The sequence below is a fragment of the Helianthus annuus genome, chromosome 9 (assembly GCF_002127325.2).
Source record: "Helianthus annuus cultivar XRQ/B chromosome 9, HanXRQr2.0-SUNRISE, whole genome shotgun sequence".
Classification (NCBI taxonomy): domain Eukaryota; kingdom Viridiplantae; phylum Streptophyta; class Magnoliopsida; order Asterales; family Asteraceae; genus Helianthus; species Helianthus annuus.
This window is the reverse complement of record NC_035441.2, coordinates 122,948,346-123,000,044: the sequence shown is the minus strand read 5'-3', so window position 1 is coordinate 123,000,044 and position 51,699 is coordinate 122,948,346. Positions and strand designations below refer to the sequence as shown.

Genomic DNA, 51,699 nt, shown 5'->3' with positions numbered 1-51,699 from the left:
TATTAAAATTATTTTTATTATTTTAATTAAAACCAAACAAATTCAAAGTATTTTCATTTGTTAAACCACGTGTACACGTGGGCTCTAACCTAGTTTATTATATAAAATTACATTTATACAGCCCGTGTAATACACGGGGTTCAAACCTAGTTTATAATATACCATTTGCAATATTTTATGTTTAATATCTTTGAGTTCACAACGATTTAATGTTATTATAAATTTTTCCTTAGACTTTTGCATTTTAAACTAATTAAACAAGAATATCGTATAGGGGGTGATAAAACGATATATTTTTTGCGATGCTTCAAAAGAAATTTTATATCTCAGTTTTAATTTACAAAAATGGTACACGTTTCATTTGCATATGGAATAAAGGAATTGGCAAATATGTAATTCGCTTTCAAGGGAAAAAAACAATCAATGGGACCATGATATGGTCCTAAAATAATTGTCACGTCTTGTTACATTAAAATGGGTCCTATTGTAATCGGTAAACTTGATAACTTGCTACTGATATATTTTTATAGGTTCGTATTATTGGCACACCTGAATTCTTAAATTGACACTTTCATTATGGGTCGTATAGGTCTATACGGGTCGTATTGCTTTTTCAATTTCCAACAAAGACTGATATGTCAGATTTTGTCTATTTGACTGGACATATCCGGATCGTATTGGTTGAGTTTTTTTTTACAAATTTTTTTATACATTTGTTTATGGTTTTAACAAAGTTTTCTAAAAAAATATTTATTTTTTTAAATAAAAACTTCCTTAATTTTTTTAATAATAGCATGTACAATGTATTATAGTATATGTGAGGTATAGGTCCCGTATGAGCATATATAGGTGTAATAAAGGTCTCATATATGTATCATATATGTATCATATAGGTTAATTTGTAATTTTAAAGGTATTTTGTTTCTATAATGTATTTAAAGTGTTTTTTGTTTGTTTAATGGATACAACATGTAAAGTAACTGGCAATATATGTCAAAATACGACACCGTATAGACATAATACGCCATAATACGGAACAATACGACAAGTAGAGACATGCTACGCTATAATACACGATAACACGACATGTTAAGACAATCTACACCCTAATACGACAGTTACAGACTATAAACGTGACAAGACCAAACGTCACCGACACGACCCGTACGGACAATATATGCCATAATACACAAACATAATGACAATATACGTCATAATACGACATTTAACAACAAAATATGTCAATTAATGATATCGTACGGCGCGTATACATACAACACGACACGATAGAGTATAAGTGGATTCCAAACAAAATTACACGTAATCATGGAATAGATACCACACAGAACCGAACGTCACCGGAACGACTCGTATAGAAGGTGTTCTTCATAAAACGACACGAAGAAAGATTTTGTATATGTCAAAACTGGGTCGTATAGTCACCAGTGGTGGTGGGACCAACCAAGATGATCGAAAAGGCAAAATCTAAAATTATGAAAGTTTGATTTTACCCCTATACGCATCGTATAGGTCAAAATTGGGTCGTATAGTAGGCTAATACTGTCACACCCTGCTAGTAGCGGAAGCGTATTGTGTGTGACGTAAGAAAGGTAATCATTGCGTCCAATCGTGTATCACCGGCTCAAGACTTGTTTCCTGAAATACATGTAGTTTTAAAAAGTCAACAAAAGTTGAGTGAGTTCATGCAGTTTATGTTATCATATGAAATCGTAGTATTCATGAAAATTAAATCTTGTATTCGTAGTATTCATGAAAATGAGATCTTGTAATCGTAGTATTCATGAAAATGAACCCTTGTCATCGTAGTATTCATGAAAATGAAATCTTGTAATCGTAGTATTCATGAAAATGAGATCTTGTAATCATGGTATGTTCTGATTCATTCATGGAGTCTGTTAAGGATCTATCAGTGGGTAGCGAGCCCCCTGACATAATGCACCATAAGCAAATAACCAAACCGAGAACACTTTGTCATCATTGGGATCACAAAAGCACTCCAGGGTATACCAACCAGGAGTGGGGCGTGCCTCAAGCCCAATAGATCTACACCTTTTGCACCTTGTTCACTAAGTGATTAATGGTTACTAATGTAGTTTCCCTACTTATGCACATTGATCATGTCATCTACTCCGTAACTAACATACCAATAGTTTTAGCATGTATTTCCCCTCGATGTTTTTGAAAACAAAACATTGAAAACAGTGAAAGGAGGGACATGAACTCACAAGTTTGTGTTCCGTGTATTATGATATCGAAGTGAGCGTCCGTACGTGTCAATAACCTACATATGTACTAATCTCGTTAGACACTAGGTCTTTCGGACCTCGTACAAGTTGTTCATCTTGAATTCTTTATTATGTTCTCGTTTGTCATCTTTGGAACAACTTTGTATTTTAGAGCATTGATAGTTTATTCGCTCGATTGTTATGTGTATTCATGCATTCTATACGTATTGAATTATATGCGAACGGCTTCGAACCTATGTCATTGGGCTTAACCCACGTTTCATTGTTATTGGGCCTAGCCCTAGTTTTCTTGTTATTGGGCCTAGCCCTAGTTTTACTATCATTGGGCCTAGCCCTAGTTTTTAATGTCATTGGGCCTAGCCCTAGTTTTTAATGTCATTGGGCCTAGCCCTAGTTTTTAATGCCGTTGGGCCAAGCCCAAATCTAATCCTAGTGAGTCCATTAAATATACTCTTGCAATTTTTACCAAAAATTCACCAAGCATGTAACTTAATAAGTTCGTTTTTCACATGAAAATACTTGGTAATTTTTATAGTTTTCGACTTTCAGGATTCTTGTTTTTGACCACTTAGTTATGCGTTCGCTTTAGTGTCTAAAAATATGTTATTTTTAGACTCGACATTGTAGTAACTTGTTTACGATGTCGATACGCCCAACTTGTCGTCATCAAGTGTTATGTATTTCCAATTCGGCCATTTTATTTAATTGTCCGATTTTACTAGCATTCCTTTGGAATGTGAAGGAAACATGTATATGTATTTTTGTGCCATATTATACTTGTTTCATACAAGTATTTCTTGTAATCATGGGTGTGTTATTTTGATCACCCTAAGTGTATCTAATTACATACACATAGCACATAATACTTATACTTAATGAGTTTTCCAAAATATATATAATTTTTGCCCAAATATATATCCTCTACCTATATATATATATATATGTATATGTATGGTTATTATTTTCACCATTTATTTTTATGAAAATACATGTTTTAGTTCCTAAGACCACTTTAACATTTAAGACTTAACCATTTTCATGAAAGCTTCTATAATGACGTTTAAAACCATTAATCGCGTTTAACATTGTTAATCACCCTTTAACCCCATTTTTAATCACGATTACATTTTTAGAAAAAATCGCCATAGTTTCCCTTAAACTATGACATTTCCCACGTTTTCAAAACGCGTTTAATCCATGTTTAAACCCATAATCATAATCAATTTCTAAATCAAGTTTTATTACAACAACTTTGCATGCATGATTTATACACTTTTCCTCCTTATTTCCATGGACTTTTATAAGTATATTTTTAATAACTTGGTTAAAAATAATGAAGTCTTCACATATTTATTAGGACTTTAAAGACCCCATTTTTATTATATTTTCAAATCAAAATCTTCTCTTTAAACCACTTTGTTTACTAAACTTTTAGGATGCTCATAATAAAAATCATGGTGGTTATTCTTTATAAAAGTCATTTATGTGTAATAAATCATTTTTAAGTTGTAGTAAAGTTCATGGATCAAGAAGTTGATGATCTTGTTTAGATTTAAACATTACCATGTTTAAATCATCATTTATATTATTAATCATACAAGATCACCCACTTAAAACAACTTACTTTAACATAATCAACATAATTTATGCTAACTAGCTATCACAAATCTAATAAATCAACACATAATATAGTTATATTTAGTGTTTATTAGCTTTGAGGTTAGGGTTTTTGGTGTGATTTTTATTAATCTTTAAGATGATCAACTTGTACATTTGTAATCTACTAGTAATAAGGAACTTAAATATGATGGTTTGAGAGCTTACAAATTCGCACAAGCTAAATAAGAATATTAAGAAGAGATTTAAGCTCCAACCAAGCTCCTAATGATTCTCCACCCTTGCAACTTCTTTAAACTATCATGGAAGGGTCTTGTAGTTCATAAAATAGGTTATTTAGTGGTGAAAAATGGTGAAAAGAGGGTGTTTGGGCTGCCGTAAGTTAGGGAGAATGGAAGAAAGTGTTGGTGAATTTTTTTTGAGTGTGAAAAATGATAAGGAATGTAGTGTAGGTTCTTAATAATTATTCATGCTCATGACAAATCTTCTCAAATCTAATACACCACACCATTTTATCCATAACCATCATTATAATCCAAGTTGGTGAAATCTTGTGGGGCCCTTGGTATGACCGAATTTGGCAAGGAGGGAAATAAAATGATTTTTTTTATAAAAGGTGTTAACTATATAGATTTTTAGGTGTTTAAATTAAGTATAATAATTTGGAATTGTCTTGCATCATTTGTGACAAATGGCAAATAACCAGTGATTCCGTACAAACTAATCACTATTTCATTTACATAATCTCATGCATTTAGCGTAATTTAATTACGTAACTGTGTCGTAAAACAGATAACAGTGTTAGGACAAGAAAACAATGCTAAAACATATGTTGGTTTTCGTCGAATTTCGAAGCCAATCAAACAATGTCCTAAAAGTGTTGGTAGAAAGTGTTGCGCGCACTATTCACGGTTACACTATTCATGCCAGCAAACCGTGAAAAAAAAAACGAAACAATTAAAAACGACACACGAATAACATGACTGAGTCCATATACATAAGAAAACACTAGTATGAGAACATATCTTGCAAAAATATAAGACTTTCCGGTACAACGCCCTGATCACTGAAACGTCCGTTTCGCTAAAAATATGACAATTTTAACTCGTCCGAAACTATAATTAAGCATTTCTGGAACACCGGAATTATGACAATTGATGACATATACACTAAAACACATTGGGAATATCATTGTAGGGTCCAAAATTATAAGCTCCCGGTATTATATCGCCATTCATATAACTAGTCCGTTATCGACTAGAAAGACTAGTACGCGGTATTTTTGTCACAAAACAACCAAATGAAGAAGCTGGCGAACTAGTTAAGCTTATTTTGGGACTTGGAATCACTTCATGCATCGCTTGACGGTGGAATAATAACTTGCGACAAAGCTACGTCGGTACGACGCAAAAGTGCCGTAAGCTCAACGACGACCAAACGGAAGACATCTAAAGCGTAGAAATGCAATTTCTACTAGTTTAATGAACTAGTTGAGGTCATTTAACAATTCGAATCCCTAATTACCCTTAATGGTGTAATTAAACCCGTAATCACCAAACTTTATTTAATCACCAAAATATCTAATAAATTTAGATATTTTATAAAAAATGTTACACTTCACCCCCCCCCCCTTAATATAAAATTGGTCAAAGTGGGTCCCACCCACTTGATTTTGTTGAAATATTGCAAAGATATGAAGTATGGCTATTAGAATTGTTGTTGAATGATGAAGTGATGTATAAGACATGAAACCATACTCTACTTTATCTAAATCTTCATATCACTCACCATACTTGTAATATCACAAAGTTTAAAACTTCAAAAACTTCTTGTGATTCTCTTAACTCACGGCCACAAGAAGAACTCAAGAAACCATATTAAATCCACCATAAATCACCATTAAACCCCTTAAATTACTCACTTTTAAGGCACTTTAATGTCATTAATGCAAGGATTAAGCATGGAGAAGCATTAGGGAGTTCTTTGGAGCCTTAATCACTTCTTAGTCACCTTGTTTAGCTTGTGCAAAGTTGTAAGCCTTCTTTAAACCATTTTTAAGCTTCTTATTATGTATAGATTATGGAAGTACAAGTTGATCATCTTAAAAATTAATAAAAATCAAATCAAAAACCCTAATCTCAAAGCTAATAATCTACCAATCTAAACTTATTATGTGGTTATTTGAGTAGATTAGTGTACCTAGTTGATGAAATCATGTTCATTATATTGATTTTGTTAAAATTAGTGGTTTAAAGTTTATATTTATGATGATCTTGTGATTTGTTTTATGTAGTATTTTAGATTAGTGTTAATCTAGCTATAATACACTTAATAATGTGATTTAAACATTTATATGTTTAAATCATACAAGATCATCAACTTCAAAGATCATGAGGATTATATGTATGAACTTGGATTAGTGATTTTTGGAAGATAAGACATGAACTTGTTAAAAACACTAATAACTTGGTTTTATTTAAAACAAGTTTATATGAAAACATCCATAAAAAGTGTGGTTTAAAAGTCTTGGAAAAATTGCTAATAAACCTGAAAAGTAGTTAACTTTAAAGTCTTGAAAGTTAACTTAAATAATGCTCATGAGAAATCTTTGAGGGAATATGTGATTACTTGTGGTAAATATGATTTTGGTGATACTTGATGAATTAATGGTGATTTGGAAATTGATTTGGTGATTTAAACGCGTTTTGAAAACGTGGGAAACGTCGTAGTTTAGGGGAAACTATGGCGAATTTTTCTTAAAATCTAATTGCGATTAAAAATGGGGTTAAAGGGTGATTAGCAAAGTTAAACACGATTAGTGTTCTTAAACGTCATTATGGAAGCTTTGATGAAAATGGTTAAGTCTCAAATATTCAAGAGTTCTTATGAACTTGAAAATATATTTTTACAAAAATAAATGGTTAAAAATAATAACCATGTAAAAGTATAATTTTTGGATAAAAAATTATATATTTTGAAAACTCATCAAGTATATGCATTATGTGCTATGTGTACGTACATAGATACCTTTAGGGTGATCAAAATAATACACTCATAATTACAAGAAATACTTGTATGTAACAAGTATAAAAAGACACAAAAAATACATATACATGTTTCCTACATGTTCCAATGAAATGCTATTAAACGGACGAATAAACGAAATGGTCGAAACAGCAATACATAACACTTGATGATGACAATTTGGGCGCATCGACACCGTAAACAAGTTACTACAAAGTCGAGTCTAAAATAACATATTTTGGACGTTTAAACGAGCACATATGTAAGTGACCTATAACAAGAATCCGGAAAGTCGAAAAACTATTAAATTTACCAAGTATTTTTCATAGGAAAAATGAACTTATTTAAAGTTTGCTACTTGGTAACATTTTGGTAAAAATTGCAAGATTATGTTAATGGACTCATATAGTTAGAATTGGGCCTATCAAAGTTAGTAATGGGCTAGGCCTAAATTCCTTAATACATGGGCTAGGGCCCAATGGCAATATAACATGGGCTCGGCCCAATAACAATAAAACATGGGTTAGGCCCAATAACATAGATAACATGGGCTCGGCCCAATGACATGGGCTCGGCCCAATAACATTAAAACATGGTTAGATACGATGACATAGATGACATGGGCTCGGCCCAATGACATGGGCTCGGCCCAATGACATGAGCAAAGGCTCAATGGCATGCGTGCACTGCACGAGGACGTGTGAAGAACGATGCCGATCACACATAAGTCAATACACATAGAATACATGAATACGCTTATGAATTTAATACGAATAGAATACATGTATACACATAACAATCGAGCGAGTAAACTATCAACGCTCTAAAATACAAAGTTGTTCCAAAAATGACAAACGAGAACATAATAAAGAATTCAAGATGAACAACTTGTACGGGGTCCGAAAGACCTAGTGTCTAACGAGATTAGTACACATGTAGGTTCTTGATACGTACGGACGCTCACTTCGATATCATAATACACGGAACGCAAACTTGTGAGTTCATGTCCCTCCTTTCACTGTTTTCAATGTTTTGTTTTCAAAAACATCGAGGGGAAATACATGCTAAAACTATTGGTATGTTAGTTACGGAGTAGAAGATAACATGATCAATGTGCATAAGTAGGATGATAACATTAGTAACCATTAATCACATAGTGACCAAGGTGCAAAAGGTGTAGATCTATTGGGCTTGAGGCACGCCCCACTCCTGGTTGGTATAACCTGGAGTGCTTTTGTGATCCCAAATGATGACAAAGTGTTCTCGGTTTGGTTATTTACTTATGGTACATTATGTCAGGGGCTCGCTACCCACTGATAGATCCTTAACAGACTCCATGTATGAATCAGAACATACCATGATTACAAGATTTCATTTTCATGAATACTATGATTACAAGATTTCATTTTCATGAATACTACGATTACAAGATTTCATTTTCATGAATACTACGATTACATATGATAACAAAAACTGCATGAACTCGCTCAACTTTTGTTGACTTTTTAAAACTACATGTATTTCAGGAAACAAGTCTTGAGCCGGTGATACATGATTGGATGCAATGATTACCTTTCTTACGTCACACGCAACACGCTTCCGCAACTAGCAGGGTGTGACAGATTGGTATCAGAGCTCCGATTGTAGTGAACCAGGGACAAACTTTTATAAAGTTTGGTCTACAATCACCAAGGGCTCTCACATGAATACAAAGTTGATAACATTACATAGATGATTTCAAAAAGTATGACAAAATGACAAAAGGTTTTCATTGTGTCACTATAACATGAGGATCTATCACGCGGGCTCAATCATAAGTAACTGATATGGTTCAATACATGTTTAGTCTATAAGGAATAGACTTGAAAACACTAAGGCTTACATGTGAAACATGAGAACAAAAACAGCATGCGTTTTAGTGATTAATTATATATATATACTATATTTATATATGTGTTGTATGGAATATTTGCCATGAATGAAAATACCTTCGACTATGAATTCTATTATTACACTTAACTTACTCGATGAGAATGACGAGCTCGCGTCTATTACGAAGCTTTTGGCGGAAGTGGTCCCTAATCGAGACCCTAAAGCATTGATTTCGTGGAAGATGGTTGCTTCCCTCGGGTAGTATATGTCTAGCTTCGGTTGCGACGACGAGGCGGAGGTGGCAGCCTTGGACAACAACTCTACTAGTGGGAAGTGGTCCCTGAGATTCATAAAGGTCATGATTGATTACATTCTTGTTAAGGCAAGGAAGATGAGGTATTCATCTTGAAGGTGCCCCTCCAGTGGTTATTATTATGAATTCTTTTTAGACTAACGTTGTGCCTTTTCACGAATAATGACAAGGGGCATTGGCACGTGGACCAGTATGAAGGTCCCTTCTATGTTGAAGGTATGTAGAAAATAGACTCCTCTCTCTGACTGATCATCTGCTTTGAACGAGAGGCACTAGGGTGACCATGCAAGACAATTTATTATTACGAGGGCCCACGTAATAACAACTTGTAGTGCATGGGAATCCTGGTGGGCTCTGCGGGTCAAACCAAGAGATTACTATCCATTCAAAGTTCTTAAGTTGTTCAAATTTCTATCTAGTAGAATACTAACCAGAATGGTTACTATAACACTCTACAATACAGGAAAACTACACGTATTGTTTGCACTTAACATTCGATCTATAACACGAGTCATCTAAGACTAGTCATCGAAAGCAAACAAAACTCGTTAGCCACTCATGGAGGATTTTTCCTCAACATTCTCGAAATTCTTGTACATGGGCTGGTTCTTTGGTGTCTATGACACCTTACCTTATCTTAGTTATCAAAGATGATTACATTAAACTCCGTCGTTTGATATTTGTCTTATTCCAAGGGATACTATGGCATGAGCCCAGCTACAACCCCTTCATTGTATTATTCGACATCTATGGAAATTATAACAATTTTGTCGAAGCTCGTGGAGCTCAAGGAGTATCAACGTATTCGTCACACGGGCTAGTGCGGCGAAGGATTTTTCCTACTTTGGGCGATCGAGATCCAGGAAGTATGGGATACACGTTGTAAAAATTGGATACAACCGTTTGGTTTCTCCTCCTTAACGAATTACTTCTTTTCCCATTTAGGCACATGGCTAATACACTTAAGAGGTACTATGCATTTTGGAATGCATTTATTCATGAATATCATTGTTCAAACATACCGGAGCAACGCTGTCTTGAGGTTTCCATGACCAATCACATTCTTAATTCTTAGGCGCATGATAGGCTATATCTGTCCAAATAAAAGCCTAGACCCATCGATACTATGTATCGAAAACAACGTGGCGTCGACAAGAAAATCTACGCCTAGAAGAGGGTCAGTTAATCAGCGCCCTGCTATTAAAGTTGAACTAGAGGTCATATGGAACAACATGAGGTTGTCGAGTCAACACTAGTGATGGTACCGGTAGTTCAAGTGGTTCAAGTCCCGATGGGATGAGAATGAGTGGCAATGCCACACTTGGAGATGCAGTCACACCATATTTTAATCCTAAGGCTTTTCCGGATTTTAAGTCGCGAGACCTCATTAATACGGAAGGTGCGGTGAGTTCTATCTGCTAGATAAAGACAAGGAAGTCAGTTAACCTTTCTAATAAATGTACTCCTAAGTAAACGTTTTGGTAAACGAATAGCCTTCTGTTGAATTAGGCGTTAACTTGGTGGAATCTCCAAGTGCAAACTATAGGGAGTAATACAACAAAGAGGTTATTGTGGGAAGAACTCAAGAATCTTAAGCGAGAAGAGTATTGCTCGCTAGTGGGAAAATTCCAAGGTTTGGAACCGAACTCTAGAACTCGATTATGATTAAAGCGAACGTAGCTGGTTACCCCCGACGCCTCTACGATCTCTAAAAGATTGTTGCATACTAGATAACACCCGAATCCAAATGCACGTAGCGCTACATTTGGGGTTTAGCCTGAGATACGAATCTGACATCAAGGAGTAAGCTAATAACTTGCCAAAAATTCTGAGTGAGATAAGTGAAACTCTCACCATGAGGGCACTTGCAAAAGTGCCAAGGGTAGCAGTGTGGTGAGACTGGGCGCGAAACGAGAACTAATGAGGTAGTTATACCCAAGAAAGAACAATGAGGTTCTTAACTGTGGCATAGAGACCACTATGAGCATGGACGTCTAGAGACGAACCAAGCAAGTGAATGAGTAAGTGTATGAGTAGAGCTAGGAATACTCCCCAAAATCCCAATGTTGCCATGGGTACGTTCTACTCTACAACCAGCATGTATCAATTCTTTGGATACCTATGTCAGCTTAACTAGGTGTCTCTATATATTAAGCCTATACATGAATTATAGTCATGTAGGTTAAACATGTCTTGCTCTATCAAGTTAGCTAATGAGGAATTAGCAAAGTCATGTGCAGTCATTAAGGGTCACCGATACGTTCCTATCAACTGACCCATTGCATCCGTGTTGTTTAACACTGGTGTCGGTATTAGCTTCATCCCCATAAAATTCAAAGTATGCTTGACCGAGTCAAGTAAACAAGACGTCCTCCCATTCAATAGGATTGACCAATGGTAAATTAGTCAAGTCAGGAAAGAAATCAAAGGATGCACACTCGAACTTGGAGCACGAAAATTCAGTAACGACTTTTCACTCATTCAATTAGGTTGTTAAGACTTAACTTTTGGCATAGACTGGTTGGCCGACAACTGAGCAGAAGTAGTTGTGCTGTGAAAACTATTATTCTTTTTCCCCCTGTCTGACGAGAGAATATCTTTTGGTGCACGGAGAGAAACACGACACACGGCTGCTGACCAACAACTGTATGAAGGCTCGGAAGAGTCTGAGAACAGGTCGCATCGCCTTTCTTGTCCACGTGGTCGACAAGAAGGCCGAGTAGCGCAAGGTGGAGGACATCCCTGTGGTAAGGGAATACCCTGAAGTCTTTCCAGAAGACTTGCCGGGACTACCTCCGTAGCGACAAGTCGAATTCAGTATCGAGCTTGTGCCAGGAGCTGCACTGGTGGCGAAAGCTTCATATAGACTCGCACCCTCGGAGATGCAGGAATTATCTACGCAGCATCAGGAATGGTTTGACAAAGATTAAATAGACCGAGTTTCTCACCTTGGGGAGCTCCGGTGCTATTTGTCAAGAAGAAAGACGGAACCTTTCGGATGTCTACAGATTACCGAGAACTGAACAAGTTAACCATAAAGTACCGGTATCCTTTACCAAGAATTGATGACTTGTTCGATTAGTTACAAGGTTCTAGCTTCTATTCCAAAAATTGATCTACGATCCGGACACCATCAGCTGAGGATCCAAGAGGAAAGCATTCCTAAGACGATGTTTAGGACTCGCTAGGGCGTTACGAGCCGGCATAACAAACGCTCTGGTCGTGTTCATAGATTTAATGAGCCGGGTATGTAAGACACATCTCGACAAGTTCGTGATCGTATTCATTGACGACATCTTAATATATTCACGAACCGAGGCTGAATACGAACAACACCTGAGAACTATTCTAAAGTTGCTTAAGATAGAACAATTGTATGCCCAGTTCTCAAAATGCGAATTTTGTATTCGCGAGGGGCAATTCCTCGGTCATGTGGTGAATGAGAACGGAATACATGTTGACCCAGCTAAGATGGAAGCCATAAAGAACTAAAACGCTCCAAAGACCCCAACAGAAGTAAGACAATTTCTGGGTTTAGCGGGATACTATCGAAGATTCATTAAGAATTTTCTAAAATTTCTCAACTGCTAACCTCACTCACTCAAAGGTTAACAAGTTCGATTGGGGTGCAAAACAAGAAACGACCTTTCAGTTACTCAAAGGTAACCTATATCAAGCGCCAATCTTATCACTCTCGAATAGTACCGATGACTTTGTGGTGTATTGTTCTGCATCGCACCAAGGCTTAGGTTGTGTGTTAATGCAACGTGAGGAAGTCATCATGTACGCGTCACTACAGTAAAAGTCCATGAAAAGAATTATACCACCCACGAACTAGCATTAGGCGTGGTGGTGTTTGCTTTAAAGATTTGGCGTCCTTACCTCTATGGTACTAAGTGTACCATACTCCCCGATCATAAAAGTCTTCAATACATATTCGATCAAAAGAAACTAAACATGCGCAAACGACGATGGGTATAATTGTTGAACCACTATCATCGTGAAATCAAGTACCATCCGGGCAAAACAAACGTTGTAGTGGATGCTTTAAGCCGGAAGGAACGAGTCAAAACATTTCAGGTACGAGCTTTGGAGTTGACAATTCAAACGACTTTCACCACTCGAGTGCACGATGTATAACAGGAAGCTCTAAAGCCGGAAAACATTTAAGAAGAATCCTTGCGAGGATTAGAAAAACAAAGAGAAACAAGCAAAGATGACACTTTATATTTCATGTGAAGGATCTGGATTCCATATTTAGGCGGTCTATGAGACTTGGTGCTGGATAAAACACCCAAGCCAAAATATTCAATACATCCAGAATCTAGATAAAATGTATCAAAACTCAAAAGAATACTATTGGTGGCGTAAACTTAAGAAAGATATTGCGACCTATGTTGGGAATTGCCTAACTTGTGCGAAGGTCAAGGCCGAATATCAAAAGCCATCTGGATTATTACAACAACCCAAGATTCCTGTTCGGAAATGGGAGCAGATATCAATGGACTTCATTACAGGACTCCCACGGACCTCTCGAGGTCATGACATGATATGGGTTATCGTTGATCGATTAACCAAGTCGGCTCACTTCCTACCTATTCGTGAAAAAGACAGTACCGCGAAGTTAGCTGAAATCTACCTCAACGAGATTATAGCACGCCAAGGAGTACCTATTTCAATAATCTCGGATCGCGATGGTCGTTTTGTGTCAAGAATATGGCAATCATTTCAGGAATCGCTTGGATGTCGTTTGGATCTAAGCACATCATTTCATCTGCAAACCGATGGACAAAACGAACGAACCATCCAAACGTTGGAGGACATGCTTTGCGCCTGTGTGATGGATTTGGGCGGAAACTGGGATACTCATTTAACGCTGGTGGAGTTTTCCTATAATAACAGTTATCACACAAGCATCAAAGCCGCCCCATACGAAGCACTATATGGACGGAAGTGCCGATCACCGCTGTGTTGGGCGGAAGTCGGAGACAAACAACTCATTGGCCCTGAACTAGTCCAAGGGACTACTGACAAGATAGCAAAGATACGAGACCGTATCAAAGCGGCTTGTGACAGACAAAAGAGCTATACGGACAGAAGACGTAAACCATTAGTCTTCGAGGTCGGAGACAAAGTCTTATTGAAAATCTCGCCTTGGAAAGGCGTAGCTAGATTTGGAAACGCGGAAAACTAAAACCGAAATACATTGGGCCTTTTCAAATTATGGCAATGGTTGGTACGGTTGCTTAAAAACTAAAGTTGCAAAGAAGAACTCAATGCCATACACGACAGTTTATGTGTCGCACCTCAATAAAAAGCCCAACCAACGAAACCGTTATCATCCCAGTGAATGAAATTCACGTAGACGACGAACTCCAGATTACCAAAGAACCTGTTGAGGTTATGGACTGGAAAGTCCACACGACAAGGAAAAGTCGTATTAAACTAGTAAAGATCCCTTGAAACTACGTCACAGACCCGAGTATACATGGGAACGTGAAGATCAAATCAAGACAAAGTATCCCCACCTGTTTGAAAAGACTCCTGCAAAGGATAACTCAACGTGAATTTCGGGACGAAATTCTTTTTAACAGGGGGAGAATGTGACAAATGGCAAATAACCAGTGATTCCGTACAAACTAATCACTATTTCATTTACATAATCTCATGCATTTAGCGTAATTTAATTACGTAACTGTGTCGTAAAACAGATAACAGTGTTAGGACAAGAAAACAATGCTAAAACATATGTTGGTTTTCGTCGAATTTCGAAGCCAATCAAACAATGTCCTAAAAGTGTTGGTAGAAAGTGTTGCGCGCACTATTCACGGTTACACTATTCATGCCAGCAAACCGTGAAAAAAAAAACGAAACAATTAAAAACGACACACGAATAACATGACTGAGTCCATATACATAAGAAAACACTAGTATGAGAACATATCTTGCAAAAATATAAGACTTTCCGGTACAACGCCCTGATCACTGAAACGTCCGTTTCGCTAAAAATATGACAATTTTAACTCGTCCGAAACTATAATTAAGCATTTCTGGAACACCGGAATTATGACAATTGATGACATATACACTAAAACACATTGGGAATATCATTGTAGGGTCCAAAATTATAAGCTCCCGGTATTATATCGCCATTCATATAACTAGTCCGTTATCGACTAGAAAGACTAGTACGCGGTATTTTTGTCACAAAACAACCAAATGAAGAAGCTGGCGAACTAGTTAAGCTTATTTTGGGACTTGGAATCACTTCATGCATCGCTTGACGGTGGAATAATAACTTGCGACAAAGCTACGTCGGTACGACGCAAAAGTGCCGTAAGCTCAACGACGACCAAACGGAAGACATCTAAAGCGTAGAAATGCAATTTCTACTAGTTTAATGAACTAGTTGAGGTCATTTAACAATTCGAATCCCTAATTACCCTTAATGGTGTAATTAAACCCGTAATCACCAAACTTTATTTAATCACCAAAATATCTAATAAATTTAGATATTTTATAAAAAATGTTACACTTCACCCCCCCCCCTTAATATAAAATTGGTCAAAGTGGGTCCCACCCACTTGATTTTGTTGAAATATTGCAAAGATATGAAGTATGGCTATTAGAATTGTTGTTGAATGATGAAGTGATGTATAAGACATGAAACCATACTCTACTTTATCTAAATCTTCATATCACTCACCATACTTGTAATATCACAAAGTTTAAAACTTCAAAAACTTCTTGTGATTCTCTTAACTCACGGCCACAAGAAGAACTCAAGAAACCATATTAAATCCACCATAAATCACCATTAAACCCCTTAAATTACTCACTTTTAAGGCACTTTAATGTCATTAATGCAAGGATTAAGCATGGAGAAGCATTAGGGAGTTCTTTGGAGCCTTAATCACTTCTTAGTCACCTTGTTTAGCTTGTGCAAAGTTGTAAGCCTTCTTTAAACCATTTTTAAGCTTCTTATTATGTATAGATTATGGAAGTACAAGTTGATCATCTTAAAAATTAATAAAAATCAAATCAAAAACCCTAATCTCAAAGCTAATAATCTACCAATCTAAACTTATTATGTGGTTATTTGAGTAGATTAGTGTACCTAGTTGATGAAATCATGTTCATTATATTGATTTTGTTAAAATTAGTGGTTTAAAGTTTATATTTATGATGATCTTGTGATTTGTTTTATGTAGTATTTTAGATTAGTGTTAATCTAGCTATAATACACTTAATAATGTGATTTAAACATTTATATGTTTAAATCATACAAGATCATCAACTTCAAAGATCATGAGGATTATATGTATGAACTTGGATTAGTGATTTTTGGAAGATAAGACATGAACTTGTTAAAAACACTAATAACTTGGTTTTATTTAAAACAAGTTTATATGAAAACATCCATAAAAAGTGTGGTTTAAAAGTCTTGGAAAAATTGCTAATAAACCTGAAAAGTAGTTAACTTTAAAGTCTTGAAAGTTAACTTAAATAATGCTCATGAGAAATCTTTGAGGGAATATGTGATTACTTGTGGTAAATATGATTTTGGTGATACTTGATGAATTAATGGTGATTTGGAAATTGATTTGGTGATTTAAACGCGTTTTGAAAACGTGGGAAACGTCGTAGTTTAGGGGAAACTATGGCGAATTTTTCTTAAAATCTAATTGCGATTAAAAATGGGGTTAAAGGGTGATTAGCAAAGTTAAACACGATTAGTGTTCTTAAACGTCATTATGGAAGCTTTGATGAAAATGGTTAAGTCTCAAATATTCAAGAGTTCTTATGAACTTGAAAATATATTTTTACAAAAATAAATGGTTAAAAATAATAACCATGTAAAAGTATAATTTTTGGATAAAAAATTATATATTTTGAAAACTCATCAAGTATATGCATTATGTGCTATGTGTACGTACATAGATACCTTTAGGGTGATCAAAATAATACACTCATAATTACAAGAAATACTTGTATGTAACAAGTATAAAAAGACACAAAAAATACATATACATGTTTCCTACATGTTCCAATGAAATGCTATTAAACGGACGAATAAACGAAATGGTCGAAACAGCAATACATAACACTTGATGATGACAATTTGGGCGCATCGACACCGTAAACAAGTTACTACAAAGTCGAGTCTAAAATAACATATTTTGGACGTTTAAACGAGCACATATGTAAGTGACCTATAACAAGAATCCGGAAAGTCGAAAAACTATTAAATTTACCAAGTATTTTTCATAGGAAAAATGAACTTATTTAAAGTTTGCTACTTGGTAACATTTTGGTAAAAATTGCAAGATTATGTTAATGGACTCATATAGTTAGAATTGGGCCTATCAAAGTTAGTAATGGGCTAGGCCTAAATTCCTTAATACATGGGCTAGGGCCCAATGGCAATATAACATGGGCTCGGCCCAATAACAATAAAACATGGGTTAGGCCCAATAACATAGATAACATGGGCTCGGCCCAATGACATGGGCTCGGCCCAATAACATTAAAACATGGTTAGATACGATGACATAGATGACATGGGCTCGGCCCAATGACATGGGCTCGGCCCAATGACATGAGCAAAGGCTCAATGGCATGCGTGCACTGCACGAGGACGTGTGAAGAACGATGCCGATCACACATAAGTCAATACACATAGAATACATGAATACGCTTATGAATTTAATACGAATAGAATACATGTATACACATAACAATCGAGCGAGTAAACTATCAACGCTCTAAAATACAAAGTTGTTCCAAAAATGACAAACGAGAACATAATAAAGAATTCAAGATGAACAACTTGTACGGGGTCCGAAAGACCTAGTGTCTAACGAGATTAGTACACATGTAGGTTCTTGATACGTACGGACGCTCACTTCGATATCATAATACACGGAACGCAAACTTGTGAGTTCATGTCCCTCCTTTCACTGTTTTCAATGTTTTGTTTTCAAAAACATCGAGGGGAAATACATGCTAAAACTATTGGTATGTTAGTTACGGAGTAGAAGATAACATGATCAATGTGCATAAGTAGGATGATAACATTAGTAACCATTAATCACATAGTGACCAAGGTGCAAAAGGTGTAGATCTATTGGGCTTGAGGCACGCCCCACTCCTGGTTGGTATACCCTGGAGTGCTTTTGTGATCCCAAATGATGACAAAGTGTTCTCGGTTTGGTTATTTACTTATGGTACATTATGTCAGGGGCTCGCTACCCACTGATAGATCCTTAACAGACTCCATGTATGAATCAGAACATACCATGATTACAAGATTTCATTTTCATGAATACTATGATTACAAGATTTCATTTTCATGAATACTACGATTACAAGATTTCATTTTCATGAATACTACGATTACATATGATAACAAAAACTGCATGAACTCGCTCAACTTTTGTTGACTTTTTAAAACTACATGTATTTCAGGAAACAAGTCTTGAGCCGGTGATACATGATTGGATGCAATGATTACCTTTCTTACGTCACACGCAACACGCTTCCGCAACTAGCAGGGTGTGACATCATTAAGGGGTAATCAAGAGTTTAAGATGCTAAGTGATATTAATTATATCACTAGACTAGTTGGTATTAGTTTTAGATGGTAAAAATACCACTAGTTCGCTCATCGGTTCGATACCGGGTGGTATACGAAAGATGAAATATAGTACCGGGAGCTATGGTTTTAATTTACCATCGACGGTATGGCGTTTACTTAGGGTGCTTACGACGCCAAAATATGGTTAACTAGTTCCCTAGACTAGTGTAAGTTGCATTTTGATATCTTGAATGCTTTCCGTCTAGGCGTCAGCTAGTTTACGACACTTTTATTTCGTACCGACGAAGGTCTGTCGCAAGTTGTTATTCCACCGTCAAGCGAAGCATGAGGTGATTCCGAGTCCCAAAATAGGCTTAACTAGTTCACTAGTTTCTTCGTTTGGTTGTTTTGTGGCGAAAATACCGCTTACTAGTTTTTCGGGTCGATAACGAACAAGTTATGTGTATAGCGATATAGTACCGGAAGCTTGTTATTTTGGACACTACAATGATATTCCCAAAGTAGTTTAGCGTATATGTCATCAATTATCATCATTATGAAGTTCCAGAAATGCTTCGTTATAGGTTCGGACACGTTAAAAATGCTATATTTTAATCCGAAACGGACATTTTTGAGATTAGGGCGTTATACCGGAAAGTCTTGTTTCTTTGCAAGATGTGTTTTCATAATAATGTTTTCGTATATAAATGGACGCAGTTATGCTATCCGAGTGTCGTTTTTCAGTGTTTCGGTCTGATTTCACGGTTTACTGGCATGAATAGTGTAACCGTGAATAGTGCACTCAGCACTTTCTGCCAACACTTTTAGGATATTGTTTGTTTGGTTACTCATTACGACAAAAACCAACATATGTTTTAGCTTTGTTTTCTTGTCCTAACACTGTTATCCAGTATACGACACAGTTACGTAATTAAGTTACGCTAAATGCATGAGATTTAGAAATATAAATAGTGATTAGATTGTACGAAATTGCCGGTTATTTGCCAGTTATCACAAATACGAATCGTATAAACCTATACGATCCATATAGACCCCCTGAATTCTCAAATAAACAAGGGGTTAATTGAAAAATCAGGGGGTCTATACGGATCATATAGGCCTATACGATCCGTATAGACCCCCTGATTTATCAACTAACCACTTGTTTTTTTTTTAGAATTTAAGGGGTTTATACGGATTGTATAGGTCTATACGAGTCGTATAATGTACTAAACGACCCAGTTTTGACCTATACGATGCCTATAGGGGTAAAATCAAATTTTCATAATTTAAGGGTTCGCCTTTTTGGTGCGTATACGGGCCGTATTTTGTCATTAGGTGTCTTTTTATGAAGTATATACGTGTCGTACCGGTGACGTTCGGTTCCGTGTGGTATCGTATTCTATGAGTACATGTAATTTTGTTTGGAATCCACTTGTACTCTAATGTGTCGTGTTGTATGTATATGCGTCGTATGATATTATTACTTGATGTATTTTGTCATTACATGTCGTATTATAACATAAATACAATAGTATAAATATAGTATATTATAATAAACTATAGGTGTAGTATAGGTCTCGTATAGACCTATAGGTGTAGTATAGATCTCATATATGCTAATAATTATTGTATAATACAGTATATGTGTAGTATAGAATACAGTTATAAAATTTGTATACAAAAACTATAATTCAATGTATACAAAAATTTGTAAAAAAAAAGTGTAGTGTATAACACAATTATAAGATAGATAGTATAGTATAATAAACATGTACCAAATCTATACTACATGATAACTTTTTAAAAATGTTTTTTGTTTAAAAATAAAAGAATTTTTTTATTAAACTTTGTTAAAATTATAATTAAATGTATACAAAAATTTGTAAAAAAGTGTAGTATATAATACGGTTATAATATAGATATTATAGCATAATAAACATGTACCAAACCTATACCACATGATACATTTTTAAAAATGGGTTTTGTTTAAAAAATAAAAGAGTTCTTTTATTAAACTTTGTTAAAACTATGATTAAATGTATACAAAAATTTGTAAAAAAAAAACAATGCAATACAACCCGTATTGGTCCAGCCAGCCGCCAGACAAGAACTGACAAACACATATTTGACTTTTGACTTTTGACTTTTGACTTTTGAACCTATACGACCCGTATAGGCTTATACGATCCGTATTAAAAAAGCAAATTGTGCGAATAGATTGGTTAGTTTGCCAATAGATTTCCCCTTTTTATATATTAAAAAATTCTGAAGCTTATACCTTTTTAGCTGTAGAGTATTAGCTCTTAACATTAAAACATATCATGTGTCATTTGTTGAAAGTCTTTGTAACCCAACACACTCATAAGTCATAACAACCTCAAGGTCCTCAACAAAATTCCTTATATTTAAAAAAATGTATACCAAAAGTATTAGTTGGCATACAAAGATTTAAAGTCATCGTCAAGTATATATTTGTCGTCTTTGTTAACATCAAGAAGCTTTTGGAAGAGTTATCTCGGCGGTCGAGTTTTTTCATGTTAGAAGTTTTGTATCTTCAAAGTGTGTTCTCTAAACTTGTTTGTTCGATTTTCGCTGAAAGAAAACTTTGCAACTTTTCCGTCTGTAATAACCTAGAGGTGGTGAGTATGTTATTTTTCATTTTTTTGCCCACTTTTTAAAGGCATTTTTGCCAACTTTTAAATACACTTTTTTGTTCAGATAACATTTCATATGACAACTTGCAAATTAAAAGTAGTTCAAGGTTAGAGAGATATCACCACAGAAAACACAAGGATATAGCAATTTGCATAGGTGTTGACTAAGACATTTTGCATACTTGCATCCAGTGGCGAAGCATGAGATTTCCGACTGATTGGTCGAAAACTCATATACCTAAAAATTTCTATAAAACCGAGGGGTTAAAAACGTATATATCCAAAAATTTATATACGAAAAACTACATACTCTCTACTACTGAGCGAAAAGTTCGGAGGGTCGGCCGCCCCCTCCTGCCCCCACTATGGTGCGCCCCTGCTTGCATCCACTCATTAGCCTCCCACCAAAAGTTTTTTTTCGCTAGTTGTCTCTCTAAATTGGTAGATTTCATTATGTACAAACTTCTTTCTAAGCTAATAAAGATCACCATACTTGTTCCTTGTAACGATGTAGAACCAATCAACACAATCTTCTCCCTTGTATAGGTAGTGATCACTCTTTCCTCTTCTCGCCAACTTGGTACTTTTCATCACTCATATATATCGGTATCTAGTTGCAAGGTTGGTAAATTTCCATTTACATATCTTGGTTTGAAGGTGGGCGCAAATATGAATAGGATAGCGAATTGCAAAGAGGTTATTGATATGTTTAACAAAAGACTTACCAATTGGAAGTCAAAAAATTTGTTTTTTGCAGGAAGGGTCATTCTCATAAAATCAGTGTTTGAAATTTGTCTTTTGCAGGAAGGGTCATTCTCATAAAATCAGTGTTTGGAAGTTTACGTAACTACTATCTATCCCTGTAAAAGTGTCCTATAGGTGTACTGAAGGTATTGGAAGGGATTCACAGAAAGTTCTTATGGGGCGGATGTAATGTAAATAACAAAATAAGATGGGCGAAATGGGAAAAGGTTGTGGTATCGAAAGATTTTGGAGGTCTTGGCATTGGGAACATTTGAGACTTGAACCTAGCTCTACTGGTTAAATGGTGGTGGAGACTGAAACTGAAGCCAGGAAGCTTATGGGTAAAAGTGATCAAATCAATCCACGTTAGCCAAAGGAAAGTGGAATCAATACCTAAAAAATCTATGTCCGACATATGGAAAAATATCGGTGAGATATAAAAGGAGTTTACAAAGAATAATATTTGATGTTACCACAAGTTTGAGAAGCAGGGTAGGAATGGGGGACAAAACTCTCTTTTTGGGGTGACACCTGGTTAGGAAATGACCCACTTAGGGCACAATTTCCAAGTCTGTATCAATTAACCACAAATAAGAAGGTATTGGTGAACGAGTGTTATCGGGTAATTAACGGAGGGAAGATCTGGGATTGGGTATGGGCAATTTAAATGGTTTACTGCAACACCAGCCAATATCACTGGTTCGGGACGTTTGGTACTGGAGAAACTATGAACAACAAGAGTTTAGCACTAAAATTGTGACATAGGCATTGAGTCGACAGCTTGATCTAAATGTTCCAGTTTTTGAATTTATATGGAATAGATGGGTAACAAGTAAGAGTTTAATGTTTGATTGGAGGGCAGTAGAGGAGAAAGTTCCAACGGCAGCAACATTAAGAAGCAGAGGGATGAACCACCCAGACATGACCTGCAAGACATGTGGGGCAGCAGACGAAACTGCTGCTCATGTGTTTATTCAGTGTAATTTTGCAAAGATAATTTGGGAAAAGATTGTAACTTGGATTAGAATACCGCTGGTAAATACAGACGGAAGTATAAAGGAACTACTGCAGGAGTTGAACGATCTACAGAGGAGCCAAAACTTGAGAAAAGCGATACATGCAATTGCAATCCAGACGATGTGGTTACTTTGGAAAGCCATGAACGAAAAGGTTTTTTTTTTTCAGGTAAACAAGGTGTTGTACAGATGATTATAGAAGAGATTAAGGAAGCTTCTTTTCAGGGTTTGAAGACGAGATCAAAGTTCAATTCGTTGTCCAGACAGGAGTGGTGGGATTTCAATGTAACCTTGTAATTTTTTAAGTTTTTGTTTTCAGGGCTGATAAAAGAGGGTCGAGTCTCGTCAAGTAGGGTTAATCCCTTCTTTCCTCGATCGATGGCTGGGTCGTCCTCTATTCTGTCACCTGCACAGTGAAACACACTGTGACTCGCAATAAGGAGAATGGGGTGGGGGTTGCTCCTTGTTACCACCCTTCAGCGTGAGAATAAGTATTTGCTTTGGAAGCAAGATAAGTATTTAAGTAGTAATTGTGAGAGAGCAAATTAGCGTTACCTCAAACCTGGTTCGAAGTGGGTATGTATAGCCGAAGAGTGAAGGAGAAGGGCCAATGGGCCGCTTGATGGGCCTAGGGCCCGACTGACAACTTGCAGCTTTTCGTAGACTTGACAGGAGAGCAGGTTACGGGAGTGTTGGGCGCACGCGGAGCTGTTGCCACGTGTCCTGCTGTATCGGTTGTACGAAGGAACACCCACCACATGGCTTGCTGGGGTTGTCAGTCTGTCCATCAGCTTTTATGCAAGTGGGCTGGACAGCTGCGCATTGGACGGTTGCCACGTGTCCTGCTGTATCGGTTGTACGAAGGAACACCCACCACATGGCTTGCTGGGGTTGTCAGTCTGTCCATCAGCTTTTATGCAAGTGGGCTGGACAGCTGCGCATTGGACGGTCAGTTGACCGCTGTTGTCAGTGTCCGGGTATACCACTTGCTGGTTGGTCACATAAGTCAAAGTGACAGTTCCACTTGTATAACAATAGGACGCGGTTCTGCGCAGCTCCGCTACGTGCGGTAAACTGTGTATATATAAGCCAACACATTTGTATGCCACTTTGCGCTTCTTTCGCCGTCTTGTCCCGTGTATGTTGACGAAAACAACCATTTTCATACACAATGTGAGATTTCTCATCTTTCCCCGAGTGGGAAAGCAAACCGGGTCCGCGCGTGCCCGCACGAACTGAAGCAAATTCCTTGTCGATTGGGATAACAAGCCGAGTGATGGTCACTCACGCCCAAGCCTGGTGCGAGATTTGGGACTTTACCCCTTCAAAACCCATACCCATTCTACTTTTAGTTTGGGTCTAACACCTTGTCATGAACAATCTCAATTCTAATTGGTCCTATCAAGTCCAACATCAAGGAAAGATTGACCGAATTGTCTTGGTCATTATTAATCTGAGATCTTAATTTTAATTTTTCCTTAAAAAACTGACTAATAGCTTCATATGCATAAAATTTTTATCAACATTGCTAAACAAATTAAAACTATTTTATAAAACACAACTCAATGCATATTCCCAGCCAAAAATTTATGTACCCTATTACCAATCTCTATTGAACTCAACCCTGCAGTCTTGACTATCCCTGAATCATTCATCATTGCTCTCCAACGATCCGCTTCGTCCCAATGGTCGCATGAAGCATACAAATTCGACACCATCATGTAATCCCCATCGTTTAAACCCTCAAACGTTAATAGTATCTTCACTACTTTCTCTCCAATCTCAAGATCCCTATAATTCACACACGCGCTAAGCAATGCGCCCAAAACAGACCTTCCTGGCCTAAATGGCATCGTATCAATGACTGTATACGCACTTTCAAGAAACCCGGCTCGGCCCAGAAGATCTACAATGCAGCTGTAATGCTCCATCCTATGAGTCACACCAAAGTCGGTCTCCATGGATTCGAAAAGGGCTTGACCCTCTTTTATCAGCCCTGAATGGCTGCATGCACTAAGCAAAGCTATGAAGGTTATATCATCAGGCTTTGTTCTTAGTAGCATTTCATCAAACACTTTGAGCGCAACAACGCCATATCCATGAAGAGCAAGCCCAGATATCAGCGCATTCCAACAGAAAACATCTCGAACTTTAGACTTATAAAACACGATCAAGAAACTGTCTACGCATCCACATTTGGCATACATGTCTATTAGCGAAGTGATTACATGTGTACTCGACGCAAGCCCTAAATCTAGCGCGTACACATGAATTTCACGGCCTTTTTCTAGCAACCCCAATCCAGCACAAGCAGACAACGCTGTCGTCATCGTAAGATAATCTGGAAGCACATTCTTCTCCACTCTCATCATCTCAAACAGCACCACAACTTCATCAAACAACCCATTATTCAAATACACTCCAAGCAACGTATTCCACGAAACAACATTCCGTTCAGGCATTTCATCAAACACCTTACGCGCTCCTCCCACATCCCCACGCTTCCCACACGCCATCACCATAGAGTTCCAAGACACAACATTTCTTTCAGGCATTTCATCAAACACCTTACGTGCTAACTCCACATCACCTGTTTCCGCATACCCAGACAAGATAATATTAAACGAATAAAGATCCCTCTGAGGCATTTCATCAAACACTTGGACTGCAACATCCAAACTCCCAAACGAAACATATGCATCCAACATTGAGTTCCATGCAACTGTATCCTTAACTTGCATACAATCAAACACTTTACGAGCTTCATGGATTTGTTTAAGAGAGGAGTACATGTTGAGAAGTGAGGTTTGGACCAGCATGTGGTTGTGGAATGGGGTTTTGGCTATTTGGGCATGAAGGGTTAATGCAATATGACGATATGAATGATTAGAAACTGCTTTGAGTAAGACGGGATATGTGAAGTTATCAGGGATGTGTGATTGTTGCATTTGTTGGTATGAATGGAAAGCGCCTTTGGTGTTACCTTGAACTACTTGTCTTTTGATGATCTTGTTCCATGTTTTCAGGTCGATTTGATTGGGAGGTGGAACAGAGGATTGCAGCAGATGGTGAGCCATTCATCTGCATGTAACAGACAAACTGGAGCGAATCCTCAAGATAGATAAACGGTGAATCATGTTGTTACACTTATACTGTACATAAAAATGATATAAAACTTATATACATATGGGAGGATCAAATACATAAAGCTTTTTTTTTTTTTTTTTTTTATGGGAGGATCAAATACAAAAAGCCTCTTTTTCCTTCAACACACTAAAATCTAGTGGATCCGGTTCCATATTCATGAAAAGCCAGGGTTGAAGACACTTATCTTGTTAATAATAAAAAAGAGTTAAGCGTCTCCAATGCCTATAAATAAAAGCTTCTTTCAGTCTATATTTTTGAAGAGAGGTAAAACTTAGAAAGAAAGACTTTTAGTAATACTTATTCCAACAACAAGCACTCTTATGGATATAGAAAGACTTTTAGTAATACTTATTCTAAAGAAATAGGTTTCTAAAATGATATGTATGATTATATAACATATATACGTGATTATATAACCTAGTATGTGTTTTTAAAATCGGGTAATACCACATAATTACATAACCCTAATACTGGACATTCCCTAATGTTAAATACCACCATAACTTTTTGCTGCTTCAAATACAAATTTAATTTTTTCGTGTAAAAAACAAAAATAAAAATCCACGTCTATTGAAATTTTGTAATGCGTTGGGGCATCCTATTCGTAAGGCAATTTGATGTACGCACTCGAAAGTTGATTTTCGCTTTCTAGATTAGAAACCCGTGTATTACACGGGGTTGGTCTAATAAAAAATTGAATAGTTATTAGTAAGTGAAAAAGAAAATACAGATATTAGTTCAAAAAAGAAATATTAAACAAATAAGAATGAAGTGGAAAAATTATCATTTAAGATTATTACGTAGAAAAAAAGAGAAAAAAAATATTATGATACTTTTTGTTATTTAATAGGAGAGAGACGAGAAAATATAGGTGAGAGAGTGACCACGAGTGTTCTCAAATATTTAAAATATTTCATTGATTAGATAGTATAGATATAGATTTTGATGCGTGCAAGGGATAATACGTCATTATTTCAACTGTTTTCACAAAATTATCTGCAATTTTTCTCTACACTAACATCTATTTTTTGTTGGTCTTTAACCATGGTTTAAGAATGAAATCGATAAAAACAAATCATTTAGCATATCGTGTTTGATAACTAGTCAACATAAATTGTTTTGACAAATGACTGAAAATCCATGTCATTCTTTTGTTTTTACCATTTCAAAATCAGATGTGGACAAAGTGAAGCAAATTTAGAAAATGCTTTCTATACCACTACCAGCACTGAAAACAGAGGTATGACAATGCTAGAATTTATCAGATTTGGCCTACACTCAGCTGTCTAAACTCTAAACTCATGCAGTTCTAACTTCTATTTCACAAATTACCAGCTCTGAGTGGAAGAATAGTAAATAGACCACATAATGGTAACAAGATCACTAGCCCTGTTTCCGCTTAGATCTCGAATCAGCCCACTTAAAGTAGCCACAATTTGCTTCAGGATTTGATGCAGGCCCCTGTAAAGTAAAGCTTATCATACAGCCAAACCGAAACACACATGTAATGGGCGTCACAAATACCCATTTACAGAAGGGAAAAAAAGCATACCTCTGCACGAGCACAAACATAAAAACGGCGACCAAAAGTAGGCCCCGCTTTCTTCACAACCCGTGAAACGCATTGTTCACCATGGCCCTTGCATACAGGAATGCTACTCTGCATAAACTGTTGAATTCTTTGCCACTCTAATTGAGCGCTTTGACTTTTATCAGTTTGTGAAGAATTACAGGCATCTGATTCACACCGAGACTCGTCAGGTTCACCTTTGGTAGTAAACTTCAGAACTTCAGTTTCAGATCCTTCAACCGAATCACTTGTATGGTCAACCGACAACTCAGCAGTCATGCTCTTAACTTCTTTATTGGCTGTTGAACTACTTTGGAAAAAGGACTTAAGCGAGAGCTGTGACGATTGGCTTTTTTTCAACTTCTTCTTCATTTCTGTACGGTTAAGAATCGGACTTTTAACACGTAGCTCATGGTTTTGTACTTTAATTTCTTCATCAAGAGAAGCGACAGACTGTTCATCGACTTTAGTTTCCTCTGTTGATTTACTTCTTGATAACATAGACACTGCATAAATGCATTTGGGTCTGTAAAATGTCGGTGAATAGTGCATATGTGTGTGTGTTTATGCGTATCTAGATCTAAAAATCATTACGGAAATAGATAGTATATGATACCAAGAGTTTGCTGACATCCTCGAACCTGAGGACAGTATCTAATGGACAAAGACGGAGTATTATGCTGATGAATGTCGGGAATGTCCGTTAAACTCATGAAAACGGGCGCATGATCTGAGCCTTCCATCTTAATATTTTTCCCTCCTTTCCATCGGTAACTGCAGGTACAAAAGTAACGTAAATAACAATACCAAAAGAAAATTTCAGAACAAAGACATATGTAAAAAAGTTACCTTGGCATGGTCCCAGGTTTACAACGTTTAAATTGTGTTAATATGTCGCAGTCTTTAACATGGCATGAAAAGAAGTTATGACCTTCCGGGTCAATATTTTCATGCAAGCATGATCCAGCGGTTATAATATGGTCAATCCTAGATCCAAAATTGAATATCTCGCCACCTGTGTTGGTGGACCAGCAAGTATAGGCTTCTGTTCTATAAATAATTTGAGGTAATATTAGAAACAATATTTAAAAAAGAAAAGATTATGATTTGTGTTGCTAAAGTTGAAAATCTTGCACCTTTCGGGATGTTTTGCTCTGAACACATCAAAGAACAAGCCTCCACTTTCCACTAGTAAAGATCTAAACCAGACTCTAAACCTAATAATATTCAACATACAACTTGAACATTTGAATTACTAAAGTTGAAATGTGATTATCATTCTGAAGGGTTGTTAGAAGCTCACTCGTTATTTTCAAAATCTGGTCCTGCATCACACCTATCTATGGAAGAAGGAGCAATGTTGAAATCACCAACAACAATTATTCTCCTTCCTTTACGCATGAGAGCCTCCCAACGTTTCTACAACAAAGCATGAAAAACAATTCAACAAGGAAAAAGTTCAAAAATGCCCCCCTCGTGGCATCATTGCAAGGCGGTTACTAGTAGAGAAATCAATAAATAAAACATGTAACGGAAAAGTGATTGTGCAGATTTGCTCTATGCAGTTAATTTGGTGATATATTACCGACATATCAGTTATCGGTTCCCATGTCAAATATCGGTACCGATATTATCGGTGATATTGACTGATATATCACAGATTTTCCCGAGATCAGTACCTTTCTTCTTAGTTCTACCATTCGTCTTTCTTCTTATTGCTGCTATTAGTGTTTTGAGTCTTAATTGTTAATTGTAATTGTTCGTGTTTTGCAAGTTGCAAAAGGTTAATTTGTTAATGGTACTGAATTGTTAGTGTTAAATTGCTATGTATATAAAGTCTGCATGATATTAAAATACCGATAAGGCGATAACCCACCGTGATAACCTATATCTCAAATATCGGTCATTGACCAATATCTGATATTTTACAGTATTAAGCACTTCGGATTCGCTATATAAGAAAGAATAATACTTAGTTGAGACTGTCGATAAGAAGAAAAAAGATTACCTGCAGTATCTTGTAGAATGAGAGCTTGAACTCAATCCGTTCTGCATCATCGCATGCAGCTCGAGGCCCATAAATGTTAAAAATAACTGCAACATTGTAGAGAGTGATCATTTAAATTAACTGGAATGCTTTAGCAAAACAAAAAGAAAAGAGGTCAGATGGAAAAGTGACTTAAAATCATTCTTTTGCAATGTGAAGGTGTCCAGTGATAACAATTTGGTCTTCCGATTTGTGATCTTACATATTGTCCAGAAAACATGGGTAACAACTAATAACAGCTAACAACAAGCTACTAACCAAAATGACCATGATCAGTAATGATACACCGTCCCTCACTGTCGATCTTAAGAAGCTCATCCCTATCAAATTCTTCAAGCCCATCCGCACGGGCCAGAAAATCATGTTTTCTGGATCCAAACCCTCTAGAATTCTCTAGAACACCAGTAAACCCTTCCTCTGCATCAACTGGCAGTGCAACCTCATTGCTTGAAAAAGCAGATTGCACTTTGCAAAATGTCACAACACCTGCATTAACCAATTAAATATTAGCAGATCACACAAGCTCAATCTGTTTAAATTAGATTCCTGGTTCGAAATAAATACCCACAAACATACTAAAACCACATAAGTAAGCCAATTAATCAACTTGGTTTCATTGAGGCATTTTAACAAACACCTTAGCTACTTACCGGAATAACCTGTGCGACCCTTTTCAATAGAACGAGTGCAAGAAAAAAAGGACTCGTACCCATCTGCTGAAACCACATCAGCTCTCAGTTCTTGCCTCGACAATTTCGTTTCCTTCATCATATATAAAAAAAAGATCGAAATTTGGTGATCGCATAGTTGTGAAATTAAAATTGGAAAGAGATGGAGAAGGGACCTGCAAGCAGATGATGTCGGAATCGAGAGAATCAAGGAGTTTACGGAGGGAGCCGTACTGGGAAATTCGAGGCCTGAGGCCATTGACGTTATACGTTGCTATCTTCATTCATACCTTGAACCGGTCCAACTTGGCTGTCTTCTTGAAGAACAATGGCCGCAACTTCAACGTGAAAGATTCAAATATGAAGACCTTAACTGAGCGAAACCACCATTGTTGTCGGAAATCTAACAATATGAAGAATAGAAACCCCTTTGATCTTTTATAGAGTAAATACGTTTAGAACATTAGTAATACATTACATTTTAGAAAAATTAAAACAAATAAAATTCCATTAACTAAAAACATACATTAACATTAACATTAAAATAGTAAAAAATAATAATGCCCTAGAATTATGCTCTAGAATCCGTATTTGTTGAAAATTTGTTGCCTATGTATCTGTGCTAGAATCAAGGCGTCTCCTTGGAGGTGATCGATCCGTTTAGACAGATACTCGATGTCTTTCTTCATTTGCCTCGCTTCTTGGATCGCAGCGAACTTTTTATTTGCGGCGTTCCTTTCTTGCAACGTTTCCAAACGCCTATGCCTAAGGTCTCGTATATCTTGAAGTCGTCGGTTCATCTACTCGAAATCTTCTTTCATTTCGGCATCCGCCGAAGACGACTCCGCCCTTCCCCTTTTTTCCACTTCTTCTACCGGGAGGTCAGGGCAAATCCATTTCCTCCTCCTCATCATCCTCACTGATAGGATTGTTTAAATCGGCGTTTCGAGCATCGGAAGTGGGCGTTTCAGGATCAACCGAAGAGGAGGTTTTGGGTCGTTTCGCCATGCGCCTACTACTAGACGTCATGGTTGGTACATTAGGACTTCCACATAGAAGCTCCCAACACTACAAGTATGCAAATGTCTCTCACGTCGAGTTGTACTCATCCAATACTTTTGGTAATATGTCCACATCGCTTTGAACGCTACCCCAAGTGTCCTTCATACGTTGGAAGACTTCTTGAACCCATGCCATTTGCAATTTATATCGGTCCACTTGCTTGATATCGAATTCTTGTCTCGATATTTCCCTTTACCCATGAGAGCAAAAAAGTTTGCTCAATTTTTTGGCCAAAAAAATGGGTAGTCTTTGATAGTTTTCTAAAAAAAATTATATTATTATAATTTTTCTTTTAAAACAAGTAAAATTTATAACAAAAAAAAAATAACACTTGCCAACTTCGGGATCCTCCGAGATATCGAGTCAAGCCCGTGCGAGCGTGTACTTCTCGTCTTTCTGTAAGACCCGACTTAAAATAACTAGTTTACTGATACAAAACTTGCATTAATACAAGAATTTACTAGTTTACAAAAACTTTCATGTTTTTAAGACGATACATGATCATAATATTCAAGTTATACTCCAACTAATTTAAACTTACAAAACATGACTTCAAATGTTTACATATTATTTAAAACAAAATAGATCAAGTGCGGAAGCTTTGTTTAGTGCGTTCGGTTCTTGATAACTACTTGATCACTATCCGGGTTAGATCCATCATCACCTAAGGTCAAAACCAAATCAAATGTTAGTTTTGACAATGTTAAAAAGGGTATAAACAAGTTTCATGAGTCAAAATGAACAAAAATTAACAATTTTCGGAATCAGGGGGCTAGACGCCCCACCTAGCCCCTTTTTTTTCACAGCAAGTTCCTTTATTTTGTTGTTGCACTTGCCCAGCTAAAACTTTTATCAAAACCAAACTTAAAATCATCATAACTTATGATCCGTAAGTCCGATTTAACCGATTCTTTTTCCTACGCGACCGTAATTTAATTACGGACACGTTTATCAACACAATTCACGTAAATTTCCAGTTAAGAACAATCGGCTTATAATCTGATTTCTTGTTTATTCGACCCGTTTGTCTACAAGTTCAACAACATGTTTGGTTATCGTCTCATGTTTTTAGGTCATTTCACCTATTCCCGTATTTACCAATTATGGCGATTCGCTTCCCACTCGTGGGTTGCTTATGCCGTAACCATCATGCTTATTTCAAGGATTAAACATGCTTTCTTAAATCGTTTGACAAGTAAAAATTCCGAGCTTTAATCCCTCTTCAAGGGTTCATGTTTTTACATCTAGTTAGTGTGTCCGCTTCACGGCTTACGCTTTGTTTATGACCAATCAACGAGTGATGGTCATTGACTTCGACATTTACTACTCAACTTGTTTTGACCCGTTTGGATGCCGAATGGGTGTTACCATTTCACGACACATCCAAACTCTATTTCTTACTCATGTTTTGTCCCGTTTCGCTTGTCTAATGCACTTTGTCACTTATGTGACTTAGTGACTTTTCTTGTTTACCAATTTTCAATATAACAACATAAAACCATCAATTAAACATAATGTAACGAAACTATAAGTCGCGTACTTGCATAATTCATCAACAACATATTTATTTAATTATTTTGACCCGTTTGGTTGTCGAGTGAGTTACATCACTTCATTAACATACCAAATGAAATCATTTTCGCTATACCAATATTAAACATCTCTACGAATAGGTTCATCTACATAAGTGTAACGAGACGACAAGTCACGTACCTTCAAAGTGTTCCTTTCAAGCGCGTGGCCGCTTGAAGACTCGGCTCCTTATCCTATAAAGTTCAATCAACACTTTGTTTAGAACTCCATTCATGTCTTATAACGCCATAATTCATCTTATCATTTAAATATGTGTTTCGTTCGAAATCACCATATCTAGCTTTCTTTTAGGCATTTCAACAAACACCTAAAGGGCATAATTTTACATGATTTATTAACAAGTTCATAACTTGTCATATAGCCCAAGTTTTCATCAATTAAACTATCTAACATAAATATTAGCCTCTAAAATTCTGAAATAACCTCACATATGTCAAATTACACTAGAACAACCCCAAATTTCCTAGTGTTTATCAAGTTCTACATAACCCACTAATCACCTACAATGGTGTCCATGGATTTTACTAGAATTAAACATGATTTCAACATGTACTTGTCTAGGGTTTACTCCTAGACACTACAATGTTCCTATTTCATCTTTATAACACACATGCATCATCAGATTTCGAATTTCACAAGTTCATCTAAAATTTAAGATGGAACCAAATAGTAAAATTTTGCATACCTCATGATCCCTTCACTGAGGTGATCACTAATCTATGCTTGGATTTCGATTTGGGCTTGATTTGCCCCTTCAATTTGGTGAATTTTTGTGTTTTAGGGTTGAAGCTTGAGACCTCCTCCTTGGTCTGATTGAAATCGCAGGACACACCACGTATGTGTGTGTTTTGTGTTTAATATTTGATTTAATTGAAACTTTAATTCATTTGCCCATGTCTAGTCCCTCCACTTTACATAAGTTTTTATAAAGGGTATTTTTAACCATGTTTGTTCTATCATCTTAACCTTTTTAACTAACTAGGTTATTTATTCCTAGTTATTTTATCTTGACTATTACCGTCATTTAATTTATAATATAGAATCTATATTTTTGGGGTGTTACACTTTCGTCCAAGATTGGTAGGTCTTTCTTTGCACGAGGAGCGGCACCATCTTTTTTTTTTATGTGAGCGTCTTCCACGTTGAGAAGCCTCAGGTTCGCACTCGGCTTGTGTCTCCGGCATCGTCTTGATCTCGGGCTTGACTTCGTCTTGTAAACCATACGTACCCCCCCCCCATGATGTTTATTTGATGCAAAACCGAGTGACCCTTGAAAATATTGTTGGGGTATGTTTAATAGTTGTGTGTATCCTATCGTGTTCGGATCGCAATCTTAGTAATTATAGGTTGGTAGTGGTTAGGTGGTGTTCGGGCGATATAAATTTGGGTTGCTTGACTGATACGGAACGCTAAAAGGGGGGGGGGCAAATGAATGCATAGTATGTTTTTATAAAGAATATGGGAAGAGTTTGTAAAAAAGTGTATAAAAATGGGTTGAATTGGGGTTAAATAGGTGAAAAAGTAAATAATAAAAAGTGAAAAATACTTTTGTATATCGTCGCCCAACGGTACAATTTTCGAAACCACAAACTTCACTTCATGGCGTTTTCACCGAAACGCCCAACCAAAAAATACCCGAAAACGCCCTAGGGGGCGGTGGTCGCGGCGTGTTCCGGCGTATGGGCCAAAAAAGCCCAAATAGTGCACCACTACGGGTGGTCTTACAAGGCGAAGCGTTAGCAACTCAATTGTTTTCATCCTAACCATTACCAAACCAATATACACAATGCTACACTTAAGACGAGACAAATTGAACTTTCAGTGAACAGTTCTTGAACCATTCAACGAGAAGTTTGTTTGTGTTCGTTCGTTTAATAAATGAACGAACACGAACAAAAAAAAATCGTTCGTTTAGTTAGTTTAGTTAAATGAACAAACATGAACAGAGGTCGCGTTCTTTCATTTATGTCCGTGAACATTCGACAACGTGTTCGTTTGTTTGTGTTCGTTTGCGTCTGTTTGGGGTTTTAATTTTTTTATATATATTAATAATTCATATATATATATTATTACCCAAATAATATATAGACACACATTGACATTCCTTTATTTTTATTTATTTCGTTTGTGTTTGTTTTTGTTCATTAACATTCGTTTGTGTTCGTTTATGTTCATGAACACGTGTTTGTGTTTTATGGACGCCTATTTGTGTTCGTGTGCGTTCATGAACGTTCGTTTGTTTTCAGTAGCTAAAATTAACTAACGAACACGCGAACAAGTTCATTTCCTTAACGAAAGAACACAAACATACAATCTCGTTCGGTAAGCGTTCGTGAACATATGTACATCCTTAACAACCGAACACAAACAAGGTCTTGTTCGTGTTTGTTCGCAGCCCTAGCTATACTCAACCCAACATGACAACCCAAGTCGTACATGCCCGATCATTTCACTTTTAAACCGTAAGAACAACTGATGATTCCCGTATTGGGATCCAAGCCCTCCCAACCAAAACCTATGATATCATATCCAAACACATGATTTACCTCCCAGCTCGGAAGAAGAAGAGTTTGAAGAAGATCAAGAAAAAAAACTCGTGGAAAACGACCTAAAAATTTCTCGAATCGGGCGAGTCCACAAAGCCTGACGGAGGTTTGACATTGAGTAGCGGCAAACCTCGTACGCGACATCTTCTTTCGGATCGTAACCTATGTAGATTGTAATAACCCTCGGTAAAACCAACACCCTCAAAATAGTTCTGACACCCTAATATACCTTAAAATGTCTCAATATGTCTTTATATGCACCCCGTATGTGAAAACCAAGCCCGAAATACGTTATACTTTATAAAAATAAAATAAAAATCTGAATTTAGAGCTGAGGCGGGCCGCGTAAGATCCCACCTCAAGCTCACGCGGGCCGTATGAGAGCATTAACCGGACTCCGCTGAATTCCTTAGTTCAAGCGGGCCGCGTAAGCTTAAGCTTACCTTAACGCGGGCCGCGCGGACTCATAAAACGCGGATACATCCGATGCTGACACGTGTCGACATCGTGTCAAGCCTAGTGGTGAACCGGACGAGCTATAGGTTGACCGCATGTTGACGCGGGCTGCGTAAGGCTTAGCCTTACCTTACGCGGGCCGCCTGGAAGTCTGATATCACAACTATAAATAGAACGCATCAGATTTCATTTCGTTCGCTCAGATTTCAATTCTCAATCTCAAAATTCTGTAGGAAGTTATTATACGCGGGCATTATACCCCCTAAATAGCGAGGTTCTGCTACGATGTAAGTATTATAACCCCTGGAGACGTATTAGATACGCTGCCCGATTGATCTAGGGTTCCATAACGGCTGTCGTGGTTCTGCCCGACGTAGTCGTTGGAATGCCGTCTCGGGGAGGGCATTACTAATGTTAAAATGGGTTATTATACTAACACACGTGCATTTGTGTAAATTATAGATTATTCGCAGGAAATCATTACTGAAAACCCTAAGACAGCAATGTGAGTAATCCTCTTTTTGTAAACCTATTTTGTGAACTGTTTTTACAAAACCTTAAATATCTTTCCATGCGAATAGCAGTTATTGAGTATTTGTAAGAATACAATTACAGTCGGTAAATTTGGGGTTTTGTATACAAAATTTGTTACCACCTGGTAAAGGAGTAACATGACCATAAGTCGGAACGACAGTACCGAGTGGTGGTAATTGATATAACTTGGAAACAAATGTAATTGCGGATGCGCCCTCAATACTGTTCACTGTGACTTTTTATTTAAACTTGATTAAACTGGGATTCACTCACCAGTATTTTCCACTGACAAAGTGTTTTTAAAACGCGTTTCAGGTAAGAAAATGTGAAAGCCAAATAGAAGCCAGCTGGACAGCACTGAAGGCTTGGAAAAGTGGCAATAAAGTTACCTACGAATAAAATAGATGTTTTTATTAAATAAAATAGGATTTATTCCTATGAAATGTGTGTACTAAAAACTTGGGTTTTACCCATGTGTTTAATGTTATAAAATGTGGTAGTTTACTCTGATTAACTATTTCCTAACCACGGTCCTGATGAAAATTTCTGCTGCCAACGTGTATAAATAAACGTGATACCACCGAAACTGGCTCACGGTCGCCCGTTCCCGGGAACTAGGGATCGGGGGTTGTGACAGAAGGTGGTATCAGAGCTATGCCACTGATTCAGCCACAGAAGTGTTCCGCTAACATCAAAATTCAAAATGTTAGGAAATAAATTACGGGAATGCGTGCATAATTGTATTTACTTGTTATGTGTTATCTGACTATCTGTTAGTTTACAGTATGAGCGACCAAGGACCCTCTGACGCGTATCGTCAATTGTCCGGTTCGCCTAGGAGCGAAGGCACCTCCTCTTCTCAGCCTGCCCTCTCAGGGTACTCTGCTGATACGGAAGAAGGAATCTTTGTGTTTAAGGCTTAATCTGAAGAGCCATTTCCTCAGAAAAAGAGGGGATGGTTCAGTAGGGGAGCACACGAGCGTAGGAAACGTATGAAAAAGTTGCAGGAACAGCGAGTGTTAGCCGCAGCTAAATGAGAAACTGATGCCTATGCCCAGGATATGCTCAATAGGGGTGTAGCCAATATTCACATTTTAGCAACCACTGCAGCTGACCCAAACCTGGAACAAATGCTAGCACCCCAACCACAACTACCAAATCCTGACCAACCCATGGAAGTAGAAAACCCTGAAAACCAAGTGGAAATGCTTGATTACGACCCGGAGGAGATACCTAGGGTACCTGCACCAAATCCCCTAGACCCAAACAATTACGACCCCTGGTGGGACGATGTTAGGGACTATGTGCAACAAAACCCGATACAGGAAAATGTGCCAATACCCAACTTAGGAGCCTACCCAGGGTTAGATCCTCAAGATCCCTATTACATTAATGATGCATACATTAGGGAGATCTTAGAGAATCCCTACCCATACCAGGCCCCTATCCCTCCGTACCAGGAACCCGCACCCCAGATTCCAAACCCAGTCCTAGAACCTGCACCCCCAATGAGTGCAGAAAATGTACAAGAACTTAGGACTTTCGGTGAGGAAATTTTAGAAAGCAGTGAGAGAATGCGACAGGTGGGAGAGCGTCTCGTATGGAAATACGACGAGCGCAATACGGATTTTTGGATGAATCCATATCAGTAAATGTGATGGTGGAAACGGTAGTAGTAGTAATAATAAATAATGTAATAATATATGTCTGTATGTGTTAGAAAAAAAAACTACGGATGCATACTATTAGTATTGTGGCTTTACATTTCAGTCGGTATTGTAATTTTAAATTCAGTACTGGTGTGTAATGATGCATACTATATGAATAGTGTAAAAGTCGCAATGCTCGACGCTTTTGACTAAAAGTGCGTGTCATGTGATTGGCTATATTCAAATATTATTTGTGATATTAATATTTGGTAAATGTTTAAAATTCAGATGGCCGACGAGGGAAATCAAGATAATCTGAATAACGATAACCAGAGTAACAATAACATGGTTAACGAGAATCCGAACAACAATGGAAACCAAATGGATAATAGTGCCGTTCAACACATAGTGGCACAAGGAATTATAGATGCAATGCCATTTATTATTCAAACGGTTCAAGAAGCGAACAATAAAAGTAAACATAGCAGTAAGCGACCAACTGAACCGGAACACAGCGTGAACAATGGACTCGTACTTCAAGCGCCCATTCCCAAAAGAAGAAGAACCATGCCATATGGATGTTCTTATAAAGAATTCTGGTCCTGTAAACCAATAGAATTCTTGGGCAATGAAGGACCCATTGCAGCTCTACGCTGGATAGAGAAAACTGAGGCTGTTCTGAAAATAAGCAAGTGTGCTGAAGAAGATAAAATAATGTTTGCTTCAAATCTGTTTAAAAACGCAGCCTTAGAATGGTGGAACACTATCCTCCAGTCAAGAGGAAGTGATAGGATTTATAACATGGAATGGGAAGAATTCAAAAACATGGTAGAAAGGAAATTCTGCCCTCCCAATGAAAAGGAGCAGATAGCAAATAAGTTTCTGAATCTTAAAATGACCGGGGTAGACAGTAAGGGTTACACTACCACATTCTTTGAATATGCTAGGATAGTACCAACCCCTGCATCACCTGAGCCGGTATTAATCTCCCGTTACATCTGGGGATTAATTGGAGAGATTAGACATGTAGTCAAGGCAGCTAGACCCCAAACCATAGAAGAAGCTGTAGAACTAGCTAATACCTTGACAGATGAGTTAATCCGTACTAGAGAAGAAGACCAGAGGAGAAACCTAACCCAAAGGCTTACTCAAGAATTCCGTTCTGGGAATTATAACCGTTACGTTCTACCTCTGCACCCTACTGCAGGATCTGCAAGAAGAAGCATTCTGGAAAATGCTCTACTTACTGCAATTTCTACAAAGCACCAGGACATAAGGAAGAAACCTGCAGAAGGAAACCAACCAATGGAATTTGTTTCAACTGTGGAGAAAAAGATCATATCAAGCCAAACTGTCCAAAGTTAGCTCCAGCTGCAAACAACAAGAACACTAAAAATGCCAGAGCATTTGTTCTAACTGCAGATGAAGCCAAAATGATTCCAGACGTCATTGCTGGTACGTTTTTAGTTAATGATATTTTTGCTAAAGTATTATTTGACTCTGGTGCAAACCAAAGTTTTATTAATACTTCGTTCTGCAAACTCCTAAATCAATCATTAACTAAACTACCACAAGAAGGTCTCGTAGAGACAGCAAATGGAGAAACCGTTAGGATTTCTGAAATCTTGCAGGGAGCAAGAATAGAAATTTTTAATCAAAAATTTATCGCAAACCTTTACCCAATGAATCTGGCTGGATTCGATATTGTGTTAGGAATGGATTGGTTAATAGCCAATAAAGCCAGTATTTTATGTGATCAAAACTCAATTCAAGTAAAATCACCAAGAGGTGAAAAGATCACAATTAAAGGAGATAAACCATCTAGATCCACTAAATTCATCTCTGTGATGAAAACTGCAAGTTATATAAGAAAAGGATCTATAGTGTATTGGATTTCTATAATCACTAACACTAAAGGAAAAGAATCAAAAGATATTCCAGTAGTGTCCCAATTTTCAGATGTCTTTCCAGAAGAATTGCCAGGACTACCGCCAGATAGAGAAGTCGAATTCAGAATCCATCTGCTACCAGGGACAACACCAATTGCCAAAGCACCTTATCGTTTGGCACCCGCTGAAATGCAGGAACTGAAGAAACAATTAGACAAATTGTTGGAAAAAGGATTCATACAGCCAAGCTCATCGCCATGGGGAGCACCGATTTTGTTTGTTAAAAAGAAGGACGGATCAATGCGTATGTGCATTGACTACCGTGAATTGAACAAAGTCACTATTAAGAATCAATATCCATTACCGAGGATCGATGATATGTTCGATCAACTTCAAGGAGCTCGATTTTTCTCTAAAATCGATTTAAGATCAGGATATCATCAATTAAAGGTACAGGAAGAGGATATTCCTAAAACCGCATTTAGAACAAGGTATGGTCATTATGAATTTACTGTCATGCCATTTGGTTTAACCAATGCCCTAACTGCATTTATGGACATGATGAACCGAATATGTAAGCCATATTTGGATAAATTCATAATTGTCTTTATAGATGACATTCTAATTTATTCTAAAAGTAAAGAGGAGCATGCAAAGCACTTGCACTTACTTTTAAGTTTATTAAGAAAGGAAAAAGCTTTACGCTAAGTTTTCAAAATGTGAGTTTTGGTTAGAACAAGTACAATTCCTTAGACATCTAGTTAACCATGAAGGAATTCATGTGGATCCAACAAAAATCGAGGCAATTACCAAATGGAAAACCCCTGAGTCACCAACCGATGTTAGAAGTTTCTTAGGATTGGCCGGTTATTATAGAAGATTTATTCGAGATTTTTCTCGAATAGCCATTCCTTTAACTAAGTTAACCTGTAAATCTATTAAGTTTGAATGGGGACCAAAACAAGAAGAAGCTTTTAGAATCCTTAAGCAAAGATTAACCCATGCACCCATAATAGCGTTACCAGAAGGAACTGAAGACTTTGTAATATATTGTGATGCTTCCAAGTTAGGTTATGGATGTGTATTGATGCAACGTCAAAAGGTTATAGCTTACGCCTCTAGACAGCTTAAGAATCATGAAGAAAATTATTCAACCCATGATCTGGAATTAGGAGCCATAATTTTTGCCCTTAAGATTTGGAGACATTATCTTTATGGTAGTAATTTTACCATATTCACAGATCATAAGAGCTTAAGGTATTTTTTGGGCAAAAAGAGTTGAATATGAGACAAAGACGCTGGATGGAATTACTTAGCGATTATGATTGTGATATCTAATATCATGCAGGAAAAGCAAATGTAGTGGCAGATGCTTTAAGTCGAAAGTATCATGAAAAGCCAAAAAGGGTACGTTCTCTTAAATTAAATCTACAAGTAGATTTAAATGAACAAATTAGAAAAGCACAAGAATCAGTAATCAAGGAAGATACTGAAAAATTAAAAGGAATGATTAAGGAATTAGAACAAGGAACAGATGCAATTTGGAGGTTCCATAAAAAGAGAATGTGGATACCTAAATTAGAAAATTTACGTCACCGTATATTAGAAGAAGCTCATAAATCTAAATATACGATGCATCCAGGAAATGATAAAATGTACCAGGATTTAAGGAAAAATTTCTGGTGGATAGGAATGAAGAAGGATATAGCAGCTTATGTTTCTAAATGTTTAACTTGCTCACAGGTTAAAGCTGAACATCAAAAACCCTCAGGGTTGTTACAGCAATTAGAAATGCCAGTTTGGAAATGGGAATTGATAACAATGGATTTTGTTACTAAATTACCCAAAACAAGAAAAAGAAATGATACAATATGGGTGATTGTAGATAGGCTAACCAAATCAGCTCATTTCTTACCAATGAAGGAAACTTTTGGCATGGAACAATTAGCCAAGTTATATGTAAATGAAATTGTTTCATTACATGGAATACCTTTATCAATTGTTTCTGATAGGGATAGTCGTTTTACTTCTCATTTTTGGTCAAGTTTCCAAAAAGCAATGGGAACTAAGCTAAATCTAAGCACGGCTTATCATCCTCAAACAGACGGACAAAGTGAAAGAACAATTCAGACAATGGAGGACATGCTTAGAACTTGTGTAATTGATTTCGGAGGTAATTGGGACGATCACTTACCCTTAATAGAATTTTCTTACAATAACAGTTATCACACAAGTATCAATGCTGCACCATTCGAAGTGTAACATCCGCCAATTCTAGTGCTGTAGGTTGTAACGCCCCTCCCGTATATACGGGTATTGTTAGGTTTAATCTATTAACTCTATTACCACCCTTTCGAGGGTTAGGCTATGTTAATTGCGTAACTATGGTTTGGACATGTGGATTTCATCGTTACGAGTATAACAGTTAATTAATATCAGTTGTTCACATGGAATAGATTTGATAAACTATTTAACTCTATTATGCTATATTCAAACCTGTATACTCGCCAGCAATTATTTGTTGATTGTATTTTAAATGCATACTGCAGGCTGAGGATTCAAGAAAGCAAGAAAAGGCTAGGATGGCTTAGAAACCCATCAACTATTTAAATTTACAATCTATGTTATGTACTTTTTCATTTCCATGTATTGTATGAAACTTATGAATATCAATGAAATAAACTTTAATTATTGTCACAACTAGTGTTATGATGTCTTTGAACAGTTTGTACGTCTCATCTCGATGTTTCCGCCATCGGTTGGGGTGTGACAGATTGGTATCAGAGCCATAACTATAGGGAATTAGGATTGCCTTGCTTTACCTAGTCTATAGTTTAAGAGCTTTCTCATTTACTTGCTGTTAAAGACATTATCCCTTTTCTCTCTTCTTTGCTTCTCTCTATTCTTTTGGACTTCTAATATACAAGCCTTTCCTAAGGCTAACACAATACACACTTGGAAGCTTTGAAGACACTCTTACAACACAATCGAAATGATTCATCAAGATAGGGGTGATTCCCACACTTGGTGATGATTTTCACTCAGCTATACTCTGGTTTTTGCACGAAACCTACCCTCAAGTTAGGAGTGATATCCAATCCTTGTTGGGAGTTTTCCATTTCATAATCTAGTGGACCCTCATCCTTGGATGAGTACCAACCACGTTAGGGTACGACGTCATCAAGTTAGAGGTGAAACTCGCATCTTGTTAACTAGTCCCATTCCTCGATTTTCGATCTCGCCAAAGTTTCGATTTTCCCAATCGATTAAGGACGTGTAGTAACTGGAAGGACAAACACCGTTAGTCGCTCCTCGATGAGAGTGTTTGTCTATTAGGCCAAAGCACGCTTCCTTAATTCGAAAAGGACTTCGATTCACTTTGGAATAGTCTATGTTACGTTCCGTGACACTCTATATTTTATGATGAATCTCTTTTTATGTTATCTCAATTATCATGTGATTTACATTTGAGCGTTATCTTCGATTCACGTTTGGGAACACGAAGCACGTTATTATCGCAATCCAAAACAATTAATAACTACTCTCTTTCGTGAACAAACTAAATTTATATTGCTTTCATTATTCTATGTGAAACATCATTCTATGTGTAATACTATGTTAAACTATGTGAAACTATTTGGTGATCCATGTGAGAAACTATGTGCTATGTGATGCATACATGAAGTCAATTTTCCTAAACAAAAAAACATTATGATTAAAAGTCTCATCCATTTCTTGTTTTGAATTTCTAGATGTCATCATCTCGTCAGTACTCTCACTCTCCCAGAAAATCCAAGTTCCTTTTTATCAGATGTACACTTTATTATCTTCGATCTTTTATGATGAAACTCTTCCTTGTCAATTTGAACCATTTTTAGGATTTCACTTTTGCGCATACATCATACGATTATACATCATTAGCATGCATAATTTCACTTAATTTTAATTACACTTTCGTAACAACGAGTGAAGACATATCATCGAGATAGGAGTGATTTCCTTACCTTGACGATTAACTTCGCTTCTTTTCTCATCTTACAACGACCTCACCAACGGATTTGGGGTGATTCCCTTACCTAGGTGATCGTTACCAATACTTTCTTTAATAGATTATATTGCGTAAACACGATCATGTTTATACCTAAATCATTTATCATGTATTTCAAAATGCTTCATTTATTTAGACGTATCTCCTATTCTATAATCTATTTTCACATCGCTCGCATACACAAAAATTTTCAATGTTACCAAAAACGCGTATTCCTCGATTTCAAAAATTTCACAAAATACTACTGTCACCCTAATCAGTTTAATAAATCTATTGCCCACAAAATTTCGTATTCCACGTAATTACTAAAACGCACTCATCTCGCATCACTATACTAAAGAATTCTAAATTTCCAATTGAGAATCAAACCAACTTTTCATACAGAATATTACAAATATTATCCGATCAGTTATCAAAACTCTTTTCAAGATCAACAAAAACATTTTATTAAGGACACCTTTCACGATCACCAGGTTCATATACCAAAATTCCTTTTCCTAATGTTAAACCTTTTCACTAGAATCTATAAACTTCGAAGTTAGTAATACAAAAAAAAAAGACTTCTTAAAACGATGCAAACTTTTTAATTCGAAGAACTTTTCAAAACCTCGCTTGATACGTTAATTAAAATCAAAACACGTGGGCAAGGAAACTTTATAAGGACGACAAATTTTTAGCTATGAAATTTTTTTTTTTAAAACCATAATAGCACTTCCATTCTTTTACAAAGTATCCTTTCGCATAATCAAAAGATGTTTTCCTTTATATTCTCTTTACAATTCACAAACTTGATTCTACATTCCTGACAACTCAATCTAATTTAACTTCACGTTTTGCACAAACAACTATATATGTATATCATTTTACACGTTTTAGTCAATATCTCACAACAATCTCACGCGTGTCACTCGTTCTCTTTTTCCTTTCATATTCAAAACTTTAAACCTTTTATGCGCATAAACTCATGTATTTTAATTTTATATTATAAACAAAATCATTAATCCCTACGTCCATACTTATACATTTTATGCTTTCACTTATGTTCACACTTACGCATTTATGTTATACTCACGATTCAAAACTCATACGTTTTACGTTTATACACACACTCACAATTATACATTTACGTGATACTTAAATTCATATTCATACACCTTCGTTTTACTTATAATCATATACACATTCATACGTATGCAATTTGCGTATACGCTTATACCGCTATGTTTATACTTGTATTTATATTCAGACACATTCTCACGTCTGTTATGATCCTCGTATTTATATACTCATAACTACCACGACACGTTTCGTGTCTATACTTTGACTCATATTTACACACGTACTCCCCACAATACGTTCGTATGCTTACACTTGTACTCATATTTATACTCATAGTCACAACAACATACTTGTACTTGTACTTATACGATCACGTTTACACTCATATATATATATATATATATATATATACTCATACATTCCATTCGTACTTAAACATTCATGTTTTACACTTAATTTTCACATTTACAACCATACTCAAGCATCTTATGTTTATACTCATATTTATACTCGTATTCACACTCATACTTGTGTTCATACTCTCATTTATACGATTTATGTTATACACGTACTTTTGTTGTACTCTCATTTATACGAATTTTGTCCATACTCACGTCATTCGTTTGTGCTCAAATTGTGCTCACATTTATGCTCATTTTAATACACGTTATGCTTATACTTTTGCTCACACTCCTGGCATGCGTTTTATGTTTATGCTCACGTGCGTGTTCAAATTTAAACTTATACTATGCTCATGCTTTTTACTCAAAATTTATACATTCGCACATGTACACGGGCGAAACCCGAAGGATTCGTTTACGTTAGTCTTATACTATTTGGAACGCGAACATGCTTACATGTTACATTTTTATACGCACACAATCTTATTTTCAAAATTTATGTATACCTTGATTCATACGCAAATTAGTACAAGCTATGCGGATCATGCGACGATTGGTATAATCGCGGGTGCACACGGGATTATAGTAATAAGCGCATGAGAACCATAGAGTGTACTACTGTGTATGGTAAGACATGGAACGTAACATGACACGAATAACGAAACGGACGTAACATGGTCAAAACATGGTGGATACACCGCTGGTACATCCTATATATAAGTGTTTTCACCACGTTACCAAACTTTCGTGAAACGTGCCATGAGAAATTCAGTGTTTTGCACACCTTTTTGGACCTAATGCAAACTTTAAACAACTTACAAACGCATTATGTCCGATTATCCAAGACGAAACTCCATTCTTACTACGCAACTTTTGTATATCCAATACTTATGCCATTCTTATACTTGCATCCACTTAGAGTCAAACGTTCACTTCCATACTCCCACTATTCTCTATTATTCCATGTCTTTGATATGACTCCCATTCACAATCAAGTTTCATCTATTCCCTCTGTGGAATCCTTGGATGCCATCTTTTCAACAGTCTTCCTCTTAGATTTCGAGGACGAAATCTCCTAAAGTAGGGGAGACTGTAACATTTCGTATTTTCAAACTTTCCATTTTTGGAAAGTCTACTTGTACTTTCTACTTTTGTAAGTTGTACCTTTGTTGTGCTTGATTCAAATTCCAAAATTGTACTCGAGACTTGAAATCATAATGAAATTTCATGATTTTATCCATATTTTGTGTTTGAATACTATGAATCATTGAAACTATGAAACTATGTAACACGTTGAAACTATGTTAAACACGTTGAAACTATGTTAAACACGTTGAAACTATGTTAAACACGTTGAAACTATGTTAAACACGTAAAAACAGAGGAATTCCATCTTAATTTCGACTCTTTAATTCATCGTTGCCAAGAGATTACCCTAAACCGTACAAAAATTGGGAATTTATACGCTAATTCGGTAAAAATATTGAAATTTGGGTTAAAATGGTTATTTTATTATTTTATTATTATAAAATAACAATTAAAATTAAATAAATATTTTTCTAAATTTTTATTGATTTTTAAGCATTTTTGTTAATTAATCTAGCCCCGTTAGTGAAATCCCGGTTAAATAAGCCTAACCAGGTTAATTTTATTAAAGGGCAGCACTAACTGAGTTAGAAAAACTCAGTTAGTGACTAACCCAGTTAGTTAGTCTAATAGTTAACAAAAAAGGGGTGGAACCGCGTGGGAACAGACTCGAACTCGGGACCTCTTGTTCCCAAACACGGGCATCAAACCAACTGGGCTGCATGCTCAGTTGTGATTAATCTTGGATTGTATTATATTTAACACAGCATTTAATACTAAATTCAAATAAAAAAAAAAAAAACCGCCGAAGGACTGTTCTTCTTCGTCTTATACGTTTAAATTCCGGCAACCCCTCATCTCCGTAACCGACCTGCAACTCCCTATAAATACATGCTTCATCCTGTAATCTTGTTCCTTCGCAACTCGAATCAACCCGAAACAAAACGAAACAAACCCGATCGTTCGACTTCGTTCACGCCGCCGGAAACCTTCTCTTCGCCGGAAGTCCACCGCACCGTAACCACGGAGCCACCACTTCGCCGCCGTGCCGCAACCGGGTCCGATTCGTCCTTCCGGTAACCGTTTTGTTTTTTTTCCGGTTATTCATTACTGTTATATATTATTATTATTATTATTATTATTATTATTTTTAGTACAATTATTATTATTATTATTAATATTATTGTATTGTTATTATTATTATTATTATTACTATTAATAATAATATAAATCAGAATCTTATATTATAGCAATATATATATATAATCAGGTTATATTATAAATATTAATATATAATTCTGAGTAATTATTTAAAATCAGAATTTTTTTTTATAAACAGATATATTATTTTCTGAATTATTAATTAAATCAGAAATTTAATAAACCAGATTTATTTATATTAATCTAATATATTAAAACTATATATTTACTAAAGATTATTATAATATTCGATTTATTTATAAAAATCAGATTTGATGTTTTAAAATCAGAATTATTTATTTTTCTGAATTAATATTAAATCAGGAATTTATTTTTAAACAGAAATTTAATATCAGAAATATTATTTATTTATATCTGAAATATTATAGTAAATCAGATTTATATTTTTAAATCAGAAATTTATAACTAATCAGATTTATAATTTTCAATTTATTATTACAGATTTATTATTTCAGAATTTATATTTATTATTTCAGAATTTATATTTATATATTTCAGAATTTTTATTTCTTATTTATTTATTCAGAATAATTATGCTATTTTATATAATCAGAATTTTTAGATAGATTTGTTATTTATAGAATTGTTAATTTATATTAGACTATTTATTTAAGATTGTTAATCTAAAATAATTATATACATATCCAAATTTTTATTTATTTAATCCAACCTTTTTGTAATTCTATTTATGATATTTTGGTAAGATCAATATTTATTTTACCTATTTATTTGTCATATATTATTAAATATAAAATATAAGGCATGTGATTAATAATTAGAAATGTTAATTCTATTTTACTTTCATGAATGCCTTGTCATATAATAATCCCCAAAATTCCCAATATTTAACAAAATCCTTCAAACTTAATAGGGTAATTCTCTTGTGCACATCCTCTTGGGGAAAATCTATTATTCTTATCTTTTCCAAGAAATACGCCACGCACTCTAAGGTGAGTATACTTGACCCATTTTCTTTTTACACGTTTTGGGTGTAGTATGCATTTCCTATATCAAAAACACAGTGATAAACGCTTTTATTGCACAATCTATCCATACTCATATTCCCAAAAAAAAAAAAAAAAAATGGAAACTTATCATCAAGATAGGGGTGATTCCCAAACCTTGATGATTAGCTCCACTCACTTTCTAACTTCACCAACGAGCTAGAGGTGATTCTCTTACCTCGGAGGTAGTTACCAACTTTTATTCGTTCTCAATGAAATTTTATGATTGAACGTTCTTTTTCAAAAATTTTAGAATTTATTTCACGTGCATGCTAATACGATATACTGGATTCGTGTTACTTGGGTTAAACTTTATGTGATAAACTTGTCATTAACTTCGTAAGAAGCCACACCTTAACATATTCGATGGGTTGACCTGTGTATTCACATGCCAAGGATACGTTAATCTTGTTAACTAAGTATGGCATGTGGATTGTTCTAAATTTTTATGAAAATACGTTAATCTTAGATTTCGAGGACGAAATCTCCTAAAGTAGGGGAGACTGTAACATCCGCCAATTCTAGTGCTGTAGGTTGTAACGCCCCTCCCGTATATACGGGTATTGTTAGGTTTAATCTATTAACTCTATTACCACCCTTTCGAGGGTTAGGCTATGTTAATTGCGTAACTATGGTTTGGACATGTGGATTTCATCGTTACGAGTATAACAGTTAATTAATATCAGTTGTTCACATGGAATAGATTTGATAAACTATTTAACTCTATTATGCTATATTCAAACCTGTATACTCGCCAGCAATTATTTGTTGATTGTATTTTAAATGCATACTGCAGGCTGAGGATTCAAGAAAGCAAGAAAAGGCTAGGATGGCTTAGAAACCCATCAACTATTTAAATTTACAATCTATGTTATGTACTTTTTCATTTCCATGTATTGTATGAAACTTATGAATATCAATGAAATAAACTTTAATTATTGTCACAACTAGTGTTATGATGTCTTTGAACAGTTTGTACGTCTCATCTCGATGTTTCCGCCATCGGTTGGGGTGTGACACGAAGCACTTTATGGACGAAAGTGCAGAACCCCAGTCTGTTGGGCCGAAATTGGAGAAAAGCAACTATCTGGACCTAAGATAGTACAAGAAACAACTGACAAAATCATTAAAGTCAAGGAACGACTGAAAGCAGCACGTGATCGACAAAAGAGCTACGCTGATAACAGACGGAAGCCGTTAGAATTCCAAGTAGGCGATAAAGTGTTACTAAAAGTCTCTCCTTGGAAAGGAGTGGTAAGATTCATCAAGAGAGGAAAGCTAAGTCCCAGGTACATTGGACCTTTTGAAATTATTAGAAGAATAGGACCTGTAGCCTATCAGCTACAACTGCCAGAGGAAATGGCAGGAATACATGATGTATTTCATGTATCTAATCTCAAAAAGTGTCTAGCCGATGAATCACTCGTAATACCTCTCAAGGATATAGAGGTTAATGAACAACTCAAATTCGTAGAAAGGCCTCTACAGCTTGAAGATAGAAAAATCAAGAACCTCAAGCATAAGAGATTAGTTCTGGTCAAAGTAAAGTGGGACTCCAAAAGAGGACCTGAGTACACATGGGAGCTTGAATCAGAAATGCAAAAGAAATATCTACACTTGTTCCAGTAGATCTCGAGGACGAGCTCTAAAACAAGGTGGGGAGGATGTAATAATCCTCGGTAAAACCAACACCCTCAAAATAGTTGTGACACCCTAATATATCTTAAAATGTCTCAATATGTCTTTATATGCACCCCGTATGTGAAAACCAAGCCCGAAATACGTTATAGTTTATAAAAATAAAATAAAAATCTGAATTTAGAGCTGAGGCGGGCCGCTTAAGATCCCACCTCAAGCTCACGCGGGCCGTATGAGAGCATTAACCGGACTCCGCTGAATTCCTTAGTTCAAGCGGGCCGCGTAAGCTTAAGCTTACCTTAACGCGGGCCGCGCGGACTCATAAAACGCGGATACATCCAGTGCTGACACGTGTCGACATCGTGTCAAGCCTAGTGGTGAACCAGACGAGCTATAGGTTGACCGCATGTTGACGCGGGCCGCGTAAGGCTTAGCCTTACCTTACGCGGGCCGCCTGGAAGTCTGATATCACAACTATAAATAGAACGCATCAGATTTCATTTTTCGTTCGCTCAGATTTCAATTCTCAATCTCAAAATTCTGTAGGAAGTTATTATACGCGGGCATTATACCCCCTAAATAGCGAGGTTCTGCTACGATGTAAGTATTATAACCCCTGGAGACGTATTAGATACGCTGCCCGATTGATCTAGGGTTCCGTAATGGCTGTCGTGGTTCTGTCCGACGTAGTCGTTGGAATGCCGTCTCGGGGAGGGTATTACTAATGTTAAAATGGGTTATTATACTAACACACGTGCATTTGTGTAAATTATAGATTATTCCCAGGAAATCATTACTGAAAACCCTAAGACAGCAATGTGAGTAATCCTCTTTTTGTAAACCTATTTTGTGAACTGTTTTTACAAAACCTTAAATATCTTTCCATGCGAATAGCAGTTATTGAGTATTTGTAAGAATACAATTACAGTCGGTAAATTTGGGGTTTTGTATACAAAATTTGTTACCACCTGGTAAAGGAGTAACATGACCATAA

General features: G+C 36.3%; 2 protein-coding genes and 1 long non-coding RNA gene across 3 annotated transcripts; all 3 read right to left on the bottom strand.

The window, feature by feature from the left end:
• Nucleotides 1–24,649: 24,649 nt before the first annotated feature.
• Nucleotides 24,650–26,164, bottom strand: LOC110876252 (pentatricopeptide repeat-containing protein At3g29230). Its single transcript, XM_022124430.1, has one exon. The coding sequence runs from the start codon at nucleotides 26,162–26,164 to the stop codon at nucleotides 24,650–24,652; it is 1,515 nt and encodes a 504-aa protein (XP_021980122.1).
• A 1,187-nt stretch (nucleotides 26,165–27,351) lies between these two features.
• Nucleotides 27,352–30,939, bottom strand: LOC110878477 (DNA-(apurinic or apyrimidinic site) endonuclease 2). Its single transcript, XM_022126783.2, has 11 exons — nucleotides 30,696–30,939; nucleotides 30,502–30,613; nucleotides 30,110–30,337; nucleotides 29,813–29,898; nucleotides 29,108–29,223; nucleotides 28,941–29,021; nucleotides 28,654–28,854; nucleotides 28,421–28,578; nucleotides 27,787–28,310; nucleotides 27,621–27,695; nucleotides 27,352–27,558 (listed from the first exon to the last, which is right to left on the bottom strand). The coding sequence occupies exons 1-11, from the start codon at nucleotides 30,801–30,803 to the stop codon at nucleotides 27,556–27,558; spliced, it is 1,692 nt and encodes a 563-aa protein (XP_021982475.1). The 5' UTR covers nucleotides 30,804–30,939; the 3' UTR covers nucleotides 27,352–27,555.
• A 1,065-nt stretch (nucleotides 30,940–32,004) lies between these two features.
• Nucleotides 32,005–34,014, bottom strand: LOC118482081. Its single transcript, XR_004867097.1, has 3 exons — nucleotides 33,860–34,014; nucleotides 33,295–33,347; nucleotides 32,005–32,245 (listed from the first exon to the last, which is right to left on the bottom strand). It is a non-coding gene; the product is annotated as an uncharacterized LOC118482081 (long non-coding RNA).
• Between the last annotated feature and the right edge of the window lie 17,685 nt (nucleotides 34,015–51,699).

Excerpts from the sequence above, each read along its gene's own strand:
- LOC110878477 (XM_022126783.2), bottom strand. The coding sequence starts at position 30,803 with ATGAAGATAGCAACGTATAACGTCAATGGCCTCAGGCCTCGAATTTCC. Across the intron at positions 29,899-30,109 it reads TACTGATCATGGTCATTTTG|TTATTTTTAACATTTATGGG; the intron begins GTTAGTAGCTTG and ends ACAATGTTGCAG. Across the intron at positions 29,224-29,812 it reads CATTCTACAAGATACTGCAG|AAACGTTGGGAGGCTCTCAT; the intron begins GTAATCTTTTTT and ends GCTTTGTTGTAG.
- LOC110876252 (XM_022124430.1), bottom strand. The coding sequence starts at position 26,164 with ATGGCTCACCATCTGCTGCAATCCTCTGTTCCACCTCCCAATCAAATC.